We start from the raw sequence: 59,523 nt of genomic DNA on the forward strand, positions 1-59,523 counted from the left end.
GGATGGAAATGGTTTTTAGTGCAGATAGAATGGTCCGTACCATGTAACAGGTAAGTATTTGCTTGGTGTGTATTGCAAATGTACTCAAGCAGCACGGTAAGTATTGTGATCATCTATCATAACTGTAGGATTTGCAATGCAATGCTTTTTTGGTGTTATATCGACATACGACGAACGGTAAACAAATCCAAACATCCGGGTAAAAAAAAAAATGAAATAAAATATTTAAACATATTTTTTGTTGTTTTTACTACATTCAGCATTTTATTACTATATGTTAACACCCCACTGGTTATGTTTCATTGTTGTCTAAAAGTTTATTTAGACTTGAACGTCTGGTCGAATTGCACGGAAGTACATGGCTGAACGTTTGGTAAAAGTGAAAAGCTTTTCAGTGAAATTCCAAACAACATTTACAATTAAGGTGGAGACTATACCATAACATGGTAAAAGGTAAAGTTTGCTATCATTTTGGTCTAGGCGGTGGCAGGCACAGGAATAGAAGGAAAGGTGAAAGTGGTGAAATCAAAGCTAAGGGTAGGCCAGTTTATCGGTATGAAAGCAGGAGGAAAGGTTGTAAGGTAAAATTAAAAAGGAGAACAGTAGTAAATCATCTAATCATCGATTGATGCTGGTAATAGTGAAAGTTATCGGATGACAAGAAGCGGCAAAGAGGGTTTGGGGTTTAAATTTTCTAAGAGTAAAGAGTGCCATAAATCCTATCAAATAATAAATCTTGACCAACTGCAAAATCATGTCTCTAATCTCAACATACATGCATGTCAGTGTGAAAAGGCGTTGGATTTGGCAGCTGATGGACAATCACTCATTACACTTATATCTGCCACTTGCAAAGGATGCAGTTTGTCCTTTTTCCTAGAAACAAGTAAAAAGTTAAATACGGACAACAGTCGCCATTAGGATATCAATGTACGTGCTGTATGGGGAAGCATGGCCACCGGGAATGGTTCAGCTCATTTAAATGAGACATTAGGAACCATGGACTTAACAGGGATGAAACGCTGTACATTTGCAAAAATTGAAAGTGAAATATGTGCATGGTGGAAGCAGATGCTTCATAAAGATATGCTTGCTGCTGGCGTGGAGGAAGGACAGCATACTATAGAAACAGACAGCTACCATTAGGGAGTACCACACTGTCATAACAGATTGTGGATGGAGTAAAAGAACGCAAAAACACTCATAAAATGCACTGGGAGGTGTTGCAATCGTGATTGGAGCTTATACCAAACGTTTGCTCCATATTGGCATCCGTAGTAAATATTGTTATATTTGTAGCCAATCTAAGAAATGCCATACAACACCACAGCAGCACAACTGCTTTAAAAATTGGGATGGATCCAGTTAGGCAATGGAAAGTGATGTGATTATAGAAGGATTCCAACAAGCAGAGAAAGTCCATGGTGTACGTTATATGAAGTAAATCGGTGATTGTGACTGCACGGAATCAGGAGGAAATTCCTATATTGGGAAACATGTTATCAAAGTCGAATGCACAAACCATGTCTGTAAATGTTTAAGGTCAAGTCAGGAGAAACTAGTAATAGAACAGCCCCAATATAAAGGACGCAATAAATTAACTAAATCTGTGCGTATTCGCATTGTGAGTGCTATGCGCGGTGCAATAAGGATGCGTTCAAAGGAAGAAGAAAAGAGGAAAGCCAATCAGTTGCTAGCTAAAGACATTAGAAACACCATACACACCATATATTCGGACATTATCACCAAAGTAGTGACTTCTCAAGGCTGCTAATGCCAAAAACACATCAAACACTTCCAACTCGCCATCTGAAGCAGACGACGACAACGATATAAATGAGTGCTTAGATGAGCAAGCAGCATATTGGACAGATAGGACGTCATTATCTGCCCAAGAGGAATCTCGAAATGGTAAGTTACTTAATACTAATCATTGATGTTTTTCCTGTTGTACACGGGCCTATGCCTTATAAATAATATCACCCACAAAATTGCCCATATTTCCAAAATAGATATTCCGTATATATCCGCCGATAAGCCCATGCCAGTAAGATCCCTTTATATGCCCCCGTCATTTTATTGGTGAAACGGTCATATAGTACTGTATTACCCATGTCCCGTCCACCAATCAATTTCATCTCTCTAACAACTTCATTTATTAATGGATTTTGATATAATTTTATAAAAAGGTTAAGTATGTGAACCTCGGATGAGTAAGAAGTTCAGGAATCCAAGATCAAGGTCTCTGTTGCTATCATTAGAATTTTGAATAATGGCGGAGACATTCATGGCTTACAGATATCTTCTAGTTTTTGATTTCATTTTCATACCTATAATCAATAATTACTCAGATTAATACATGTTCATTGTGCTTAAAAATATCAAAGTACATTTTGTTATTTGTTAGGTTTGTACCAGCTCCCGCTAGATCATTGGCTATCAGCTACGGTATACTGGGAGGTGTGAGTTCGACGTCGCTCGTCGTAGTCGTCATGCTGGACATACACACAATGTCTTAAAATAATTGTGAAGATATTGTTCATCTGTTGGAAACAACTGCTGAAAATATCGCTTGCCTATGTCTCTATGTGTTGTATGTTTGTATGTGAAATAAGATGTATAGGTCGGAGAGACATCTTCTGGCAGTCGCCACAGTTTCACAAAATTTAAAGCTTAGGTTTATTGAATTTAATTTACAAATAATAATTTTTTGTAGGAACAACGCTTTTGTATAAAGATTTAGATAAACAGCTTCTAGCTGATGTTTCTGTGTTGTTAAATCGTGTGGCAGTTAAAAGTGAAAGACTTCTAGGGAATGCAACTACCAACGTTACAGAGGCATGGATGCATATCCGTAGCAAGTTCGATGGCGGCAAGGTTTTCAATCTTTGTAACAGAGGATCGTGGCATGCACGATGTTATGTTGCTGCAGTCAGAATGAACCTTAGACCGCGAGAACGGGCAGTTACATTCAACAACAGGTGTGTTAGGAAACCAGAGCACGGTGATGGAAGCGAAAAATGGAGAGCAACACAGAGTCCACAACGAAAAAGGCCAGAAGAGAATATGGACCCGAGGCACTTGATGTTGAACCAGACCTCACTGATAAGGAGTCAGACTTTGTAAACAAACACATACAAATGTCCGATGAAAAATGATGTTATACAAAACTAAAGCAAGCTACAGTCCACTTCCCAGGTGTGGCACACAGAAAGGAAAACACGAATAACCTGTTCAAATTTTGGAAAGATTGTACGACGAAATCCGAAACTGCCAGTGAAACCTTTGATTACAAATGTATTATATTCGAAATTCTCCGGAAACGTGCACACACTTAAAGGCCTGCAGGATGAACATGTAACTGTACATGAGTATACATTGAAAAAGGCAGAAGAAGACTGTAATGTTACTGTTGAAAGTGAAGGACTTGTCATTGACAAGGAAGAAAATATCTTGCTGGTTACCGAAAGCGGTGGTGAAACTGGATTGCTGGAAATAAAAAAAACCTCGTTGTGATGTAGATGATCACCAAACCTTGTATGTACCAGATAAATATCAACTGCTATTTAATGCATATATTTTCTGTTGATTTATATACACTACATGTAATTAAATTTCATTTCAGGGGTGCTAAAGGTGAAGCCTGCACTTGACGGGGAGGAGACTGATGTGAGACTAGTAATGAGAGGGACAGTCATTTCTGAATGTCTTACAGTGGGGTTAGAGGCTAAAGGATTGTCACCAAGTTGGCAACATAACTTGCTACCTTTACAAAAATACTTGCAAGTACCTTCCCTGCCTACTTCTAGATGTGATTAATCTCATATTGGTGATCTATCCAAATAAAGGAATGATGACATACTGTGCTTGACATCTACTTCTTAGGTTAATAGTGCATTTCGGTGACTATTCTATTCAGTCCATTTGTACTGGCCTAAAGACTGTCTTTCTGTGGCTGTACAAGTGTTATAGTTTTTTTCATGATGTCAAAGTGTTTACTGGATGCAGAAAGTGAGGCTAAAATGTGAAGTGCTAGGCGATGAGTATTAAAATTTCCAATGATGGGAAATGAACAAAACAGAACTTGTTATTTATTATCTACAAAATTTAAAAAAAAATAGAATTAAAAATATATTCTGTGCCTGGACAAAAATGCCTGTTTTATTTTCTGAAATTGATGTTTAACAATTTTTTGAGAAAAACAATCACTAAATTGAAACAGCAAGATGTTTAAGTTTTTCCACAAATGACCTCATCGACCTTAAATATTAACATGGGAAAATTCTCAGGCTAAGCGTACCACCATGTCCGACTGAAATAGAATAGTCAAATACTTATTACACAGGTAATTTCTGTACTGTACTGGGTGGTCGAATGATGAAGTGGATAGCGCATTATAAGCGCACTTGCCTTTCACCAAGACAGCCGGGGCTCGCTTCCCCGATCGGACATGAAAAGGTATGGGGTTACCTGCCCGACCACGTGGGTTCTTTCTGGGTACTCGGTTTCCTGCCACAGTAAGGCACCCTGCTCGCTAGTATCCATGCCAACAAATGTGATTAGTATAAGCTTAAATATCATGTTTCATAATTGTTGTAAAATAAATAAAGTTTATATTTAATTCCTATACGAGTTTTTTCCAAAGTGTCGCAAGAATATACGCTTAAGAGAAATAAAAATGGTGATTAATCCGTAACACAGAAGACCATGCATATTCAAACAGCCAGGACTTTTTGGTTTTCTAGATTTTTTTCTTTGTTGCATTCTAAGAAATAAACTCTTCAATACATTGAACACTCTTTGAACTGGGCATGACTGATATTCAAAGTGGCGGCGTAATTTAAATAAGACAGTGGCCATGCTTGCAACGTCAAAACTCGCACAACTTAATTTCATTTACGGTCATTCTAAAACTCGCTCCAATTAATTTCATGTAAACTTGATGTAAACATATTTTTGTCACAGCTATAACCGAAACGAAACTGTACAAATGTGAGACTATAAAGTTTAAAAGTACAAAAGTGTTATTTTTCCCCATGGTCATATGGAACCATATTTGTTTTTAAATTTCAATATTTGGATTTGACTTAATAACATATTTAATTATTTCTATGTAAATGCTCTAGAAGTTCTCTTTAAATCATGCTTAAACCTCTGGAGTGAAGTCAGAAATAAGCAGTTAACATTACTTTACATACACTATGTTAACCACCGGTTACGTTTGTATCCATCTTATCAGTAATGTCGGAAATAATGACGTTGTGAACAACGTCAGAAGTCATATAGCATACTCTTTAAAGTGGCGTCAAATCGTCAAATATTGACGGACTGACATAATTTTATTTAATATTGACCAGGAATGTTTCTAGATTTCGAAATCAGGAAATTTATTTTTTACGACTTAAGGACTCTAACTAATTAGAGCCGGCTTGATACTAACGTGCATGAATCTTCGTTTATAAATTGTCATACAATTACGTCACAGACACGTCATACTCCATTGGCCTTCATCGGTTACTTCCGGAAGGATGAAAAATAACCGGAAATCTTTTGAACTGATACCCATTGCATGATCTTTTTGTCGGTGCTTCAGAACTTTGTTTTATTTCTGTTTTTCCCACAGGCACAAAAAGTAATAATGCGGATATTTCCTGAATATCCTTTTTGTCATCAACTAAGTTCTGTTAATATTTCTGCCGGAAGATATCTTCTAAAAGAGCCGGCATTAAACCAATGCCAGGTCAACGTCAGTACGTGTACATGTAATTGTTCATAGTCTAAAATTTCATCAGCTTTTGAAAACCAGTTGTTGAGAATATGAACGAAATAACTAAAATATTAGAAGTATTTTTATAGTCTTTACACAATGTATATATACATTACTACTCATAAAAGAAACAATTGATAATGTATTTATGTTGAAATCAAGATGATTTTCCAGACCACCAATACGAGTTTAACGGCATTTTTCAGCGACGTATAACTGTTTTACACCGCATGCCGATTTATAACTAGTTACAGGCAGAAACTGTTTAATTTTATTTGGCATCCTTACCTGTCAAACCTCGTTGACTGTTACACAATTTGAAATTAAATCCGGTGTTCAGGATGGAACCGTAATTGAGATTATATATCGATATAACGACATCCGATTTTTCTGACAGGAAAAGTTAAATGATTCTTCAAAAACGGACATGCTGCCATATTTCCCAGAACGGACTTAAATAAAAAGTGGACGAACTTGCCCCGATCTCCCCTAATTGTTATGTGATCTTAAATTCTCATTAGATATTGTGTTTTATTATCATTCCACGACTTGCCAACTTTAAATAAAGCTTATCGTATCTCATTCTGAAATCAGTATTTTCTCATTCTAAACGAATCAGTAAATATCAGAGATCAGCAAGAGCAACGCTCTTTTAAGGCTTTGCCTTTTCATATTATTTCTGACACATACAACCGTTTTGGCATCGAAGGTTTTTCGTTAGCAAATGACAGTTGAAATATTCACTCATTTACAATTTATCACAGGAGATAAACCGGCCAGTCAGCTTGGCAAAGGAACATGAACTATAAAAAATGAACGAGGTTGTAGCCATTGACATTTTTCAGGATCAGAAAACAGATTACAGTAATTGAAAAGGGACATGGCAAACTTCACTTTTGTGGCGATTTATTCCTGTGGTGTTAAGAATGTGTTTATTTGTAAAGTATCATTGTGAACAGAGATAATTTACAAGGGTAGCTAATCAGGACGGATAACTCATTTGTAGTTAGATAAGCACTGACCAGCTGGGGAGTTAGGACTGGGCTAAATCAGAAACAGGAGTGTAGGGGCTGTTGTGGACAGCACACATGTGAATAAATAGCTAGGGCTCCAGTCATTGTATATGTATAAATAGAGTAGACAGATTATATCTTTAGTAGGGACCAGTATATATTTAGATGAGTTCATAGGTCATTTTGGGAGTTATATTTAAAGAAGAGTGATGCTAAATTAAAGGGAGGTCGCTAGAAGGTTAGGGATGTCATGATTGTGTTATATTTAGATGAAGTCGTAGTGACCGTTGGGTCTATAATTAGGATGGTTAGTTACTCAAAAAGGTCAAGGGGACATCCAGAATTTATATTAAGATATCCCGAGTCCTTTCTTTATTATTTTAGGAGGGTTCTATCGTTAGACTAGAGTATTATTAGAAGATCTATAAACGTAGTCTATCTAAAATAAGTGAGCGAGTTGTTTATTTTGAGACATTAAAAAAGGGGTTGTAATTGGCTTCGGGAGTTAGAGGAGGGGCACTTGGTTTAGGGGCACATGGATTAGGAATACTTGAAAGGGGGAGAGTGGAAGTCTAGGACTCTAGGAGAGTAGAGGTCTTCATGTGAGGAGATAGTGGTTGAAAACAATTGGGTAAGATAGACTGAGATTGAGAGCAAGTTAGATATGACATATTTGGTGAGAAATGTAGCGTTATATATAGTTGTAGTTTAGGTTGAGAATTAATTTGAATTGTATATGAATCCTGGGAACTTTTGCTAATTCTGTAATATATGTTGAGCTAACTTGCACTTATTAGTTTTAATTTCGACGGAAATTATGGAAGCAATGGTGTCAGAGTGGAAGCACAAAAACGTCCCAAATGGTATCAGAGTGGAATGCCTGAAGACGTTATAGATGGTATCAGAATGGAATGCTTAAAAACGTTACAAATGGTGTCAGAGTGGAATGCTTAAAAACGTTACAAATGGTGTCAGAGTGGAATGCTTAAAAACGTTCCAAATGGTGTCAGAGTGGAATGTTTAAAAACGTTACAAATGGTGTCAGAGTGGCATGTTTAAAAACGTTACAAATGGTGTCAGAGTGGAATGCTTAAAAACGTTACAAATGGTGTCAGAGTGGAATGCTTAAAAACGTTACAAATGCACGCTAGATTTTGTTTGCATGACAATAAGTGCACAGTCCTATGAACAAATCGGTATTTGGATATCGCATTTTACGTCGTACTGTTGATCTGTAAGTTGTCATGGATCAATACCTGTCTATTATCCTGTCTTGTTGAGATATTAAACGTGTTAAAAAGAATATGTCACAATTTTACTATAATTATGGGTCCGTTTTGTTTTAGTAGCATTTGTATTTGTGAACGAACTGCTCACGCCCTTTTAGGAAACATGTCCGTTCTAGAAGGTCTTTACAGCCGCGTGATAGAGTGTAAATTGTGTTTTTCATACTGAAATTTACTAATATTGAATGGTGTAGTCAACTGCGTGTGCTTTACCTTCTTCTTTCAAGATACAACATGGCAAATGTGTTGGTGGATTGTTTAGTCAACGAGGTTGGCTGTAAACTGGATGGCAACAATCATCTCTATTGAGTAGTGATACACAATTACCATAAATTTAATCTGGAATCAGCCGGTTCTTATCTAAATTTTTAAATTTTCAAATGAAAACAAATCTAATTATGCATTTGCCCCTGTGTTTAACAGCAGTTTAGATAATTTTGATTTCAAGCTTTTCGGCTCCTAGTATCACCGATGAGTCCTGGATGGAAGTAACAGCTGTGTATCTAATAATAAATTGTTAAAGTTACAGTTATCTGTGTGTGTGTTTTACGTTCAACTTTTAAGATTGTAATTATCTGTCGAAGTATCCTTTACTTTGTAGCAATAAACCGCCACTAATTCATGTCTTCCAAATATTGCCAGAAATCAGAGGAAACTCATATATTAAAGACAGTGATGATTTGTTATAGATAACTTATGCATGTCATACTTAGGTTGTAACTGATGGTAATAAGTTTTGTGTGTTATAAAATATTAGACATTTGCGTAGTGAACGTTAGTAGAAGTTTCATAACTGGAAAATTTCGAAGTACAAAACAGATATAATTACACAGTGCATGCAGAGTAAGTCTCCTCAAATCATCATATGCACTAGTGCTGAGCGCAGTTTTTCTAGTATTTGTATTAGAGATAATAACTTGTCATTAATGCTGACTCATATAGCTTAAAGATTGGATATATGATATACTGCCATGTGTTTCCTAATCAGAAGTTTTTTTGGAAATTCCAACTATATATTGATCCAAGACTGGAATATTGAAAAAATAAATAAAGTTGAGTTACAAATTTTTTGTTGGTAAAGAAAGATTGTATTTCAACATATGCAATTATGTTTTTGCATTGACTTTTTTGTATTTTATCGCCAGTAAAATCATGAAAAGTTTTTATACAATGAGCTAAAACCTTATCAGTGATACACAAAAAAAAGATATGTTAATCTACTTTGATAGCTTGATAGCATCGTATCAATGTCTGAAGGCGTAACACCGCTATTTTCACCGGTAGTTATACTCTCTGAATGATCAAAAGTATTACTTTCACAGGATAAAGTATAAATAAATATTTCCCGATTTGCAAAATTTCTAAACTCCCACTGGCATGAAAAGTAAATGCCATGATTGCATCAAAACGTGAAAGAATAAGTAGCGTTTTGTTTAAGTGACACGACACCGGACACCAAGGTTGTTCGTTTTTTCAAAATAGGCTACCCAATATATTTTCATACCGTTTTCGATGAGTATCTATTTCCTTACAAAATATTACTAATGTTGTAATGAAGAAGGTACCTTAGTATTTATAGCAACGGTGAAACGAAACAATAACATATCCTACCTTTCTTCGTCTGCATCTTAACAAACTTTTTCGGTTTTGAAAACAGTGAATTAACTGTTCTGATTGGTCAGTACGATCTACCTAAATGGGCTACTAAACACATATTTACATTTTCATACCACTTTTTACGATTATCTTTAATTATTACTAATGTTGTCGTGACGTAAGTACCTTAGTGTATGAAGTAACGGTGTGACAAAACAACAACTTAGTCGATTTACCTTAGATTAACTCATCATTTGTGAAGATATGCCGATTTGTGTATCATTCCTTATTTTTTTTAAGTTAACAATTCCTTAAATGGCACTGTAAACAATAACATAATCAAATAACTTTTTAGTCAAAAATATAGTATGCTATAGTACAGACGAATTCATTTAAGCATTGAACTGTTTTTGTATGGTATTTATGATCTATTTGAATGACACAGCTTTGCAAGCAAACAACATAATGCGCGCTAGCGCATGATGATTTGTTTGCTTGCAAAGCTGTGTAAATATAACTTATATTTACGTTTTCTCTGCCTCTTATGTTCTTTTTTAACTTATAATTTATATTTAAAGTTAATAATGCCCGCCTTATCGACAGTCCACACAATTTCTTTCAATAGTTTGAACAGCGTATTGTCGCGTGCTGATTGGCAAACAAAGTAGTACTTTTAAGTTTTAACAAACCCTTCAATTTTATTCCACAATTCAGTATCAAAACAATTGCGTATGATATGTCTATAGGGTGATTTAAGTTTATCAATAGAGCTCTGAGCTGAAAGTTAGATTTGAAATTGTTTCGATTTTTCCTCGAAACAAATTTCGCGCATGGAAAAATACAGTGAACACCGTAAATCCGACCTTGCCCTCTACGAGGGAGTTATTTTTGAAAGTTAATTCGAACTTTTCTCTTTGCTCATTTTGTAAAGAATCTAGGCGTAAATTTATTTGGTGATTGTATGGGAACCTGACAACAGTCGGTAGATTCTATAACAGACTCGTTATTTGACATTTTGTCTGAAACTGAGGAACCGTGAATGCGAGACGCGTGAAACTGAAAGCGTTTGAAGTGAGTGATATTGCGACGGAGCACAGGTTCGTTACACATGTCTGAAATGTTTATGTGTGCAGTGACTCATATCAGTAGGTCTGTAACATATGTGTCAGTAGGTCTATAGAATATGTGTATTTCAGACATTTGTAACGAACCCCTGTTGACCAGTGCAGTGTAACAGACGATATTTCTGATAAATTGCATGAGCGTTAAGATTGTTTCCATTGCCGGCATTGGTGATTTCAACCGATGTGCGTTTTGTACGATATTGCAGACCTTGGTCTTGTTTTCGTTGTAATAAAAGCGTTTTTCATTTTAATTTTTATTTTGCACATAAATTTACAATGACATTGTCAAATCTCACAATGCTCAGCGATATTTCAGCAGCCCTCATGTTTATTTATATTGGATATTTTAGTTCCGGTCAGTGTTGTATTAATACGCTAAGAATTGTGTCTCGTGATGCATGGTAACTAAAGTCTCATCAACGACACAGCTTTCAAAGAGGCTATATAGTGACAATGCCATGCAAATGTGAATATATGTTTATACAGCATATTTGCTATGGCAATTGCGGTTGAAATCATAACAAAAGAAATAACTACAGAACAAAGACGGTCGAATCAATTTATTGGATGTTCATAATAGATTCAGGACCCTTACACTATAGTTGAATGATGTTTCAGACACAAGGGTATGTTTATGAAATTAAGTTTGTAAAAGTAGTATACATCATTATTGTTGTTCTGAAACAACCAGACATCTGTTCATGCATCTCTTGTTGCGTCCAGCACAATACATTGTACACTCCTCGGTACTGGAGTCTCCAATACGATCTGTACACTGGAAATACTTGTGACAATGAGTATAGTCTTGCCAGCAAAGACTCCAGCAGTCCCTGTCTATGCCCTCCATCTTCGGAGCCTCGAGGATTTCCGCAGACAACGAAAGTTCAACGAGGCAAATGACAAATGAAACGGCTAAGATCATCAGCTTCATGTTTGAGTTCTGCAATTAATAAAGCCATGGATGTAATACTATAAATACACACAATTCGCGACTCTTTAGGAGTTTTGTTATACATGTCTGCATTTTTTTATAAATGTCTGCAAGGAAAGTGATCTCATACATCAATTGGTTGGGGAAGAATGGATATAGATGAGAAATACATTGATCAATAAATGTACCATACCATTCCTATCAGTACAGTTGTCCACACAAGTTACATGATGTGTCATCTTGAACAGTTAAAATAAAGAAGAACAGTTTCTTATAATTAGTGAATAGACTCAGAACAGGCCAACATATATCATAATGAGGAGATTTTGACATGTTAAAGTATGATATTGTATAACTTTATTAACGCCGATTGAGAGAATATTGATACAAATAGGGTAAAATCGGTGTGTGTGGTGAAAACAAAGACCTTTTATAATGTATGAAACTTGAAGCATGTTATTCATATGATAACTTAACATCAGTTTATGTGGTGAAATATACTTTCTTAATATGTCTTGGTGCAGAAGGAGTTTTACCGATAGCTTATATTTCATATATAGTATTTTTTAACTCTACAAGTGTAGATAATAATGACATCTATTTGTTAGTCTTGCAATATTAAGTAGACGTTCTTACCTTGTTTTGTTAGGCTATCCTTTCCAGAAATCTTCAGTTCTGTCCTGTTGGTGATCAATACAATAGTAGTATCCCACAGTTACAACCGGTATAAATACATCAAGTTATGCATAATTAAACCATCATTAAATTGCTAAATGATGTTATTGAGCAAATGTCAAGAGATTATTGTCGACTGATAAACATTTAAGTTTGTATCATCGGTTTACATCAACACAATAATTGATGATAAACATAGTCATCTACATCATTAGTTACATTGCAGCCTGCAGGCAAAATCACATGCACTAGTACTCAAGTCGGGTTAATTTCCGTTACTTAGATGTGTTATGTATTCAGTTTATGTACTTTGTCTCTGTGGAAAGTAATAGTTTTATTATTTACATATAGGAAAAAAAATTACTATTTGACCAGCAATCATAAGCAAATAGGAAAACTAGTAACTAAGATACTTTATAAAGTGATAAATAAGAATATGAACATCCGAATAATGACTGCTTAAGCTGGCAAACAACCATTGTTTATAATGTAGGTTTAACTCTTGGGTTTAACGTTCTTTTGATTGCATTTGTATTTAACTAATGCACGAGTATATCATTATATATCAATGTTGGTGACTTCCTATTTGAAATCGAAATCGAATTTTCAAAGTGAAAAGACACCTCAAAGTCAATAGACATGTTGACTACCACATGCAATTTACAATGCAATAACACGAACAGCGCACCTGCCTTTCCATCTGACAATTTTTATGGGTTTATAGTTTCTTATCTCACTTCAATTCAGTTCAATTCATTTATATTGTTAGCCTAACGGCTTATGAGATACATGACATATTACATAATACATATATAGTTACAATTTATACAAAGCTCACGCAGTTGTTCAGAAGAGTGACAATTGTAAATTGATACATTAACATACACTGGAAGCATGCGCGCACACACACACACACACACGATATATATATATATATGTGTAGAACTATCACAACAGAGATCCTTGCTTAAACGAAGTCTAATAAATTTACCAAGATTAGATAACTCTTTTACATTGTTAACACTTAGTAACTGGACAAGTTTGAATACACTAGGACGATCGAAATAGTAAGACTCTAGGTACATAAATGTATCTGACTCGTAAGTTTGAATACAAAGGACATTCACTTTGTTAATGTTTTGTGTGGATTTTGAGTCCTAAACTATGGTACTTGTGTGATGACATTATGGTAAATTGTCATTACATTATGCAAACGACCATAAAATCGATCATGCTTACACTTTTGTTCATGTTATGTTCCGATAGCATATATTGTATTTATCCGTCTGTGAATGCGTCTAGCTATAGAATGGACATAATCAAAACATAACTAATAATTTTGCAGAAAGTGTATCTATCACAACAAGTAAGTGTTTATGCACATAGATTGTGGGGAGTAACGAACTATTACAATCGTGTATTTGTTTTGTTTTTAAAAGTACATGTCACATGATGAAGTGCTGACGTTGGGCGAGCACAGTTATATCTATAATACCTCTATAGTAATACTGACATGCTACTGTATTATAGACTATTTTATAATGGATTACTTCCTATGTAATGGATATGATATAGATAAACTAAAATCCATACCCAGCGTAATGTTGTCTGTCAGATATGGCAGGTGTTCAAATCCGACTGATAACAATCTGTGATACTCGTTCCCGACGATATCACAGACAGATGCCCCTTGACCGGACAATAGGCCGTCAGCGTGACGAGCTGTGAAGTGACCGTTATAACGTAAGGTCGACTTTGTCGGTCAATGGGATCCGTAATTGATTGTTAATTTAAACCGTCATAATGATACCTATCATCGATTTACTTATATCAGGTATTTAACAATGTTTAGTACGACGAAAGCTTTACGGTATATTTAATCATACTTCAGATGATTTGAAGGTCACTATGTGAGTAATACAATACGAAATCAAAGGAATTACGAACTTGTACAATATATATAAATTATAATTCTGACATAATTCACTGTACGTTTGAAATGTAGAATATGACCACTTAATTTTACACAGCCTTTTGTGACCTTTCATATGTAAATTACGAAGTTAAAATAGGATTTGGAGAAGAAATATTTGTAGAAATTAATTTTATTTTACAACCACGGTCGTCCTTGAGGTTCAAACAGTTTGAAAATGCACTGTACGTTTGAAATGTAGAATATGACCACTTATTTTTACACAGCCTTTTGTGAGCTTTCATATGTAAATTACGCAATTGAAATAGGATTTGGAGAAGAAATATTTGTAGAAAGTAATTTATTGTACAACCACGGTCGGCCTTGAGTTTCAAACAGTTTGCAAATGTTTTCATTTTGTTGTGCTGGGAAGTGAACGTGCGACCCCGGAGTCAAGTCAAGTCGACTAATAACTCGACTAAGAACTTCTGTCAGGGCTTTAAAATTACCAACGTATGTACTCATTATTTACTCAGCGTTAATTATTTGTTTTGATATGGAGGTATATGAAATGAAATAGAACAACAACTATTATAATGTAATAAGGAAATATAATTTCCTGAAGTCGCCTCAAGCCGCCGCACATTTTGTTTATTTTGTGATAACACTGGTAAAACTATGCGCAAGGTTTCGTCTTCAACTGATCTCTTGTTTTTATGAATGCTGAATAATTTAACTAAGATATTTACAGAAACGAAGTTGAATATGTTTATGTGTGTGTGTGTGTGTGTGTGTGTGTGTGTGTGTGTATGTGTGTGTGTGCTATCATCAAGCTATGCTATGAGGATTTGAAACAAAACGCACAACTCATTTCTTTTTTAATATCTCATGCTTTAATCCACGGTGACACGAAATATAATAATAAAATTAGGTATGTTCCCGATCTTAATGATATGGCATGAAATGAAAAGGAAATGAAAAGAGAAATAGAGGAAAGAAAAGAGAGAGAAAAAAAAAATACTCTCCTATTGATAAGAAAAAGATATCACTGCTTTATGTATGGTTTCCACTAACAAAAATATATGAATACTGTAATTAACTTTTTTGCAATACGTTGGCGACATAGACATGTATAATTCTATAGTAAATAAGAGACAGGCTTCCTTTATACAGTACTTTATAAATATATTAACATAATCAAAACGATAAACAAGTGCAGGTTAGATCTACTAAATTGTAATCAATTACTTTTAATTTATTCGAAATTTAAATATTGATACCGGATTGATGCACACACCTGTTATTCGGACCACCTCGTGTTTCTACATGTATAACTACATAATTGTTCAATTTACTGTCAAAACACATTACGACCACTTCCATCATGCTAAATACCATTCGTCTTATGTAAACAAAGGGTATAGCCTGAAGATAGTTTACGTAAGTTGGTTTTGGATTTTAAAAGGTTGCTTCCGGATTCTTTTTTTCAAATGTCCATTGTGTAATACCCATTCGATACATAGGATTATATACATCTGTTTTTCTATTAAAGCACAACGATCTACATAAAACAAGTATATTAACCGTTTGATATGTAGAGGATATTCTATGGTGTATTCAGTAATAACAAATATATTTCACGAGTGTGGCTAATATTTTGATATTTTTACACGAGTGTGCAGTACGAGTGAAAAATATCAAAATAATATTAGCAACACGAGTGAAATATATTTACTATTACTGATGACACCATTCAATTTTCTATTTATTATTTATTAATTTTAAAACATAAAACATGAAAAATGTAATGCATTAAAAAAGTGCGGGAATCAGAAGCGTAATAACTAGCGCCATATTATAATGACGTCACGCTTGACAACAAGGCTGCGCGCCATTTTGAATGGGATACTCAACGCAATTCCGACGTTTTCTGCTATTTTCTGGTATGATTGCTTATAAAAATGTGATTAATTGTATATTCATGTAAATACTTAAGTGTGAGTACCAAACATTTACAATAACAACCACTTATTCTACCGTCGCTTCATTTGAATCTGAACAAAAAATCGTTGCCTTTGAATGCAGCGAATAGAAGATACCGTTATGATTGGTCAATACCAAAAACTGACTGTGAAAATATCACTTTTGATATTTGTCACAGTGTAAGAGATATCAGTTTTATCAAGTTGATAGAATCCGATATTTCAATGGCAAAAATGTAATAGATATCAATTCTGTTTAACACCTTCATTGGGCTTCCATGTGCTATAGGTAACATTTTCCCACTAGGTTAATACCTTTGCACACTTAACTAGATCAAATGTTCTGACACTTTTCAGTAGAAATACGGCGCTGATATATCTGATATATATTACACTTGAAAATCATATTCAAACACCAAAACTAATCTTTTTGGTATTCATTTCTATTGCAACATGACATTTCTGCAATGTTGTCAGCTCATTGGAAATCATTTCGTGTCAGTCCGCGTTTCTCTCTGTTGACCTTCATGATGACGTCAGCAAAGTACGTTTGGTTTATTTCACTAAAGGATTTGACGAGCTGTTCTACTTGGTCGGGCGTGGCCACTTTGCCACGCCACTCCCACAAAATCTCAAAGATAGTGACAACAGGGGGCTGATTGATGCTCTTGATATCCAGAATATCCTCGTATGACAGGCCAAGCTGGGATCCCAACACTTGCGCCACCTGGATGTTAATTGAACTGGAAAGGGCAAGTAAGCTCTGGTGGCTCAGGATCGGAACGTCATCTGGGGTACAGTATAATAACATGTAATTAATTAAATGGCATTTAAATGACCATTGTTACTGACAACACTATTTAGCTAATGAACAAAAAATCATCAATTTTAATATTTATGTTGTATCAGGTAGGTTATAGTGTGTTTAAGACAACATTTAATTCATTATAATTGAAAACATCACTGTGGAATGGTTAAATACGCGTATATGTGAGATGTACACTGGAAGGACGTTATAAATTGGATGCAACAACTAGAGGATGAACTTATTTTCTTTACAAAGTCAAATAAGATAATATCGCTATGGCAGCCCCTAAACACGTCAAGCGTTTACAAATGTCAATGGTTTGTATTGTCTTTTCTCTATAGCGGCTACATCCTCCACAATAAGAGGAACTGATACATGTATTGTTGATGAGGACGATAAGGAGATACTATCCTATGTGTAGAAGGTAGGTATTTCACGCGATACCTGGATATCAAAAGCCATTTTGTATTTTTGGCCAAAACAAAACATACTTGGCAAAACAAACCATACTTGCCATAGGATAAAATGGAATCAAACACTATAAATGGTTGTAAAATGAAATGTCATTTCATCGACATCAAAGTGTCGCTACAGAAGATGTGAAAAACCAAAATTAATGGGAGTTAATATGTATGTGTGTGCCAGAACAGCAGTGCTATGTATGCTATGAAAACACTGTATACGTTAATAGTGTTACACTGGTGGTCGTTCAACATTGGATACAACTTTAACAGTATCTGACCAGGTGGCTCCGCCTAGTATTTACGACTGTGATACAACATGTTCAATGAAAATCATTTATCGAAAGGCATGAGCCGTTCTATTGGTCGGTATTTATCGTCGACCCGCCGTCTTTATGAACAATTTGATTATTTAGATGTAGACAATGTAAGTCACTTCATCTACGGCATGGCCTACTTACCAAAGATAGAGCGGTACTGGATTGATGACCGGACAGATTTGGTGGATGACCGTGTAGAACCTCGCGACCACTGGTTCGTCCGCCCAATCGTAGCTGTCAAGTACAGTTACTCATTTAATAATTCGACACATAAATGGCGAAGAGCAATGGCATTATAACAAATTACAAATACATCTTATTTTATGGTTTCAATATATAGCGTAAACACATTATAGGATATTGATTAATAATTACGTGCAAGGGCATAATAATTATGTATAATTATTTTTAGATCAATGTGTTTGTTACGTATTGATCACGTACGTGTTCCTGAGTACAGTCCTATCTATAACATAACTCCGCATGGCTCAATAGAATGTTGATTACTGGTTATCAAACTATGTGAACAACATTGATATTTTACAAACGTACTTAAGTCAGAGAAAACTGAATTGGAACAAAAAAGAAAAGAAAAATGGACGTATTACATAAGCCGTTGGTTCTTTCATTAACAATGTCTTGATCTTGCTGGTCTAACAATGTATACGGATCACTTTTCGCTATCAACCATTAACTACATTATTTGATCGGTAGATCAGAAACCCATTCTCACATTGTTTAACTAGGGGCAATATTAATGAACACTCTGTTGGTGAAACAGAACTCAATATAACAATAACTAACTACGAGATATATATTCCTTCTGTTTAAAAATACTCTTTCCTAAACCAGAAATTCATTACATCATTGTTTAACTTTGATATATAACCGTCCTTTATTGGTACTAAACGTTATACATTGGCTATTTCAATTACGTAGTGAATACCAAAGAAGATTGAAATGGTACTAAGTTACTTTTGATGTATTGGCTACTGTCGACTTGAATCATATTAACCATTTAAAGTTTTAACCGCAAGTGTGTCTTTGTTGATTCAACTTTGTAGAATGTTCCTCTTAAATGTTTCAATTTAATTATAATAATGAAGAACCGCAAACTTTGACCACGCGAATAATTCATATGAGAACTTTAAAACGCTATGAATAGAAACCTTTTTTGTCTGTTCACGTACCACAATTCAAATCGAAATGAAGTACTTAAGTTTCTTCAATATATTTTTCTCCAGTACCCGCTTTACAGGTGTGTCTCCCGTTTTATCTGGGACAAAATTAGTTTGTTTTCTAATGCTTGATTATTTCCTGCAAACTATCTGTAATAATATAGCCTATTTCAAGCTATATGTATATTGATTGGTAATACGTTACTGGCCTCTCAACAACAAAGGGTCAGCAATGGTCAAAAGGGAGTTGATGGATCAAGCAACACAAAATTATACAAACAACGTGTTAAATGATATGAAAATGTCTAATTCAAATATTTGGTAGACTTGTTTTAAATATTCGGAAGGACAAAGATTGATATTGTAGTAAATAGGAGATGTGACTCAGGAAATTGGGGTGTTAATTGATCACTTTGGGGGTTTAATTGCATATACAGGCAACTAGGGCTGGATGGTTTTGGCTCTCGTTGTATGGGGAGTAACATGGGAATAAATGATTAAACAGGGTAAAACATGGAGGGCATTGTATCTTACCAAATACATTCATCAGTCCTACAAAAACATTGTCACAGAAATTAATTAATCACTCTCATTAATATCAACGTGGCATTATACACTTTTACACTACTGCACACAAAACCTTGTAAACATTTAACAGCTGGTAACTCTCCTGGAAAAGTTTTCAATACAGAACATAACGATCTTACCTCTTCATACTTTTCAGATTTGTTATGCACATTTTTATTTTGAAATATCAAATATCGATCCATTAACGTACTACATAGAGTGGTATTGTAGTGTAGATTGTGGATATAACTCATGACTGGCTGGTTAGTATATCATAGCACATAGGAAACACCTTAAATGATCTCATGAAGTAAGCTTAAGCCAAACAATTCAGCTTGTCAACGGGAGACGAATTATCACAATTATGCACGAGTCCTTTTATGCGGGATAGTGCTATTTGTAAACATAAACCCAACCCACACATGCTTGTATGCATGTTAAATAGCAATAGAAAATACGTGTAGCGTTTAATTTTTCATATTGTATATGATATACACACATCATATTCATGAATCAAATCAAACGTTTACAAAACATCATCTTTAAATGCAGTAATGTATGTAAGCAAAGGATATAAAATGTAAATGATCATCAAACAATATGATAACACTTCAGCTGTGTGTGTATGTATACATTTACACTCTAAACGGCTACAAGTCACTGCTATTAACCAATTACCTGCTATTTCAATGGAGTTTTTGAAAGGCAACGCATTTGACCGTTTTTTCCTAATGCTGTTCCTTGTGATAAGCTCTCTGCACCACTCCCGTGAGGGGAGTAGTCGGGCGTGGTCCATCATCTCGCCCCACAGATCGTTCTACATCCCATTTACATGGCAAGTGTGTACTAAACTGGCTCATAAACAGCAACGGCACTAGGTTTTATCTTTACACAAACCAACACCCTCATAACACTGACATTGAATTATGTTCAGTCTAAAGGTCTGTGAAATTATTCAAAAGGCTGCGTATATACACAAAGTGTGTATGTGTGGTGTATAGACCGATAGTTTGTTACAGCCCAGCATGAATGAGACCAATTAAAATGTCAGTTTGTTTAAAGGGACCGTTGTATCCGGGCGTATTTTCGTCGGTAAGATATGTTTGACCAATTCATCACCAAAAGGTATAGTTTCAACACAGCGACGTATTGTTTAAAGAAACGTCATTATTATTATGAAAATCAATATATAGGCCAGGTAGATAGTTTTTAAAGGGGTTTTTAAAGGTAGCAGATTTTTCGATGCCTTATTATGCATACACAATGTAAATAAATCATTCAGGTGGCGACTCACTCATTAGCCATTGATCACATTGCAGCGCATTTGTATTTGACTAAACTACCTGAATATGATACAGATAACGAATGATTCATCAATTTCTAAGGTAAAAAGCTTGCAAGAAATTTGTATTATAATATGTTTATATTTTTACACATTTATGGGTCATTGACCTATTTTGTATACTGCGATTAAGAATGGCATTTTATGCAGATTTCAAATCTGGCGTTATTCTTCACGTGTAGGTAATTTGTATATAGAATAAAATTGTGTATATATTAATTATCACCTTATTGTAACATATGGCTTCACTATCAATACAATAAAACTCCGTAATAATGACATGATTTGTCCAGAGAAATTATGGCGTTATAAAGAGTTGGCGAAATTGAGGACATTGTAGTAATAGATTATTAAGAATAGGGATAAAATGACCATGAAAAGTGCTGGCAATAAGCTAGTTGACATATGGAACAAGGGACATTATATCAATGTTAACTGTAATGATTCGATCATTAATATAAGAACAGGTCCTCCTTGTGAACAGTTACACAGTGGAACCCTGACAGGTGTTGGACTTGTTTCAAGCCTAACCTATACAAGGTATTATCTGACACTGATAAAAAGCTATCAACACGTTAGTCAAACCTGGCTTACCACCTTTGCAATTTATTTACTTGCCAAATATATACACATGGTCTCCTCTTATACGGGTAGAACCTATTTAGGGTTCATTTGCATATTGAATCTCCAGAAACGGTAGATACGTGTATTTGCTAAAGTAAGTATAGAAATAGGAATTATCTACATGTGCTATTTAGTCTGACGGTAGACAGGTTATATTTGACAAAACAAACATTCAAGCTTCAGCTAGGGATACATTGTTAAGCTGTAATAACGATAACCAGTCTCTTACTAACAATTTAAAAGAACATAAAGTGAAACGTGGTTACATTTTAATGGTATTACAATATACATCAACCCGAGACCCGTCTGTTCAAAGTATTACCAGCTTAACGAGTCATACACCCACAATTTCAAAAGGTTTGTTCGGGCAAGTTTCGTAAAATTTATTAACATATTTCTTTTAGTTGATTTAAAAAATTCTTGACTCGAATCCATAAACATACAACTGATTTTTTTTATTTGAAAATTTTGTTTTGTATTAGATAAAAGACTTTGGGAACCTGGCCTTAGGGATACTAGATAGTTTCTGTCGGTATTTCAACCTCTGTTAAACTGGGCCCCAAGGATACCAGATAGTTTCTGTCGGAATTCGAACCTCCATTTTTAGCTGGCCCAAGGGATAACCGAAAGTTTCTATCGAAATGTTAACTTCTATTTTAACTGGTTCCATGAAAACCAGAAAGTTTCTGTTAGTATTTACAACCCATTTTTTCAACTGGCTCAAGGAATACAGAATAGTTTCTGTCGCGGTATATATGTATTCCTATATTTGCAACTGGCCCAAAACAAGATATTTTCTGTCTGAACTCAAACCTCTTTTTTCAGTTAATTTGGTTGATCAGTTTCTTGCTATCTGATACGTATGGTGATCGTGTTTTCTAATTCAATTATGCGTATATGTTATAATGATAATAATAATAATTCGAGGTTCTTATTTACCGCTTTGCCACAGCCTAGTCAAAGCGGTTCACAAATTATTATCCTTGCAACCAGCCAATATCTTTCCCAACTCCCTGGGGAACATACAGCCGGTGCTGCCATTTCGGCGCTCACAGCTAGCATTCTACAATTCTAACACTGCCCAACCACGTACTCATTTACAGCTGAGAAGACTGGAACAAGCGGAATAAAGGATCTCGCTAAAAGATACAGCACAGTGCCGTGCCGTGACTCGAACCCGCAACCCTTCGGTAACGAGACCGGCGTCCTACCACTAGACTACCGTGCCTCCATATATGTTAAGCTAAAATAGCATTTGTAATGGATATTTTGAGAGAATAGCAATTCACTGTCATAAGTCTTTTAAAAGGAACATATATGATATTTTATTGATATATCTAATCAGTAATATGTATATCTATAAATATCAATAAGATATATCCTTCAGTGTGATCTTGGAAGACGAAGTGAAGTAAATAAAACATTTTTTCAGGCGAATATTGATTACAAAAAACACCTAAGACAAGCATAGCAATATATTTCAGTTAACAACTTTCTGAAGTTTCCACAAATTGTTATGCACCCTTTTTCTCTAATTAAGGTTGACCATTAAAATGGAACTTTTAGGCATTGTCTCATAACGCAATATTTAAAGATACTACACTTACCTGGCCTACTCTCTGAGTACGATGTTTTCAGCCTTGACATGCTGACCAGGAAGCGGTTAGTATCGATGGTAACAGTGTGTAGAAACGTATCAAGTCCATCGACTTTTTTGAAGAAATTTACTATACCAACATGGCGGCCACGTGGATCCTTTCTAGGCTCTAGGGGAAAGGAGCGGTAGTTATCCCGACAACTACTAGTATAAATGATGGAGAAATAGTCATTAGGAATCTCCCTGATTTTCTGTATATTTCCATCAGTATCAAAAGTGACTGTCTCATTTTCCTTCAGTCTGATATCAATGGAGCGGTTGCCTGGAATTTCAAACAGTCCCTCCTTAGCCCGGCGCCTCAGTGCCCGCTTGATGAACCGTTTTTCCACGATCTCGATCCAGATCTTGACTACACCGACGTGCAGTAGGCTCTTATCAAGGAAAGTAAGGATAGAACAGATGTGTTCCTCCTCTAGGTACAACCGCAGTTCCTCTTCCACCATGCTCTTAGACTTTTTCATGAACTTTTTCTTCACTTTGGCGAGAGCGATCCTGACAAAGTCAAGTATAGTTAACGATATATTAACAAAATCTTATTGTCTTTGTTAGATAGTGTATATCAAATAAACAAAAAATGTATCAATGATGTTGATAAATTTAAATAATGTTTAGTTAATATTGTTTGAAGATTTTGAAGTGAATATTATGCAAAATATCTACAATATCATTTATCATAGTCTGATATTTTAAAACTGAAAATATATGTGACATCTTCGTTAATACAACGTATTATTGTAATGAGATATTTTCATTTATGATTGGGTATCACGTTTGATTAAAATGTTAGGATAGCTTGCTACTGTTCGTGTATGGGTTATCTCTCTTTACCTACCAAATGAAGATTTGTTTATATGTGGCCCGTTGCCTAGTTGGTTTCGAAACGTTGAAACCGTTCAATATATTGGTTTTACTGATCAATCTTACTCAAGACACGAACCTCTTGTTCATGTAAATAATATGACCTGAATCATTTCCTGTGATGTAATACGAATAAATCAACCCATTCCACTGGTTATAATAACTATTTGACTCTGTGATACATATATTTTTCTATCTAACTAAGAAATTAGTTTGGTAGACCATTCCTAATAATTTAGAATACGAATAGTTATGCTTATAGGTTATCACAAAGCATGTTCAGTGTTTAACGCAGGGAAAAGTCTCATTGTGGGAAGTGGATCAAATCGAGAGGTTCCCGAAGTTTGACTCGAGTATTAGCGATGAGAGTACTGTTTGTGATAATCCATTATCATGCCACTGGTAGGTGATAAAAAGTAGAATATATGTGATTTATAGTTAAGTACAGTTTATATTAGCTGCGGGTAGGAGGTTATAAAGTAGTGTATGTATAGTAAAGATACAGTTGGGCTTACCCGTTAAACCTGTCTACTTGAAAGGTATAGCAGCTTGTCGTCGACTCACAGCGCATGGCAGACTTCTTCTGGACTATTTCAGTGCTATCGTTACCACCTACTCGGAACATGACGACCTCAGAATCCGGGTCATCGATATCATTAATGATTGGTAGATGCATCAGAGCTGGCTCCTGTAATGCAATATTGATATAATAAATTAGCAGGATTTTGGGGAGGTAACATGTAAGAAGATTCTGATCGAGGACATCTTTTTGTCTAAACTCAGAATTTGTTTTTGAATTCATACTTTGCCATTGTGTGTAAAAGCTATAATATTGTTACAATATTTTTACTATAGGGCATTGAATATACCAATGCTTTCTCGCCACTGCAATAAGCTTTTGAAAATAAGAGTTACAACGACCGACTTGCATCTTTAAAGTTCCAATAATAATGCATTTATAACACACTGGTGTTTAGAGAGAATAATGGAATGATTCTGCTTTACTTGTATATCGATGTCTTTGTCAAACTTGATGAACAGGAAGTCAGAGAGAGCTGTGATAGCCTGGCAATGGTCTGTACAGCTATCCTTGTACCCAAACATCCGGGACCTGTTCACCATCACTAGCTGAAAATGCAGGATGTGGCGAACGATTTATGTATATATATATATATAGAATCTTACTGAAGCGAGCCTCTGGCGAGCTTAAATGAAAAATTCGTGATCCTTTTTATCACATATTTAAAATTGTGGCATTTGTTCGTGTAAAACGACAATTTGCATGCAACCTTGAAATGTAAAAAGCTTCCATTTTGACTCCAGTACGTAAGTCAGTGACGTCATGTACTTGTCCTAGGCGTGATGTCACAATTAAAACTTGCAACCAATCACAGGGCTGATAGGTCATATAACATGGGTTTAAACACCAAAAAACATGGCATGGGTATATTCACTTGATAAAAAAGTACATTTTGTGATTAATCAATACAATGTAAAACTGGGGGAATCTTATTCTCAGATAATGCACATATCGGTCACTAGGTGGTACTTACCCTGAATTGGACAATAACTGGCTTGTTGAAGCAATTGTTTGGGAAGTTGATCCTGACTCTGTGGTCATCCTCAGAAATATACGTGTATCCTGTGAGAGGGATTTCCCTGTGATAGGCGCGAAACCCAGCCACTGCCACGAACGCCTGAAGAAACTTGGCTTCGAACTCTACCTGCCCGTCCTACAACACCAAATCACGAGGAGCATTCATGTTTAAATGATTATTCTGAAATGGTATTTTATCAGTATGAAATATATGGGTGTTTCATCAGTAATGATAAAGTAAAAAGAAATCGAATTCCTACTGATTGGTTCCTGCACTAAAATCAAAGGAACTTACTCATTAGAATATTTAGTTAGAATATTTAGTTAGAGTATTTAGTATTTGTTTTAATTACTCATTAGAATATCTAGTTAGAGTAGTTGTTTTAATTCGGGGTTATGTAGAATAACACTGTACAGGTTTCGATTATTTTGATACATGTTGTGCACAATCTACATTCAGGACACTGTTTGAAAGGGTATAATCAACAGTAAAAGAAACACCAACATGATGACTTTAAGTTTATTTATTTTATTATATATCTATTATTCTTTTACTACACAGGGACTATGCATTTTCACCATATTATACGGACTGATCAATCGCATAGCTGGATACGATCTCTTTTAGTGCGGTATAATACTTATTGCTATCCATTAACCCATCAATGAATTGAAAAAACAACACATTTTGGCGCTATTTGACGCTATGGTAACGTGACAGGATACCATTGTTGTTTGGATTAGCTTCGCCATCATGGAGGGACGCACAACAATACATTATGTCATTCTGATGTCGCATAACATAACAGATTCTTGCACAGTCATGAATAATGTTATGAACACTCGTGAGTGTATTCGTCCACAAAGCAAACCCGTGACATATCAAACGGCAGATGAACAGATATGTTGGGTTTTGCTTATCTACACTCGGTAATTGATCGAAACATGAAGCATACAATCCAAATATGTGTACTGTATAGTCCTCTTTTTCATACTGTTAGGTATGGTTAAGCTTCGTTAAACATATACTACCATCTGTCGCCGAATGAATGTTTCGCGTTATACATGAGGTATCTTATACATTGAGTATGGCGTATAAAGGCATTATGATGAAAAGGAAAGGGGATATTGAAAAAAAGTTTGACGTAAAAAGGTCGGTTATGAAACGAATTTTTTATTTTTGTTTAACTGCCTATCGCCCACTCCGATCAGACAAATGTCATCATGTCGAGTTTTCACTGAATAACAGTATAAAATTATCTACAACAAAATATGGATACTGAGAATAATGGCATACAAATATAAATTTGTATCTTTACTTAAAATGTAACAGAGATGGTGTATTTTGACAATTAAATTAATGAATTTGAAAACAAATTTATATCTGTGTTACTTACAATAATCTCCCCTGCTACATCCAACCATTTCGGTCCACATTTGATTTTGACTTTTATCGCCACAGAGTGTGGAAGCGCTACTTTTGAGATTGGAAATCGCACAGTGATTCTCTCAGAACTCTGAAACGAACTTCCAGTAATAAGGAATATGTCCGAAATCATATGTTGTCCATCCTGTAACTTCAAAGAATCTAGAGTAACCTGGCGGTTTTCCATAGGGCATCTGATGACATCACAGTAGGACACATCCCCTAGATGTTCACTTGGTTCCAAAGCCAGGACACCTTCGCCCATTTCCAATGAATCAGCGATTCTGTAAACATTAAACCACATTACTTCATGCCATGAAATTCAAAAATATGTTCATGTAATGGAGTATTATATGCGGAATATTTAGATTTCATCAAAACTGTCACTCGAATATTGACCGTCATAATTCTTCTTATAAGTGAATTGTAATCTTATCACTATTTTAATGTGTGGATTTTAGGTCACATTTATATAAGCCAACTTAGTGATAGCAGGCTGGAAATTTGTTGCGTGACCTGCATACATTGTATGAAAATCACAACAAATTTCTATTGCATTTTAACTAAATGCGATTTTAGTCCCATACGTTAAGACAACCATTGGTTTTTGTCGAGTCCAGTTGGCTATTGTGGTGCTATTAAAGTAGTCTGAATCGTATGATAAAAGTGTCGTATTATACAGCCTCTACGACAAAATTGTCACTAGAGTTGAAGGTATTTGAGTTGCGAAGCTCTTTAATGGTAACACATGCGTGCGTAAACAGAGTTGCTTCCCCTTTCTACACCTTGCCCTTGATTGTTTTCGTCCGGAAGTAGCCATCCAGTGGGGAAACCGGATATGTATCCTTGAAGCAAAGACAATATTGAGTTTCACCCCATACATGAACATCTTCATTTAGTGAAAACAATACCCATTTTTATTACTTGTTTATTTAGATAAAAACTATTATACATTCTGTGTGAAAAACGTCTATCACCTAAATTTTGATACTGGAATGAAACGTCGTTCAGAGAGTATCATACGATGACGTCACAATCACGCCACACTCCATCGGCCTTCATCGGTTATTTCCGGAAGGATGAAAAATAACCGGGAAATCTTGGAACTGATGGCCGTTGCATTTATCTCTTTGTCGTTGCTTCATGACTTTTTAATTTCAGTTTTTGACACAGGCACAAAAATCAAAAACGCGGATGTTTTCTGAAGATCCTTTTTGTTATCAACCAGGTTCTGTTAATATTTCTACCGGGAGATATTTTCAAAAAGAGACGCATTAAACCAATAGGTAATCGTGTACATCTATTTTTCATCGTCTAAAATTTCATCAGCTTTTGATTTCCATTTATTGAGGATATGAACGAAATAATTAACATTCCGGTTATAGTCTTTACATAATTTATGTATGCATCACCACTCATAAAAGAAACAATGGATAATTCATTTATGTCGAAATCAACAATCAACGCCCCTTTTCAGCAACGTATAACTTATAACTATAGTTACAGACAGCAACTGTTTAATTGTATTTGGCATCATTACATGTTAAACCTCATTGACAGTTACAAAATTTTAAATTCAATCCGGCGTTTCAGGATGGAACAGGAATTCTAAACATCGATAAAACGACAATCTCAATTCTACATCAAATTATTGCAATGTTTTCCGTTTTTTAATTACATTTTTTTAACTAACAAATCTGTACATTTACTTTTATAGACATATGGTCAAATATGTAATATGCACTATTAGCAATTACCAAACAGTTTTTTCCCACTTTATTTGAATCATTCTTTTGTGACCTCACGGAAGCACGCAGAGGATTTAATTCTTAATGTGGGAGGAAGCCGGAGTATCCGGAGAAAAACCGCGTTGTCGGGCAGGTAACCGGGATTGAATCCGGCCATCTTGGTGAAGACGAGCGCGCTATCAACGGCGCCGACCGACCCATCATATACGTTTCGCACAAGAACAACTCTTTACTTTAGCTTTGAAAATGGCTTCATTGATGCAAAAATTAAATTGTGTATACATTTTTACCAATCATCAACGATGCAAAAAATCTACCAATAGGAGACCGGGGAAAGTTGGGCCACTCCTGATATTTTTGTTTTTGAGCTAATATTTACAATTTTAAAGATCTTAGCAGTTTAGTTGGCTAGGCATTCAATGAAAAAATGGCAAGGAAAACTCTAATGTAATATGACTAAACAAATTACTTTTGAGAAAGATATTCATGATCTCGCTTCCAGTGATGCGAACTTTCGCTAAAAAAAAATACGGTCAAACGTGTAACACACTGACAGCCATGGACATAAAAGCAAAGCCAAACACTCACTACCATATTGCTATACGATAAGAATTTATTGAATTATCAATTTGGGCCCGGACAGTTTCAGCCAATGATATCGTGGCAAGTTCGGCCCATGTTACACATAAAACGTCGAAAAGTTGGCGGTAAAATCTGACGTTGCATGCTTAATAACGTAATAGTTAAGCTGATTCCAATGGGGCCGAACTTACCCGAATGCCGACAGTTAAAAATTAGATAATGTTCAAAAACAGACGTGCTGCCATACTTCCCAGAACGGACTTTAATGAAAATGGGCCGAATTTGCCCCGATCTCCCCTATTGTTGTGTCGGTCTTAATCTCATTAGAGTTTATGTTTTATTGTTATCCCTCGACTAGCCGACTTTAGATAAATTTTATCTTGCCTCATTCTAAAAGCTGTATTATCTCATTCTAATTCACTAAAAATCAGAGATCAACAAAAACTTCGCTCTTTTAAGGCTTTGCCTTTTCATATTATCAAAATACACTTGTATAGAACATCCTTTGATAGATGATTTTTGTCATTTTCACCTCCACTTTTTAACTACTTTTACATCTTATGCTTTACAAATAATGTTGACCCTAAAATTGAAATGACCTAAGCAAAATTTGTCTAATAGCATATATTGGTTCTATCTGGTTAGTAAGTTGGACATGTATGTGCCAAGAAACAATGGTTGTTCCTTTTTATACTTGTACTCTTAAATTATGTAACTTTACTCTGCCCTGCAGACAAACCTTGTTAACAATGCATTTGTTTAGCGTTATTGTAGATTATTTATAACATAAACATTCAGTTTAACGTATGACATTCTTATCTCAACGAAAGCATCTGTTCCCGTCTAATTTCAGCTTACCCTTTTGTTTTTCCTATCCCAAAGAACGCATCTGTACACAGACTTCCAACTTTAAACATGAGTTGTCTATATTCTTCTAACGTTACACTGAAAAATGAATTTATATGGGCATCATATATCGGCACTTCAATAAAAAAATCATAAAATATAATTACAAATGTAATTAATTAAAATTCATATTAGTTAAATTCACAATCAATCAATTTTTAAATTTCACAATAAATATTTGCCGGTTTTGACCTTCTTGATTATGAGACAAAGAGATTACACCAACATTACTGCTGAAATGAATACTTTTGCAAATGAAAATGCATGTGAAGCCTCACCTATGTATCACATAAATGTGTTTATTTAATGTCGGTGATGATTAAATGTTATTTTGATAATCACTTTTAATATCTGTCTTGATCCAGCTGATTACCAAATTGTAAATTGTATCTATTTGATATATTACAAATAGTTTACACAAGTCTAAAATGTATACATTACATTAAGAGTCATGTTAACCTACTGGTTTGTGCCTTGGGTTATGATAATGGATATCTCGGTCACAAAGCTGGTGAGGCTGTTTTGTATCATGCTTCTCCTCTGGCGGGCCTGGTCATTTTCGTATCTGAAATCAAACTTAAATGAGGTAATGTCGAACAAGACGCTGACTAAAACTTTGTTTTATTTGGTATTTTCGGATAATTTTCTATAAAATAACACCAATAACTTTAAAACAGAGTGCAACAATCTTTGTGATAATAGCAATCATGCATAGACTCACTTAAGCCTTTTCAGCAGGACTTTAGCGCTCCTCATCAGTCCAAGTATCCCGGACAGGAAACTGGAATAAACATGGCTAGCCCCAGGCAATGAGCTGTAATTAGATACCAAGGTTTATCATAAAAATAAGCAATGATATAAACGTGCACCCTACGGTCTCTTTTACTTTGTATCGTTTGAATGGTAGTTTCCAGACAGCCAAAGTCTTCATAATTGTTAACTTTTTAAAGCTGTTTGAATTATTTCAAAATATATATATAAATACTAGTAGCTACTTCCGTTGCCTGTTGTTTTATGCTACATACTTACTCTATCTCTCTGTCAAGACAATTGAATTTGCAGTGAACGCTCATGGCATAAAACATTCCATGTACTGGTCGCAACAGAGCTAGGATATTCAACTTGAATCTGCAGAAAAACATATCAGAATAACTTAAAATCCCAATATCGTCTTTGCAGTGTGTTTCAATCTACATATAAAAGTTAAGATAAAAAGTGATATGTCAAGAGTAATAAATTGGGGTACACACTTACTTATTTGTACGAACTGTTTAGTAAAACCACTGCAGTAAAATATTCTTTACAAACTCTTTGATGTCTTAGTTTGTCAATTGCCTGCTATAAATACCATAAGCAATATTTCACCAACAGTGGACAGCATTTAGCAAATATTTATATATATTTTGCAAGCAAGAAAGGATATTGAAATCGGCCCTAGGTACAATTGTACGCATCATTTGGTTAAAAAAAAAGGGAAAAAGTAACAGCATTTGAAAAAAAGCAGTTGTCTTACCTTTGAAGGAAAAGAGACATGACTTCCCCGTATAAAGAGGCAAGGTCTGTCGCAAGCTCCATCAGTTCAGAAAGGATCTCTTGTCGTCGTCTGGTGATATATAAACGTTTGTAAAACATCAATTGTCCTCGTAAAACGAATGAAAATTAAAAAGAAAAACGATATAAATATATAATGCAGGATTACTCCAATGAAAAAATGTTTCGGCTTTACTCATTTGTTCAAAAATAATTGTTCAGTGTCATTTTCTTTTTGGTATTATAATATATGTATACCCAATCATAACTTGTTATCATATATTGTTGTCGATTGCCTGTATCACTCTTATCAGTTGTTTAAAATATTTAGATCAATACACTTTGATGTTGCTTGATGTAGATAGTTCATGCAAGACCCATTCATTACCCGTTCCCTCCTAAACTGAGTCATACTAAAAACGTAAATAATACAAGTTCTTATTTATGGTATATTTTGTTGGCTGTTGCGTTTGAGTGCAATTATACATGTTCATTCTGTGGAAGCTTTTAAATTTGTTGATATGTGACAGTTAGGTTTAAAATAATTATATAATATACAACATTTGCGCCCAATCTAGCTAACATACGCCACTCTAAAGCGATTTACAGTAAATAGATATACAATTAATACAATTAGCATATACATTAATCAATACATTTTTGAGGAATTCGCTATGTATCTCCCTATGTGTGTATGCCTGCGTATGTGCTGGAGATGTAATGTGTTCTGGTTGTAGTGGAACCGTGCTTCCAACGGCATCATTTATAGTGCCACCTCACTTAAATGCTACTATACCTCAACATCCACCCCAGACCAACTTATACTCCACCTGGGTTGTTAAAGTTGTATGGGCAGGAGTAAAATACGTTTCTTCTCTGAATGTCCATGCGTACGACGACGTCAGGGATTGAATTGAACCCCGGCCGCCTGCGTGAAAGGCCGGAGTGTTAACCACTCGACCAATCCGCCCATAATATGAGTATGAACTATGATATTAAATGTAAGATATCGTCTGTATTTAAGTCGTGAAGGATGTTAAAATACAAATGCATTACCAGTATTCTGTGGAGTGAATGTGCTAATAAGAACTTACTCCTTCCTTGTTGGGTCTTTCACGTTATTCCAGATTTCCAAACACCCATGAAACAACATCTGTAGGCCATTGATGTCCTTTGAAAATGATTCCACGTCGCTGTCATCATAGCTACAATGTAACAGGTGATGCTATTTAAGCAATAAATGTTGATGACAAACTTAATGCAAGTAGAAATGTGTGTTAAGGACCATAACAATATTTCCTTAAGTATTCATTAGTTATATTTACATTGTGATAGAGTAGTACCGCCTTATTTAGTTATTTCCAGCAGTTCTTTGAACAGCAAATTAACTGTTGACAACAATGAAATTGATGACGGTACTATAGCAAATAATGTTATAGTTTTAGATATAGAAAGATGCAGAGCAAATGTAAATATAAGGGTGTAACATAAATCTGGTTGTGTATTAAACACAGTCCAAACTGTGTTAAGAGAGCACTCTTGGGAAGTCCTAAAAGTTGTCTCATTACACATGTTGTTTCTTTATACAGGGTCTGTTCATTATGAATTCACTACAGTGGGGAATACTAAAAGTGGTTTCTTAACACGGGTGGTCTCTTAATAAATGTGGATGTATCATAACAAGTTTGAATTCATAACTCAGCAGCATAATTAATAATTAATCTCCCGCTGTTTTTACCTAACCATTATTGGAGTCAGCACTTTATTTGCGGGACAAATCCTCTGTTTCTGATTTCTTATTAAGTACAGCCGTTTTAAAACCCATTTCATATTCATGCAGCACGTGGAACTTAAAAATTAGGATAGTTTCGAAACAATCAATAATCATTTTATACCAATATGGTCTATATGTCATTTTTATTGTTGCTTTTATTGTCATTTTATGGTATTGTCCTAGACAATATATAGACCGTGTTAGGGTTGGGGCATTCCACCATCGTTTTTTTCAGATTTCTTTTTCCATGTGCAGGCTAACAGATGTTTCGAAATTACCTGAGTTCATTTCTTTACAACATCAAATATGATTTTTGACTACATAACATACGAGATAGTTCTTTGGAAAGGGATTTTTAAAAGAGTTTCATAAATCTCCTGCGAAACAATATTACAATAAAGATGTTTCTTAACATTTTCTTCAGGTTGGTAAGTATGGATTATGAGAAGTTCTTTGTACACAACCAATAAAATGTTCTATGTGACGTTTCGATGACTAGTACGATATGTACACTGTCACCTTCATCAGACAAATGACCATAGCATACGCTTCATTGGTATTTGTCTGATGAAGGTGACCGTGTACATAGCGTACTAGTCATCGAAACGTCACATAGAAAATGTTATTGGTTGAGTAAAAAGAACTTCTCATAATACAATAAAGATGATTTTAATCATACAAACATTGAGAACAGTACCAATATATAACCTTTTTACTCAATATCTCTGAAACCTATGTAGTAATAAATCATTGTTATGTATTCTATCAAGAACTATTTAAAAATCACTTCTCTGTGAACTCTTTATCGTAGTAAGTGTCAATGTTCTTTGTTTAAAGTGTCTTTATAATTACATGTTACATAATGTAAAATCAAAAAAAAAGGAAGTCAATATTTGCAGGTAAATTTATACTGTAAAGAAGGATACATACTTTTCTTTGTCTCTGACATTTATTCGAGTTCGTCCAGTCACGTCGATGGCATCTGTGATAATTTGTTTCAGGGTTGTAACGTCTTCAAATGCTGGACTGCAGAAGCAAATTTTCACAATAAAAATGTAGCATCTATTGTCAGCTAAACAGAAATAGACCAACAAACACTATGGACCGTATTTATGAAACTGGTCTGATGGTTCCAAATATACAGACTAAAAGAGGTCCAATACAAATATATCAGCTTTTGAATCTTGTTTCGTTTACGCTGACTCATCGCTGCACAAAAATTATTTTTAGGGATCCTCATACCACTGCCAAAAATGTTACAATGCATTTAAACTAGGAATTTTGGAAAAAATCGTTCCCTACAAGACTATAAAAATATAATAAAAATGAATTAAACAGAATGGGTGTAACAATTCAGCGCGCTAGGCAGCGATTCGAACCCAAGACTTCAGATTGTTAAATTATCGTTCTAACGACTTAGATACCTCGTCAACGGAAGTGTAACGGCCCAATTGTGGGACAGGTACATGTATATCCAAAAAGAAATTAATGGGAGAATGCTGCTGTTTGAAACACCACCGTGCATTGGGACAGCTCAAAACGTCGACAGTAGAGGTTAAAGAGACATGTGTTTATGTGTTCTCTTTACGTCTGTGGCTTACATCGGCACTTACTTTTCTTTTTTTACAAGAGTGCACCTTTCTTTCCACAGCCGGTCAATATCCGCCTTGACCCGATTTAAATCCCTTTTTGTCACTCCAAATATTGTACTAAAATAAATATAAAAATAAAGAAATGTAAATATTGCATTGCAAAGTCGTTTTAGATACTCGATGTTAAGGTGTTTGAACATCTGTTATTTGCTTATGAAAAAAACAGAAACTAGGAACGGCATCTATTGTACATGCGGTGCATTGTAAATATACAATTACACATAATCCAAAAATATTATTGCTTGGTTTAAGTGTGGTTCTGAAGTAGTTTTAAAGGTTCTGCTCTCAAATAAAGAAGTTATCAGCTGAGCTTCGGGAAACATACATGTAAGGCAAATAAATCATTTGCAAAACATAACAGTTTTACTATAATGTCCGATGACACTTTCAACCTGATTGATTTGTACTTGTTTGGTTTGCTGGATCGCGTATAAAGTCCCATCCTCGATATCCAGGGGTTACGCTTACTTTCAGTCTCTGCACCCTGGAATATGTCATAGCAAAATAGAAGGTACGCGGCTAACTATTTGATTGGTGTCGGGTCGAATTCCTGACCAATCACTTGGCTGATACTGTCCTTTGAAGATTACAGAGGAGCGACGCCCGGCTTCAAAGCCAATAGGATTTACGTTACGCGACCGTAAGATTCTGCTTGTACACCATATGATCAAACTAGTCTTCTCGTCTCGCCCACAAGGTTGTGCAAACTGAGCCTTCGATTTTGTTATGACATATTCCAGGGATGTAGAGAACGAAAGTGAGCATAACTTCTGGATATCGAGGATGATAAAGTCCTAATCACAGTTAAGGTCATTTAAGAACGTGCATCCATATGTGTAATGTATGAGTATATGCATGTATGTTGGAAGGAACATATATGTCTGAGATCTTGATTGCAAGGATTGCTAACAATATTTGGATTTGGTATGTTTATCAAGAAGATAGGAATACTAATACCCAATAGGTGATGGGAACATGCCAATTTTAAGCTATTATCTGAAAATGATATCTGTACTTGTCATCGTTCCTAATACATGTATACATTTATGTAACAGATAATGAACATGTAACACAAGTCTTATTTATGATCAGGAAATATCTCACTTCAAACGCACTGACGCAATAGTAGTAAATTTCCGTAGGACTACGATGGACACGTGTCATGCTTCGATCTAGGAACAATCAATATATACCCTATTTCTCTTACTCAAAGGAAAACGATCAGTCTCGCAATGTTTGAAAAAAAAAATGTTCCTTTATTTTACAGTTATGTTATGTACTTATGTTACAAGTATATCATCTCGAAAGTTAGAACCAGGGTAGTGACAATGAAACTACAATACACGCTATTGAGTGTGATCAAATTTGTCGATATTCTTATTAGATTGAAAATGTATAAGCAACTTGAATGTCGTTCACAGTCTAATAAACGATATACTCTACCAAAATAAGATGGACAGTAAAAATATCATTTTATCAGACTCATTACCATATAATGTCTATTCTTGCACATTCCCACCGAGGGCTCTAAACTCTTCCAGACTACAATTCTTATTTTCATGTAGACCTTCGTTTTGATATACGCTTTCCCGCCTCAAGGGTCTAGGTTTTTACCAGCGCTGTTTGAAAATGTGGACGCTTTAATGTAAAATAAATGTCACGCAAAAGAACACACGTTACTATTCATGATACCATAAGGTGTTTGCAATTCTATCTCGCCCGTTTCGTCTATGCTATAGACTTTTCGCCTTAACAAGATATATTCGAACCTTTTGGTCATTGACACTTAAATAAAAATCTTTAAAGATGACCATTCGTTTCTAAGCATCATTCATAACCGCAACATGTGATTATCAACACCTCTACCAGATTCTAAATAGGTGTTTTCGGAAAGAGCACCGTAGTACTTCCAGGAGGAAGTTCCTGGCGATCCATACATGAGAACAACAAGATATTATAGAAATATCAGCCAGGGACAATTATAAAATCAAGTAACTCAGAAACTGAATCGTAACCTATATAAACCATGGGAGGTTTGTCTTAGCGTTTCTACTTTATATAAGTAACAAATGGTTATCAGCAGCTCTACCATGTGAGGTGATCATACCAAAAGGTCTACAAGATCTCAAAAGGGAGTACAAGGTTGTCATATCTATACCAATGGGCTCACGACTGTACTTGCGATACTAGCAACCAACTTGTACTAAACAAATGCGTATAATTTCTAAATATATCTAGCATTAAAAGTAGCATCCTAGTCTACAAACAGGCAAAAACAATTAGTTTAACGATACGACATTATTGACTATTGTACAGGTATAAATATTGTATTACCTTCTACTTCCCCTACTAGAACAACTGGTCGGTCGTAATGAATCCTCACGGCTGAGAATTTTTCTATTGTCTGCTTGAAATATCGCATAATGGTAATCCGACTCCATCATCGTCTTTCATCATAGTTACACATTTTGTATATATCACACAATATTAACATCGTTAACACGACAATCACTATACAAAAATATCCCCAGCTTTTCCTTAGGAAAGAGTAAATCCAGGTTTGAAAATTTAGAATATAATTCCAAGGAATTTCAGAATATTATGTCACCATTCTTCTTTGTGTCATACTTTTCATTTTAAATATTTAAGGGTGTGCATGACCTTCACCTTGTCACGCACAAATACCTATATATGTGGTGTTTAATATAAGCAGCGCTGCAATACATGGTCAGCGTTAGGTGTATGATATAGAGCTACTAATCTGATTAGTGAAACAACGACTACATGTGTATATGCCACGTCATTCTGAGACCAGTGCTATATAATGTGTACTTGTATACAACTGTCAAATACATGTACTTAACATTTCGGTGATTAAAGGATCTGTTTGACCTTTTCCGTTACAAACACCTACGTAATACTTCATTTCATAGCAATGCTACTATTTGCTGTATATGCTTTTGTTATACAGTTCCAAACAGTTTTGAGGGGCTACAGACTTGTTCCGGGTACAACCAAAGGAGGACAGAAATATGAAGTAATATGAAATATTAAAGTTCTAAACAAATTTTGCTACAGCCTGTAAATAAGGAATCATATTTCCTATAATTAAAGCTGGACTAAATATTTTTGATATTTTGTTGATAATCATCTTGGCGGTCTATCAGTAAAATACCACAGATACAAGCTGTATTTGAACAGTATCGATTGGTGCACGTAACATGATACTCATTGAAGCTTATTTTCACGAAACGGTTCACGAAGTATATCAATGGTAAGGAGGTCGGTTTTTACCTTTTTCGTATATGTTTCACCCACTCGTTCCTATAGTTAAGACCTTCAGGTTTGTTAGTCCTGAACTGGACCTTCTTGATAACTGCACTTCCTTCCGGCATAATGTAGCTTTCAGCTCACCTTTATTGATTAAGACAAATGTATGAGTTGGTTGAAAGTTTCGGTTTAAGTAATATTCATTTAATAAACCAACACAAGTAAAATGCAGATGAGTAACTCAAGAAATGATAGTATGCTCTGAGTTTTTATCATTGGTAAATTGTTCATGTGCTATAATTATTAGCCATCAACACAAATCTGTCGCACGTGGACAAATGATTATATATGTATGCGTGTGATTGATAATTACATTAATATATAAAGGAAAAGGAAACCATGTGACATAAATTGCACAGATATCAACTACAATAGAACTAGTAATACCTCCTAGTACTGTTTCAAGGGTATACGTATAAATCTTTCCTCAGTTCTTTTTTGACCTAGTTTTATCGAATTTGAGGTTAAATTATGTTATGCACAATTTTACTGATTTGTTTAGAATTAAGCAAATGAAGATATTCTACATGAATGTGGCATTATTCTCTGTTTCAAAAATGTCCCACTCATATATACTTATAGAATATCTCATCTGGGAAACAAATACAATGTAGATCAATTAGCAGAGTGAAAACGTATAAGCCATACATATTTATAAGATAATGTCGATGAAACGAAATTAAGGGAGTTAAGTCTGACATAAATACGATTTGAAACGTTGAATGTAACATAAAACCTTATGTCAAAGGTATCGAGTTTATGTCGTATTGTTTTACCATCATCGTCATTGTACCTAATTTAAACAAGTGCAATCACACCACTATTTTCAAGTCGCTGCTGTATTGAAAAATCTTTTAATCACCAAGTATAAATATTTAATATGTATGTATAACAAACGCAAGCGAGCATTTACCGAAAAAACTACATTTTAAGATTTTGATGTGTAACAACATTATAACATGACACAATGGTCAGACTGGGATGAGTATAGACGACATATCATTGATGGCCAACCTACTAAGCTACCTGGCCGCTCCAATCAACCAATCAGGTCACACTACAGATAGATATACAGTGTTAGGTTTCTTCCTAATGTTTAGCATTTTGTTAATACGTTCATGTTTGTCGTTTACTGAGTGGTGTGTTGATTAGGCCGTTTGGCACTTAACCTTAAATATTACATGTCATTGGCGTTTACTAGTGGTTACGGAAAATTGGTAAAACATGTTCTACATTCATTTTCTTCGTGACGAAATTGACATGTTACTCTTACTAACATATGGATGGATTATAAGATTAAAATTAAATTAGATTTCCTACCCTTGCATTTTGTTTTTGTTTTCTTCTTCGCACTTAACAGGTTGATATTATAAATCAATCGCATAACAAAGTGAATATACAGTGTGACATAGAATGAACAGGTCCAGGTAATTCCAAAATTCACTCAAGCACAAAAAGTTTTAAAATCAAATGTAGTTACTTACTTTCGCAGGATCGAGTTTCATTATGTTTAAAAAATTAAATCCAATTTAATCCATTTGTTCATTTTAAAGGTCACTATCCGTGAGCGCACACTGTGTCGTCCATTGTACCAGGTTGCTACGTGAGCTCTCTATGTCAGGCATATACGGGGATTATAACAACCACAGGCAAGGATTTACTAATCATTTAATCTTAATACTTGATTTGCCACCACGTGATCAGCAGAAAGAAGGATTTATAGATATTATAGACACAGTCTATATGTATAATAAGACTTGAGCGACCAAATATACTGAAAGTGATATTCGAGAGTTATAACTGATTATTAAGTTTCTTTTTGTATATTGATAGACAAGCTAATATTTGACAATGGCACAGTTATTACTTTGCATTGATCACTGGTGTGATATACATGAGTACCAGGAGTGTTTGACCATACCTGTCAATTTCATACGTTTATTTTTCATTGAACCAATTTGGTATTTCCTTGCTGTCTGAAAAATGGGCGATGCACATCATTACGACATATGGCCATATTTAGCGACTGTGAGCAAAATATATTCAGTCAAAATGTATGGTTGATGGATCATCCTTGCGCGTCACTTTGTTAACGATATCCTAAAATATTTGCATGTTGTTATATATTCAAAGTTAAGTTATAAATATGTATGAAGGAGTTTAGATGGGTTTTTTTTCTGTAATCCTATTAAACTTTGCACACGATTTACAACAAGTCTTTTACGCATCAATATTTAGGGGTATGTATAAAAATAGGAATGGTGTTAAATAACAGAAATTGTGTAAACGTTATTTAAATATATTCATGCAGATAACGGCTGCATCTAAACCAGGTGCAAATTCCATCAAAGTAGCAAGTCTACATAATATTTCGCAGAAGATTAATAAAACAACCAAATTTAATATTTTCGTTTCGGATTCTTTCAATCACAAATACCTGTTAACAAACAGGTTTCATCCTTAGCTTAACATGTCCTGAATAACATTCTATAAGAGTTTATGAATGACTGTCTGAAATAAATATCGGTTCATAGATCCCGTATTAAATGGATCTTTATGGTATTTAAACATTTTGTGAGGTTTTTTTCTTTCTTTTCACTTATTAATAAACCAACTCCAAACATTGCTATTCTGTGAATAAAAATGTGTTTATTTGTTAATGAGTTTTATTTTTAAAAAATGATTTCAAGTATCTGAAGCATTGGTGACTGCATTTCTCTCTTTAAGCATAAAAATGCTGTGTATATATCACACGAACTATATAATATTATAAAGCTATCTCGTATTGGCAAGTTTTGATATGCTTCGGAGAAATCCTGATGACAGATGACAGTAGTTCGACTAGTCAGGAACATTGTAGTCTATTAGCCCAATACAAGTATTCACCTATTGATGGAATATTGCCTGTGGTCATTGTGTCTTAGCCAGAGACAGTAACAAACAGCACATACCAAACTATGATCAAGGATTTTTATCACTGCTATTGCAAACTTGTTGTCCGCTTGAAAATATGTGGTGTTTTTAAATTAAACTCTAAATAGCAATTCATGATTTTAAAAGGATATTGAATTCTACCATTGAAATCCAAAGGACCATTTTGACCCTTTTAAAAAATTAAAAGAATAACGTTTGTTCTGAAATATTTTAATATTTTAATTTTAAGAGTTTGTTTATGTTGTACACCACCGATATATGTCTCAAGGATAAGTATATGAATTCAAATTTATGCAAATACAAATGCTCGTTATCTATAAGTATGAAGAGAAAATAAATTTCAACAAATACCAGTCTAAGAATATGAGTAAAATGACATTTAACGTAAACGCATGCAGATTTGAAAAACCAATAAGTATCTCGCTACTTTCTTTGTTTTGAATATTCAAGATTGCCACTCAATTCAATGTATTATTAAAACCAGGAAACGCAAAACAAACCCCTATTACAATGCACAAATGTATCCATTGCTTATAAAAAATGGAAATATCTCTTGATATTTTTATTTTTATTTTTCACTTATACGATGCAAGTAAACCATATCAAATAGGTGTACGAACATTAATGCGAAAATAATGATTAGATATGACAAATATCAGAGATAATGTTAATAAATATATATTTCAATGAAAGCAACTCACAGGAACAGTTTGTAATTCAGCATATTTAAATGTATGTTTGAAAAACAGTTTTGCTTGTCTCCCGTAGTCATATTTGAGGCTTATTGAAGTCACCTTACTCTTTGTAACGGCATAATAACCTACATACCAAATTTGATCAAAAATACTCAAAATGTATATTCCACCTATCAGTGGCCGCGACGGTCATCTTGGAGGAAGAGCTGCGAATGCTCCAGGAGAGCAGTCGGATAAGTGTACGGCAGAGGGGGAAGAGGAGAAAGAAGAATAAGTAAGTAGAAGAATAGAGAGTACAGCAGTAACTCTCCAAACATCGATTTGGGGACTCCAGCTCGAACATTTTTTCAACGTTAAATAAGTTCACTTCATAGGACAAAATACATCACACATCTACTCAGAAACGATAGTGATGCTCTCAATTAATTAACATTTTACTATGGGATAAGACGAATCGTCATCTTGGACGCTTTCAGTGCTTCAAAACGGGCGCTTTCAAATTGGTACCTCGACATGGCGGCAGCGTCTCCTTCTGCTGATGGTATATACAGACAGGTTTGCCCTGTGACATCTATTGTACCACCACCCTCCTTGGTAGCTCATTGCACAGTTGCCAGTAGCTCCATCGTTATCGTGGTCTCTGTTACTAAATCGCTGTAAGTTGTGTTCATTCATAGCATTACGAATATTTCCTGAGAAACCAGACACAGTCAAGGTGTAATTATCACTTTCAGATGCATCAGAAAATATTGTAAATGCTGCATATTTGGATAGACCTGTAATGTCTTCCATCTCTATGCGGAGTTAAACTATGCTAATTTACAAAATAAAGCAGAATGACAAATAAACGACACAGGGAGACAAAAAAACAAAACAACAAAAGCATGAACTGACAAAAGAAATCATGCATTCACAATAATCTGTAAAGAAATTCTGAAGGTGAGAACAGATGATACTATCTACAGCTGTTTATTCTTATTAATCAATGAATCAATACAAGAATGGAGAAATATAATATAAACATGTTACAGATAATCTGAGATACCAGACAATCCATACATATTTTGGTTAACTTTTGTAATGGAAAGACTTTTAGGTATGTACCAATTATAATTACAAATTAAAGGTGTATGTAACATATATATGAAATGAGGTACTTGTTATGTTCCTCTCAAAAATTACATTTTTCATATATTTATTCAGTGTCTGCTTGTACTATACTGTTAGATCGTCGGTAGATAGTGTATGACGTATGCCAGATCAAAGATTTCCCCTTATCAAGCGTTTGTTGGATCTCCGAGTATTGTATTGTGTTTAGATTACGACTGTAGCCTACCATCCGACTGCCTTGTTTCGAACTTGTGGACAATTTTAATAATCTGCCATACTCGTCAAAAACATATGAAATTCGTCGGGAAACAACCAAATATCCTCCTTTAGCATTACCATTTTTAATAATCGATAAAGCAACAACAACAAAACGTTTAATATAAAATGTGTAATTATACAATAAAAAGAAATTGTATAAATTGTTTACATCCCCTTTTTGCACTGACTTCGCTGCCGTGGGATTTTGTCCTCTATCATCCCCGTGTAAGTCCAAATACTAAAACATCCATGTTGGCTAACTCCATCGGCAGTTCCGGAGTGCAGACTGGCTCTTTTGACAGACATGACTGAGCCAATCAGGTAAGAGTTGGGCAGAGTTTGTAGTGATTTACCCCTCCTGTCATCACAATAATCATTGAGTTGGGTGAAGCTTTACTGACTTTGACTCACCAATAATCAAAATAAGCTTAGAGTTGGGCAGAGCTTGTAGTGCTTTGGCCCATACCTGTCATCACAATAAGCATAGAGTTGGGCGAAGCTTTACTGACTTTGACTCACAATTGCTCACAATAAGTATAGAGTTGGGCGGAGCTTGTAGTGACTTGGCCCCACCTGTTATCACAATAAGCTTAGAGTGGGCGGAGCTTGTAGTGACTTGGCCCCACCTGTTGTCACAATAAGCTTAGAGTTGGCGGAGCTTGTAGTGACTTTGCCCCACCTGTTATCACAATAAGCTTAGAATTTTTGACCTGGCCCCATTTATATGTTAATACCATTGAAAGTGTGGATACTGCTTTTAATGAGTTTATGGAAATTACAACAGGAATATTTCGTTTTACAAAATGCAACAATGATTTTTGGATCGGTATTATTAAACAGCTTCGGCTCGGAAAATATACCTGATGTCAGAGAACTAGAAACCGACCATAGACCCCAAACCCTTACCCAATTGTACGATAAGCATTCGTTTTGAAAGGCAATTGGTCGACGGTTCACAGTTTTTGTCACTACGCAGTAACAGTAGTCCCATGATAGCCAAGTATTTTAAAAAGTGTGAAAACAAAGGAAACATTGAAAAACTACAAAGGCAATAAGACCATGTGAAAAAGCGACTTCTGTCTCATCGACGACTCCGACCATGCAAATCTAGGTCGAATCTTAATGATGTTAAAATCCTCATAGGATGAACCGGGGTAGTGTTAACAAATCAAAGACATCGACCTTCATATCTAACACGAACAAGTAACCTACCTCCGAATGAGATCATTGTGGACGTATAGTGCAATCGCCATGCGAATGATCCATTGCAAGTGACAATGACATTATTAGCATACTGTATCCGTATCTGACGAAAATATATAAATAAACAGTCCTGCATGTAAATTATAATCATTTGCATGTTTGATGTGATATGTGATAAAAACTGTTTACAAATCAAATGTAATTGTCAGCTACGACGGAAATCAGTTGAAATAGCTTAGTGCGCTTTCCATATAGAATATATATATATATTCAAGGTAATTTGAACAGATTATTAATTGTCTCATAATTTGACACGGTTAATCGATACAACGAGGTATCATTTCCCACTTACGACACCATGTTACTTTATCCCCCAGTTCTTCATTGTGCGCATATCGTCCGCATATCGGATGTGCGATCCCAAAACAGTATTTTATTTTGTATATATTTTGGTATGACCAAGTCCATCCCAACGATGTTACATATTCAAATATCTATAACTAATGTTGATATGACGTCTGATAAAAAGAATCATCACCCAGACGTTGTATGAAGGTTGCCGACGTCGCAATCAGAAAAAATACCTATCCTAACTGCATATGATACATATCAAATATAATCGTACCAGATACACTTCAAAATACAACAAAACTGATTTAGCCTCAAAACTTAGGCACACGTGTGTGCACATTGCAAGAACGCTTCTATACATTACTTCTCGGTATCTTTGAACACGTTTTGATTTTAGGAAAAACTATAACTGAACAATTAAATTTCTTATGAAATCTCGATACCATCACATATGGAACAGTCGTCGGGCCGACACTAGGGAAATGTTATTTAAGGATTAACTTGAATAAATGTTTCATGTTATGGAGTTATAACACACAAAAAACGGAGTGAAGCGGTTTTATGCTGAGAGTACACTCAGCATACAATCAGCATTACAATCCCTGTGGAAATCCACTTTCATTGATGGACTCTTTTCTCTTAGAAATTATTGCGCTGCTGTATCGGCCAATCAATAGCGACGTTACAAATGGCGACGTCATTCTTTTACGTTATGGGCTGATAACATAAATGTTTAAGCCAATGAAAATGCTTAATACAAGCAAGATTAAATTATATATATATATATATATAATAAATCGTATCAGGCATATTTTAACCACTTGTTTCAGAGAAACCGTTCGTCTGCGAAACGTCATATTTAGTTTATTTAACGTGTGTTATTTAAGTTCAACTTTATGTACATTCTCTTTTGATGTGATAAGTGTCGCGATGTGTCAGACACTTAACTGTTTTTGTCGGCAATTTGTAAATTGTGAAAATGGTTGAGTTCCAAGTTGAAAGTATCTCTGCAAAATGTAAGAGTTCTATAGAAACAAATTCTCGTACTTCTTTTTGTCGCCATGTTTTTTAAAAATATTTTGTTTCTATATGAGGATGCATAAAATAAATAGCTTACCAGGACTGGTAAAAAGACTAGGCAAGTTCTTTTCTATTTCACATTCAATGTATTGACGATGTGGCTATCTCTAAATAACAAGACATGTATTTACATAGCGGATCGTATCTAGGATTGGCGTCAATAACACTACTGACTCTTATATCGCTTTCTCCGGTCTTTACAAACAGCATGACCAACAGGGTCAAGTTTCTATTGTGCTTTACAGTAAGCGCCACGACTACGAGTTCCTACTTGTGGACTATCTCTTTCCCGATAGCAACAGCCGTGAAGCCCAATCCTTTGGTGTTTTACAAGAGCATGCTTCGAATATCATGACACCCATGACAGATGTCAACTGCTGATAAGCAAACGAAAAACACAGGGTTTACAACGATAAAGGGTGATGAAAATTATGGACAAGTTTGATGGTTGCAAGCATGACCTCATCGGGAACTAGACTATTGTTGTGTTATGAAGGTAGCTTTTTATAATGCTCATTAGTTAACCTTGTTGTAACTTTTCCAGTTCTCGCTATGAGGACGTGACATAACTTGAATATGACTTTGATTTATACTAGGTAGTGTTGTCGATGACGCAGAAGACGTCTACCCTTCTTGAACACCTGGTCTTATTATCCGGGTAAATGTTTTAAGGGTTTCTATATAAATATTTTCTTTGTTTATATTTTGACCTATTTTCATCGATTTTGTGTTCTTTGCTTGCAGTTTGGTATTGTGTTTTCTTTATTGTTAGCATCATTTTGTTTCAAATATTCTTGAGAAGCTTTATCAAAATACAAGAGGCAATGGCGGTACCAGGTTAAAGTTAAAAAAAAATTAGAAAAATATTTTTAAGTAACATTAAGTTTGACCGAACATGCAAAAATACGTATGTCGGAGGGACGGAAACACGAGAACATTTCGTAATGGAATACAATTAATATAAAGGCTTTTAATGAAACAAACTCGTGTTCGATCTTGCAGTCTTTAGAAGCCTATATATCCCAACAATAACGGAATAGGTTACTTTAGTCTATGTTAAGAAAACCACAATCAGAAAGGTTTTTACGACAACGAATAACAGACTCGTTCGTTTGACATGGCACTTTAATATGAATAACAAATGAATACATTTAACAAATAGTGTCTTACCACAAACGATATAGATACTTGATAAAATGAACAATAAAAACACATATAATTCTGCAAAATCGATAAAGCTTGAACAACATGACTAGCACTGTGTTTGTCATATAAAACAAACAATGTAGTTTTAGAAAACAGAACCTTCAAACATTAAACATAAATCGATATATTTATTTGAATCTGGTACTTAAACGGACATGTACCAAGTGCATACAAATATGCTGTTAATATTACAATGATAGCCGTTCCATAACAATACACCCTCTCGCTCTACATCCATGTCTAGGTGTTTGACATGCTTTATTGTAACAATTTGTATTGCTTATTGCACATATCATTTTAACTGTCGCCGCAATCGATCCAGACAAAACTTATCACGGCAATCATTGCAATAAATACTAGAGACGTTATTTGATATGAGGTCGTCCTGTTATGTAACACAAGCATGACAGTGTTTCGTTAGCAAAGAAGTCAATTACATAAAGTTAATTACACAGCCCACCAGTAAAGGCATTGCAGTGATGACGCTGCTACAGTTATCTTTTTCTTTGAAAATGAATTTCCAATTTATATGTAAGGTTCTTGATTCTATTCTAAATGTATGCCTATTATTGATAAGGAAAAGGACAACCATCGTGTAGATTGGAATTCCGAAACTTCAAATGAATTCTTATTTACAGCATTCCATCACTGGCTCTTGTAGTTGCTCAACCAAGCCATTTTCCAAACTGCGGACTACATGTACCACCGTTAGCCCATTTGAATCCAGGTAAACTCGTGTTGTGACGCTGTATATTCCAGAAGTGGAATTAATGGAAATTTGGATTTTAAAGGGTTTAAAACAGTTTGATCAATCTTGAAATTTTGGATTTTGAAGAGTTTAGAACAATTTGATCAGTCTTGATCATTCTCTCCTCCATCACAACTTCTGACAGATACATACAGGTTAATGAAGACTACTGACCCGTTTATGGTCGCAAATATGATCTTATTGATAAATATACTATACCATTGTGTGATATTAAGGCGGATGTCTTTGATTAGGCTAAGTCGTGTACCTTTTTATTTTGTTATCACTACCCATGTTCTCACTATCAAAAGATACTTTGATAATCACTTCATATTAATGGCAGTTATCGTCAATGGAGCAGAAACATAACATCCTTCTTCCAGAACAACTGTTCTTATTCTCATTGTACTTTGACAAGGATCCATGTTAAAATGTCCAAGGTACATATCATGGCATAGTTTTGTCGATTCAGAGTTCTAAATAGGGTTTTATGGACACTTCAGTATTTTATTCTCTTGTTTCTCTCTCAGGAATTAAACATCGAGATACTATTACTAAATAGATATGCGACAAATGACCTCATCGACAAAATATAAGGATATAATAATAGCAATACAAACAAACAACAACAAAACTTGAAGAAACATTAAAGCATTTTGAAAAACATCATGCATTCCCATACTGATTACTGATTTCTGCCATTTTGGGGTTTTTCTCTACCAAACAAGAAAAAGGAGAATCGTTAACTTCGTTATTTCGTTCATTCGCCACAAAGCAAAAAGACGAGAGTAAATGGTTTGTTTAAATAACATTCGCTCATACATATAGCGATATTATGAAGTTCCGACATTGCTGCAATATCAGTTACTAATATTGGTCGACATTCGATTAAAAACTAAGCCATGACTGCCGACGTCGCAACAAGAATTAAATGAACGTAAATGCAACGACATGTGCCTACTGGGTAGCAACAGGCTGTACCAATGATTCTGGTTTCCATTGCGTACAATTGTCAGCTCCAAACCTTACCATAGAACGAGACGCGTTTCCATGACATCGACAACAACCCATGTGGGCAGGATTATGCAAACTTTCCTTGGACGACACACAATCTGCTATCAGATTGATATATAAATAATTCTGAAGCATTCAAAAAAGAAAATAATCCTTTAAATATATCTTCAGTGGTTTGCTTCGATGTTTATTCAATGAACACGTTCTCAACTGGAGTTATCATCTCAAAACCTGGCCAGAATAGAAAGGTATACAGTACATACCTATCAACGCCTATCATTTCGAGTTAAACAGATCCCACCACTGTAAGAGTGATTCAATGAATTCTCTACGTGAATTACATACGAAAAAGTCGTCGGGAAACCATTAGATAAGTGATTTTCAAATCTTATCAGGTGTGTTTAAATCACTTGTGGAAAAGAAATATTATTATATGTACAATGGATTCTTCATCCATGCTGTTCCAGTAAGTATCCAGATCCTTCCCTGTATTTGTTTCTGTGATGCCTTTCAAACAATGAAAACAAATCCTCAACGCCAGTTTTGTATTCTTAATTGTTTGAAATCTAACTTCAAACGTCTTGAATCCTGATGCTTAAACAGTAAAGTGCATATTTGTTTTTCTTCGCTCTAAACAACATCTGCGCTGAAAAAAATAGATAATAGGTACACTACAATGAACAATCATGACGTTTCCTACTAACGTTGAAATCATCCGTATGCCAGCTACAATTGCTATTAACACGGACGTATCATCATCTTTGATGATTTCAGAGCAGAATGACCTCCGCCGCTTACGAATCTGAACCACGACATGGCTTTGGGGTCATCTACAGTTGCTGGTTTGTACGGACCGTTGAGGTTTGACTTGTGACATTTTGTGTACCACCAACCACCTTGATAGGTAGTTGCACAGCTTGTACTCGCTTCGTCATTGTCGCGATCCCAGGTGCTAAACGGTTTAAGGTGGTGATCTGATAATGAATTAAACACAGTTCCAGTGAATCCGGATGCGGCCAGCGAGTAATTCTCACTTTCAGATGCAACAGAAAAGACTGAATATGCTGCATATTTGGAAAGACCTGTAATGTCTTCCATCTCTATGCGGAGTTCATACGAACCTGACGAGGTTAGTTTGTACAGATTCTCGTTTCCAATCCAGTATTCACCATAGGGGAATCCGAATCCTTGCTTGTATTCTTCCCATGTTTTGTAAAAGTCCAGACTGCCGTCGATTCTGTTTTGTATGACTGTCCATCCTCCGCCCAAAGTATCCATGTCACAAAACACGTCAGCCATCAAGGAATCACTAGTTGTAATAGTATACACATCTGAAGGACTCCCCGCTGGCAACGAGTGACACATCCCGATATCTCTTGAAATGTACAGGTTTTCATACGGATTACTATTTGTTTGCATGAACTTGCACGTGTGATCGTCAGCATCTATCACAAAGGCATCACAGTTAGCCAGGTGACACATCAGAGCACATTGCGTCCTCTCTATATCACTCGGAACCTCGGAAACTGTAAGAACGTAACTATCGATTGTTTTCACATTATAAAATGTACCACTGGCTTCAGTCGGCATGCTTGAGAGAAACATGATGTACATGTATAGCGTGTGATTGACAATGAAAGTATTTATTTTCATTGTTGATTCCTGTTGGAGTAAGCGAAAGAGATTTGATATACGAACGTAGTCTACGACAGAAAATTACTTATATAGTTTAGGGATACCTGCGTGCACTTTTATACTGACAGATCATCGATCAGTTATAGCAGACACCTCTCAGTTGTGTAATATATCTAATGAATATCGATTTAACATTTAATAATATACACTTAGGCCTTGATAATCCGGCCAAATTCTTGCCCAGTAAAAGTAAATGTGGGGAGGATATACCACCGAAACAATATAAAGCCAAATTTCCTCCTTCGCACACTAGCCAGGTATTCAATGGGAGAAACGTGTCGTTTAAGTGGGGGCTAGGTTATTGAAGCGTGAAGTGCATATAAAGTTTGAAACAGTATCATGTTTGTATATACTGTGTAGTGCTTACTATTGATGGACATATATTCATATACACCGGAAGACAACCAAAGACAACATTGAAACGTTTTCGGTCAATTGTGTTAGGCTATTACGTAAAAAGGAGCCCAAGTAACCCGACACTAATGGAATGGTGCACTTTGTTCGCCTGGTGTATTTGACTGAAATGAGGATGGTTTCCTGTTTTTTGGATATGAATGTCTATGTAAACACGCACACACACAGACAGCAATGTTTTTAGGATAACCATAGCAGAGATATCAATAATTCAAGGGAAAATGCATAACTAGTTTATTGACCAGGACAGTTTGAAGAGAATAAGTTGAATAAATATGAAGGAGCTTAGGTGATATAAATACATTTTTTTTTTTAATAATATTGGACTCACTGAACTTTTATTAATTTACTGGGTTCTTTTTTTGGGGGGGGGGGGGGGGGGGGGTCATAGAAGTATAGATTAGGTGACTGGGCTGGCATTTCTTATAAATATGCAGCTTTACAAAAAAGAAACAGACAATTAGCTGGTTAGGATTTTAGTACTTCAAAGTGGTTACAACGACAGCCGTTTGATGACAATACATTTTCTCGCGTTACTTCGATGTCTAAGTGTTTGATTTGCTTATGTGTAAGAATTTCTATTCATTGTTGTATATTTCACTCAAAATGTTGCCGCAAGCGAACATGTCAAAAATTATCAACAAAATAGTTTCAATAGAACGCAGCGACGTTATGCGATATGAAGACGTCCTGATATACATGTTACCTTATCATTGGTTTGTTTGTTAGCAATGAAGACCTATAATAATAATAATATAATAATTCGAGGTTCTTATATACCGCTTTATCACAACCTAGTTCGAAGGTCGTCTCAAAGACCAGCGTGAAGTTGGTTACTTATTCAATATTGGTCTAGCCCAATATTGGACTGGACCAATGTTGGGCTGGCGCAATATTGGGCCAGTTGGATATTCAATTGTACCTAACATAATAGTTTTTATGCCGCTTTTTCACACCTATACCACAACTGGGCATCTTCCAAGGTATCCACATGCAAAACGGCATCAACGATACCCCAGGTTAAAGATGCCCACTGGGCATCATTTCGAATTTCAGTATATAATCGATAATTGTTCGTTTTCAACAGGCCACGGTATATTGTTATAGGTCTTATGCCGCTTTATCACACCTATACCACAACTGGGCATCTTCTAAGGTATCCACAGGCAAAACGACATCAACGATACCCCAGGCTAAAGATTACCACTGGACATAATTTCGAATTTCAGTACATAATCGTTAATTTTTCGTTTTCAACAGGCAACGGCATATTGTTATAGGTCTTATGACGCTTTTTCACACCTATACCACAACTACGCATCTTCTAAGGTATCCACATGCAAAACGACATCAACGATACCCCAGGCTAAAGATGCCCACTGGGCATCATTTCGAATTTCAGTACATAATCGACAATTTATCGTTTTCAACAGGCCACGGCATATTGTTATAGGTCTTATGCCGCTTTATCACACCTATACCACAACTGGACATCTTCTAAGGTATCCATAGGCAAAACGGCATCAACGATACCCCAGGCTAAAGATGCAGACTGGGCATCATTTCGAATTTCAGTACATACTCGTTAATTTTTCGTTTTCAACAGGCCACGGCATATTGTTACAGGTCTTATACCGCTTTTTCACACCTATACAACAACTGGGCATCTCCTAAGGTATCCACATGAAAAACGAAATAAAACGATACCCCAGGCTAAAGATGCCCATTGGGCATCATTTCGAATTTCGGTGTGAAAAAGCGGCATAAGACCTATAACAATATGCCGTGGCCGGTTGAAAACGAAAAATTAACGATTATGTACTGAAATTCGAAATGATGGCCAGTGGGCATCTTTAGCCTGGGGTATCGTTGATGCCGTTTTGCATGTGGATACCTTAGAAGATGCCCAGTTGTGGTATAGGTGTGAAAAAGCGGCATAAGACCTATAACAATATGCCGTGGCCTGTTGAAAACGAAAAATTAACGATTATGTACTGAAATTCGAAATGATGCCCAGTGGGCATCTTTAGCCTGGGGTATCGTTGATGCCGTTTTGCATGTGGATACCTTAGAAGATGCCCAGTTGTGGTATAGGTGTGAAAAAGCGGCATAAGACCTATAACAATATGTCGTGTCCTGTTAAAAACGTAAAACTAACGATTATGTACTGAAATTCGAAATGATGCCCAGTGGGCATCTTTAGCCTGGGGTATCGTTGATGCCGTTTTGCATATTGATACCTTAGAATTAAGATGCCCAGTTGTGGTATAGGTGTGAAAAAGCGGCATAAGACCTATAACAATATGCCGTGGCCTGTTGAAAACGAAAAATTAACGATTATGTACTGAAATTCGAAATGGTGCCCGGTGAACATCGTTAGCCTGGGCTATCGTTGATGCCGTTTTGCATGTGGATACCTTAGAAGATGCCTAGTTGTGGTATAGGTGTGAAAAAGCGGCATAAGAACTATTATGTTAGGTACATTTGAATATCAAACTAGCCCAATATTGCGCCAGCCCAACATTGGATTAGTCCAATATTGGGCTAGCCCAATATTGAATAAGTAACCAACTTCACGCTGGTGTCTCAAAGCGCACCTCCGTAATATAAAATTTCATTAGAAAAAGAGAAATCCAAAGTGAAAACAATAAAATATTAACCACAACGATAACATATAAAGATAAAATATTAACTCCAAGAAAATGCAAAAAAAACAACAGCAACAAAGACATGAAGAAACATCAAATGTTTTGGAAAATAAAATTTTGAATATGCATTCTCATATAAATCTGGGGTGAAATCAGTTGTTCCAAAAGAAACGTTTATGTATCACACAGCTGGAGACACGTCCTCGAACAACCCTCGCTATTAAAAGGGCGCAACACCTTATACACCAAACCAACATGCTTCACTTTTCAATCCAGTATATTACATATATTATGGAGTTAATGTTTTTGTTTAATATATCTTGTGCGCTTCACTTTATATTGATTCAATGTCTATTGGTGAGTTAGTATGGACTTTTTCTTTCAAACCCTGTTATTATTTAACGGCTTCAGCTTGTTTGCGTAGGATGTGGCAGCATCACATCATGTCGTGTTTGTGATGAATCCCAGACCGATATCAATTTAAATACGTAATATCTGTCCTTTCGTCGTGACTCCCGCTTCCAGTCACCAACCACTTCCTCTGTTTTATTTTGGAGAGGACCAATTGAGCTGTTAAAACTCATTATCCAAACATTTGTATGTTTCATAGCACTGCCATATGTTTAAATGAACCTCCCAAGGTACATCCAACCGCTATAACATCATTAGTATTAGTCGCAATGCTCGTTCCAGCGTAAAAAAATCAGCATGTGATTATGAGAAGTTCCTTTTACAAAACCATTGAAAATAATGTATGTGACGTTTCGATGACTTGTACGATATGTACACTGTCACCTTCATCAGACAAATGACCACTGAAGCGTATGCACACAAAGGTGTAAAATGTGTACGAGTTGTCAATAAAATCGATGTCGATTTCGGCTACGCTGGAAACGTTTGTATAATAGTTGTTATATATGTACCGAAATGACGCAATTCAGCTACGCTTTGTTAACACTTGGTCATAGATGTGCGAGTCTTTGAGCCCCTCGTCTCGATTTAGAACTGGCCCACTGCGGCGTATCCGGATGGCTTCCTTTATCTGCCGCTTGAACAGATTGCTTTCTCTGTCCAAAACTTTGGAGTTATCCCGGTTAATAACAAGGTTTTTCTGTGTTGCAACTTCTACTGCTCTATATAGGCTTTTAACTCTTACTGACTGATAGTTTTAATTGATCCATCCTCAAGATGCATCAGTTTGAGTTTTTACTTACACACAATGATGTATTTATTCTTATAAATGCTACAATTTGTTTCTGATACGTTTTGTCTCTTGGAACCTTATTGTGGACTGGTATAGCCGGTTGAATGTGTGTGTTAAGTGCAGTCTATAAATAGAAACCCGCGCATGCCTGGTGGACGTGTTAACGTTCCACTATATAGGAGCACACAACAATGGTTCTGATTATTTTCCCACTGAAAGCACTGCATGACATAGTGTTTATATGTTAAGTCGGTTATCTATTTCAGAACTTGTTTTAATTATTATGAGTCTGTATTTTTCTGGGTGAATGCGCCGTATTGACCAGTAATATTAGTCAAGGTTTTCTACCGGGGTAGCTGCAATCCACGTCTGACATTCACAATCAAACCTGATTTCGGTGTCTAAAAAGAGTACTTATTTGGTCACTTTGTTTAATATAGGTGATTATCTAAATGCAATACTTTCCTGGGCTTGACAGGACAAATAATGATTGGTATGTTGATTAATTCACCCCCTTCCCTTGTCGATTTTAGACACAGTGAACAGAGCATTTAGTACGTCTATATTTGGACCTAAATTAAGGTGTGAACACCTCAAAACATGTAAAATTACTCTGAACACCTTAGTTTAGGTCCAAATATAGCTGTAACAAATGCTCAGGTCTCTGTGGTTTTAGAGTGCATCTCGCTGAAATACCACTCCGAAGGTACTCATACTCTATATAGATAACGGGTACGCCTAAACGTTACCTGTCGTCCTGATAGCACGAGATTTCTAGTTCAAGAAAATATTGTCACCATTGACAATTTCCCTTCCTTTGTGAACAGGTCCTTATACCATGAAGAGTATTGTTTTTCCGAATAGGATTTTAGAAATCAGATATTTTTTGAACGGCCGAGTGACCTTTAACTTAAAGCATTTTTTATGATGGTTTTGATATATTATATATATAAGTGCATTCATGTAGACGATATCCAAATCGGCGCTTATTCGATTATATAAAATTGTATCTATAGATATTGTATAGATATCCAAATGTAAGTTCACACACATGGATGTATTAAGCTCTATAACTATTTATGTGAAATATACTTCTTTAAACTTTAGCCAGCTTTATAGATTATACGTTACATGATAGGGTCCATTGTATTTTACACTTGTACTTGAGTCATGTTCGCCTCAAAGTTTTAGTATGCAGGATACCCATAACAACGGAATTAGATTAAGTCCGAGCCAAAACGGAACTCCTCAGCACTTAGTCATCCTCGTCATCCAGGGTTTACGCTCACTTTCGTTCACAGAGAGCGAAAGTGAATGTATGAAAATAACAGACAAATAATCTTCTACATCTTGATACTTTATGGTAAATTTTAGAAATATATCCATTAAATTCTTTATTTTGACAGTATGCCTATTTTCCATGTTAAGAAATGTGAGAGGATGTTTATGTTGTTCCCGTGAATTATTTTCATTTACTTTTATAACGAATACTTAATTGCGCTAATAAAAAAACAGAATTTCTTAAAAGTAGAACAGATGCAACTCACTCGTTTGCAAAATGAAAAGTGTGTCATTTTGGTTGCGTTCCATTTTGGGTTCTACTTGCACTTTAAAACATGAAACTAGATAAAGCCATTACATTAAGCGTCTGCTATAATGATTTTACTAGTCTCCTACCTTACGTGTGAAATTAGAGTTGGCTCCCTTAACGATAAATGACAGCCATATGTTGTTATATATAAACAAGAGCACATGCATTACCACTGTCCTGTGAATCTGAATGGTATGGGAACAGTTTTTAGAAGGTAAGTCTGTAACGATAACACATCCAAATCAAACCATTATGTGTACTCGTTGGTTGCGAGACCAGTCGAGCTCCTAGATTATGATCTTAGTCCTAGGCTGATGTATCTGACCTGTTCTTACATAAATGGTCAAATTCGTGAGTGAAGAATTGGACCGGCGTATGTGTACTAAGTACTGTACCCGCAAGTTACGACTTCGTGTGTAGTTAACAATCATACTGTCTTGAGACTACTGTAATCCATTAGATATACATGTCTACGTTAGACTACAATATATCTTATTATCTACTCTACCACAATCAGATGATACTGTATTGTCTGTAATACTGATTGATTATGTAACTACAGTACAGATCCAGATGATAGATCAACTTAAGTCGATTGTGTACTTATAACACGTTAAAGTTTACATTGCCATAAGAACATGTAATTGTCAACACCTGACTCACATTTTCTTTTCCTGACAGTGTCCAACATTATCTGTACATATATATCCCTCTATTTGACCAAAATTTACCAATCTCTCTTAAAAAACACCCTCATTCAAGTACAAGCTTGAACCACGGAATTAGAATGTTATCTAAGTCCGTGCTTGAACAAACTCCAATTCTACATCCTAGCTCTGTTCACATTATCTCAGTCCTACATATATAGTTACTGCAGGTTGTGTGTATACATAAATAGTACATATACTGATCATAACAGGTTTGTCTGAATCAAATGAATTCATGTTTTTTGGAGTTTTTGTTATTTTGATCATGGACTTATATATAATGGTAGATAGCAGGGTCTAAACTAATTCCATGTTTTTATACAAAATGAAGAAGGGAAAGATAAATTGAGCCAAGCAGTTTCAGTCGCGTTTCACACACTTTCTCCCTCATTGGAAATGTGGAATGAGGGAGATCTCCATTATTTGAGGTTTCAGAGGTTGACGCCTATATGCTGCTTATAATTTTATATGCGTACAGTATTGCATCATCAGAGCTTCTCTTAATTTCTCCTTATTGTGATTAGTTCCTAATTGGTCAGTTAATATAAGGAGATGATACTGTGTGATGGGTAGCACTGATGCGTGACCATGCAGTGTATAATTACAGGCCTGCAGCCACATCATTCCAATTTGATTCATGGTTAAAGTTATGCATGGCCCATCTGCTATTGTGAAACAAGCTCATTAACTAAGGTACATGTACAACAGGACCAACATCTGTGGAGTTGACAGTACCACTATAGTACTAGACCGTACGTAGCATGTTTAGATTAATAGCCACAGTTACCTATAAAGGTATTGCTGGTTATAACAAACACTTATAAACAGCCATCATGTTTGGCACATTATATTGCTCATATTACTAGTATAGTTAAATATAGCTGTATTTCCTATTATGAAGCATACTTTACTAGGTATTTATATTACATTGCTAAATATAGTGGTTATGCCTGACTTGGTTCTTTAGAATTGTGACCCTAATAACTGGAAATTATTATCACATCACAGCATGAAATTTCCTGTCACAAGGTGAGTGACAACAGTCAGAGTCATGTGTACAGATTTCTCTTTTTAAACTCTCTTTTCAAGAGAGGTGTCACATGTCTTATGATCCTGTGATTCACATCTTAGTTTTTGTGAATGGCCTAATTAATATCTGTGAATACTGAAGCTTGTACATACACAGTTGTTCTATGTATATATATAGACAGACATGTATATAGGTTTGTATGTTTTGATGTAGCCTGGGTAAATATAATACTAGAAATCAGGTGAGTAAAAAATATTTTAATGTAGATAAGACTAGGAACAGTTTGAAAAAGAAGGTTTATATTTGATAGGAGCTTAATGTATCGGCTCTCTGTACTAGTACGTTCATGCTCTCAGAACTAGCAGTGTTCATTAGTATTATGCTCAACACAAGCAATTTTAAACATGTACGTACAGTATTATAAATATGCTATTTACTAATATATATGCTGTTGCAATATTATTACAGAGAGCCGATACATAAACGTGTACATGTCAATAAATAGACTTGGTTAGATTACATTTATATTGTAATACTTATTATAAGTTACAGGCCTGATATACCGATACTGAATGGAGTACATGATACAGATGTAGTACAGCCTATTTAATTATTGACCAAAGTCCAGTTGGTATTCAAATTAAAGGTCACAATATATGACATGTTGACAATGAATATTTCTGCAAAGAAGCATTCCATTTCCGAGGTGCTTTTTTATATGCTGTACTGTATACATGCACTTCCCAGGGGAAAAAAAGGTACATTTGAGGTACACTTTTTGGGGTACCTAAGGCATGCCTTAGGTATATCTAAGGCATGCCTTAGGTACATTTTGGGTAGGGAAGAAAAAGAGGACAGAATAGGAGGGGTTAAAACCTGTTCAATATAGGTACATTTTAGGCACATTTTAGGCACAATTAAGGCATGCCTAAAATGTGCCTTTTTTATACCTCTGACTGAGGTATACCTAAAATGTGCCTAATTTGTAC

At 35.3% G+C, this 59,523-nt stretch overlaps 3 protein-coding genes across 3 annotated transcripts in view; 1 reads left to right on the forward strand and 2 right to left on the reverse strand.

Moving 5' to 3' along the window:
* Positions 1-16,454: 16,454 nt before the first annotated feature.
* Positions 16,455-40,172, reverse strand: LOC110466570. Its single transcript, XM_021523140.1, has 18 exons — positions 40,131-40,172; positions 38,611-38,730; positions 35,278-35,373; positions 34,595-34,690; positions 32,985-33,095; positions 31,874-31,963; positions 31,390-31,488; positions 31,082-31,174; positions 30,824-30,925; positions 30,313-30,399; positions 27,096-27,408; positions 25,655-25,834; positions 25,107-25,229; positions 24,617-24,789; positions 23,194-23,735; positions 19,588-19,605; positions 18,017-18,109; positions 16,455-17,075 (listed from the first exon to the last, which is right to left on the reverse strand). Exons 2-18 carry the CDS (start codon positions 38,709-38,711, stop codon positions 16,765-16,767), a joined length of 2,628 nt encoding a protein of 875 aa, XP_021378815.1. The 5' UTR covers positions 38,712-38,730; positions 40,131-40,172; the 3' UTR covers positions 16,455-16,764.
* A 9,811-nt stretch (positions 40,173-49,983) lies between these two features.
* On the reverse strand, positions 49,984-50,835 carry LOC110466554 (ficolin-1-like). Its single transcript, XM_021523110.1, has one exon. It carries the CDS (start codon positions 50,833-50,835, stop codon positions 49,984-49,986), a length of 852 nt encoding a protein of 283 aa, XP_021378785.1.
* A 6,092-nt stretch (positions 50,836-56,927) lies between these two features.
* The window catches only part of LOC110466555 (integral membrane protein GPR155-like), a gene marked incomplete at its 3' end in the record, with an annotated part of 24,379 nt that continues 21,783 nt past the window's right edge, over positions 56,928-59,523 (forward strand). Inside the window, exon 1 of the mRNA XM_021523111.1 lies at positions 56,928-57,011. The remainder of the gene's footprint in view (positions 57,012-59,523) is intronic.

Source organism: Mizuhopecten yessoensis, unplaced genomic scaffold, assembly GCF_002113885.1.
Source record: "Mizuhopecten yessoensis strain PY_sf001 unplaced genomic scaffold, ASM211388v2 scaffold11137, whole genome shotgun sequence".
Lineage (NCBI taxonomy): Eukaryota > Metazoa > Mollusca > Bivalvia > Pectinida > Pectinidae > Mizuhopecten > Mizuhopecten yessoensis.

Excerpts from the sequence above, each read along its gene's own strand:
- LOC110466554 (XM_021523110.1), bottom strand. The coding sequence starts at position 50,835 with ATGCCGACTGAAGCCAGTGGTACATTTTATAATGTGAAAACAATCGAT.
- LOC110466570 (XM_021523140.1), bottom strand. The coding sequence starts at position 38,711 with ATGCCGGAAGGAAGTGCAGTTATCAAGAAGGTCCAGTTCAGGACTAAC. Across the intron at positions 31,175-31,389 it reads TGTCTTGACAGAGAGATAGA|CTCATTGCCTGGGGCTAGCC; the intron begins GTAAGTATGTAG and ends ATCTAATTACAG. Across the intron at positions 27,409-30,312 it reads GGGATAGGAAAAACAAAAGG|AATCGCTGATTCATTGGAAA; the intron begins GTAAGCTGAAAT and ends TAATGTTTACAG.